At 42.9% G+C, this 60,948-nt stretch overlaps 1 protein-coding gene across 1 annotated transcript; it reads right to left on the bottom strand.

Moving 5' to 3' along the window:
* Window positions 1–3,201: 3,201 nt before the first annotated feature.
* Window positions 3,202–32,413, bottom strand: LOC120055262 (cadherin-12-like). Its single transcript, XM_039003147.1, has 11 exons — window positions 32,171–32,413; window positions 28,713–29,007; window positions 20,380–20,499; window positions 19,508–19,675; window positions 18,928–19,115; window positions 15,727–15,980; window positions 13,336–13,472; window positions 8,668–8,789; window positions 8,413–8,527; window positions 4,612–4,863; window positions 3,202–3,728 (listed from the first exon to the last, which is right to left on the bottom strand). Exons 1-11 carry the CDS (start codon window positions 32,411–32,413, stop codon window positions 3,202–3,204), a joined length of 2,421 nt encoding a protein of 806 aa, XP_038859075.1.
* Between the last annotated feature and the right edge of the window lie 28,535 nt (window positions 32,414–60,948).

Below are 60,948 nucleotides of genomic sequence, written 5' to 3'. Positions count from 1 at the left end.
CAGTAAAGGGGGCTTTACTATTCTTGCGTAGCGGAATTACTCTTGCTTCCCTCCAGGCCTGAGGGCACACACTTTCTAGTAAGCTTAGATTGAAGATATGGATAAGAATTTCAGTTATACAGTGGCTTGCGAAAGTATTCACCCCCTTGGCATTTGTCCTATTTTGTTACCTTACCACATTTAATTAAAATAGATTTTTGGGGGGTTTGTATCATTTGATTGACATAACATGCCAACCACTTTGAAGATGCAAAATTTTTTTTTTGTGATACAAACAAGAAATAAGACAAAAACAGAAAACTTGAGCGTGCATAACTATTCAACCCCCCCAAAGTCAATACTTTGTAGAGCCACCTTTTGCAGCAATTACAGCTGCAAGTCTCTTGGGGTATGTCTCTATAAGCTTGGCACATCTAGCCACTGGGATTTTTGCCCATTCTTCAAGGCAAAACTGCTCCAGCTCATTCAAGTTGGATGGGTTCCGCTGGTGTACAGCAATTTTTAAGTCATATCACAGATTCTCAATTGGATTGAGGTCTTGGCATTGACTAGGCCATTTAAATTCAAAGACATTTAAATGTTTCCCCTTAAACCACTCGAGTGTTGCTTTAGCAGTATGCTTAGGGTCATTGTCCTGCTGGAAGGTGAACCTCCGTCCCAGTCTCAAATCTCTGGAAGACTAAAACAGGTTTCCCCCAAGAATTTCCCTGTATTTAGCACCATCTATCATTCCTTCACTTCTGACCAGTGAAAAACATCCCCACAGCATGATGCTTCCACCACCATGCATCACTGTGGGGATGGTGTTCTCGGGGTGATGAGAGGTGTTGGGTGTGCGCCAGACATAGCGTTTTCCTTGATGGCCAAAAAGCAACATTTTAGTCTCATCTGATTAGAGTACCTTCTTCCATATGTTTGGGGAGTCTCCCACATGCATTTTGGCGAACACCAAACGTGTTTGCTTATTTTTTTCTTTAAGCAATGGCTTTTTTTCTGGCCACTCTTCCGTAAAGCCCAGCTCTGTGGAGTGTATGACTTAAAATGATCCTATGGAGAGATACTCCAATCTCCGTTGTGGAGCATTGCAGTTCCTTCAAGGTTATCTTTGGTCTCTTTGTTGCCTCTCTGATTAATGCCCTCCTTGCATGGTTCATGAGTTTTGATGGCGGCCCTCTCTTGGCAGGTTTGTTGTGGTGCCATATTCTTTCCATTTTTTATTAATGGATTTAATGGTGCTCCGTGGGATGTTCAAAGTTTCAGATATTTTTTGTAACCCAACCCTGATCTGTACTTCTCCACAACTTTTTCCCTGACCTGTTTGGAGAGCTCCTTGGTCTTCATAGTGCCGCTTGCTTGGTGGAGCCCCTTGCTTAGTGATGTTGCAGACTCTGGGGCCTTTCAGAACAGGTGTATATATACTGAGATCATGTGACAGATCATGTGACATTTAGATTGCACACAGGTGGACTTTATTTAACTAATTATGTGACTTCTGAAGGTAATTGGTTGCACCAGATCTTATTTAGGGGCTTCATAGCAAAGGGGGTGAATACATATGCACACACCATTTTTCCGTTTTTTATTTTTCTGAATATTTTGAAACAAGTTATCTTTTTACTTTCACTTCACCAATTTGGACTATTTTGTGTATGTCCATTACATGAACTCCAAATAAAAATACATTTAAATTTCAGGTTGTAATATGAAATATGAAAAATGCCAAGGGGGGTGAATACTTTCGCAAGCCACTGTATATGAATGCAGCTGTTTATCATAGCACACAACATTTATTACAGGTGATAGGTTCAGTACACATCACTGCATTCTGTATTAGAAAGTAGACTGGCCCTCTCTGAGGTCTCATTGATCAATGCATTGCACTCTTTTTGTTTATAAAGCCCTCCTGCGTAAACCTCCGCCGTACCTTACTTCATTGTTATCTTACAGATGTACGAGATACCACACTCAGTCTCAGGGATGGCTAACTCTGTAGATCCCTTCGAACTCCACTGAGAGGTAAATCTGCTTTTAGTTTATTTTCACCTTACTTATGGAATAATCTCCAAGGCTCTCTAAAATTTGATGAATTGGTGCCTCCAGGGCAAATCAACAAGACTTATTGACCATTTACTGAAAAATGTGTTTGTTTTCTATGATCGTGTTTTGCTTTGATGTGTATTGACGTGTATAATGATGTGTATAATGGTGTGCATAATGTTTATTGATATGTATTGATGTGTATAATGATGTGTATAATGGTGTGCATAATGTATATTGATGTGTATTGATGTGATGCAGGGCTCATCTGTGACAGAAACCTTTGTCTCCGCAGATTCCCTGTCAAAATAATGGTGAAATAAAAGAGGAGGGAATTCCTCAGAATATGCCATTTCAACTGCATAAATAAAACAGGGTAAATCTAGAGCTCTACTTGTGGTATAGTATTGGGGAAAAGGGAATTCATTAATATGTCTTTGCACTGAATTAGATTGGCCAATTTAGGCCCCAGCATGTGAGCAAGGAACATGATACTATGCAGTGGGATACCAGTAGCTTAGCAGCCTGATGATTATGATGTCTTGATCCATGTTTTCACTTCCAGAGGTGCTTCTGGCCTGGGGGCTGTGGGTTACTGCTGTAGATGTGAATAACATAATATTGATTTAGTATGATGACATGTTTATTAGGGTCAACATGCAACGTTGTTCTCTGGGAGTAGAATAACGCTGTGTGTTGATATTGCATGTTTGATGAGCCACACACTTAAAAATGATTTATGTTGCTTTTACCTGCACAATAAAAATGGAATTATATATTTCTTCGTCACCTTCAAGGTGCGACTTTTAGGTTCATATTCTATTTGCTTACTTCGACAAGTGACACACATGCTAATGCACGTGAGAAGAATAAAAAACTGTTAAACTGTTAAACTCTTTTCAATAGATTATTACATTCTTACAATAAAGACATTTAGTAGATTCTGTAGTTAGATAAAAACAGAACAGTTCCCAAGGCACTTTGATAGCTTGTCAAGTTTATTTTAACCAAAAAACAAACAACAACAACCACCACAAAACTATGATAAAAACTTAAGTGAACGGCTTGTATTTTATTCCCATTGTCTATAAAAGTACTATAAAAGTAAAACAACTTTTGCAAATCAAATAGTATTTTCTGTCATTCCTGTCTTTACAAGTGCTCTCAGCTCTCCTCCACTTCCGCAGTGGGAGGATCTGCTTTGTCTTTGTCTAATATCCCCGCCAGAGTTTTGAAGGACGGCCCCCACTCGCTGAGGTATCTGAAGTCCTCACGGCCGTCCACCGTCCACGACTCGATGGAGCTCAGCGACTCTGCCACTGACCCATCCCCTTCGTAGGCGTATGTAGCCAGCGAGTCATACGGGGGAGCAGAGAAACCCAGGTGGTTTTCCTGGAGACGCTGGTGAATATAGTCCCTGATGATGTTAGTGCTGCCCTCTGTAGTAGGGGTTGACCCATTGATCTCAGTTTGAGTGGTGACATCTGACCATGACCCTGTGCCCCGGCGGAGCATGTTCTCCTTGATAGCCTTGGTGTTCCTCAGCGTGCCCATGTCGAAGGCGTGGGTGTCTTCCTCGCCACCCCCCTCGACGTCATAGTGGATCACGTTGTCCCTGATGTCCTCCTTGGACGACATCAATGTCTCCCTCTTCTTCTGCCGTCTCAGGCCTACGTAGAGCACCACGATCACTACAATACAAAAGAAACAAGCGCACCACAATCAATACAATACAAAAGAAACAAGCGCACCACGATCAATACAATACAAAATAAACAAGCGCACCACACCCACCGTTTTATCGTCTCCATACATAGATGTACTGCAGTGAAAATATACAGTGACGTGAATTTCAAGAGCTTTTCAGGGTACTGTAGGAGGCAATGGGAAGAGAGACAGTGGGATGTCATGTGTGAGGAGCCATTAGTTAATTTCCTCTTTTCTTCAGCCATTCTTTTTTTCAGCAGGAGAACTTAAAGGAATCACAGCCTGAGGCCAGCCGTGATCCATTTCTGACATGCCATCTGTCACTATTGTACTGAGGCAGCAGTCAGACAGGATGAAAGGCTGTTTCACAATGCTTTCATCTCTCCTTCTCCCTCCCTCTCTCTTCCTCCCTTCCAGTGGCAGACAGCAGAGAGTACAACACAGCAGCCTACTCCACACTACTATAGTGCTCACTGTGTTATGTTATTCAATAGTAAGAGATTATACTTTAGTAGGAGAAAGTAGGGAGTAATTGCTGGACCAAGATAAGTGAGCTAAATCGACCTACAAGTATGATTATGGGATTGTTTCAAGGGCCATTTTTCAAATTGTAACGGTAAATTTAATGACATTACTGTACGTTAGGACTTCAGCTCCCCCTGGTGTGTGATTGTACACATTAACATTATGATAATGTACATTTACAGTGTATAGCAGGAAATTAACACTTGGAGGAAGCCGTTATTACCATTATTGCCATTTATCATCGTCAAGGTGGGTGTCAAATGGAAATAATATTCTGTATACTGTACGTTCAGAGATACTGTGTTTCTACACTACAATCTCTGACTGACAGACATGACTTACCCAGGAGTATGACCATGCACAGTAAAATGGCCATAACTGCCCCGGTGCTGAGACCCACTGGTAGGAAGACTGCTTCTGCCGTGCAGGACAGGAGGGAACCGTCGGTCTCACAGGCACACACGCGGACAGTAAGGGTGCCAGTGCTGCTCTGGGCTGGGTAGCCACTGTCCTCTACCACCACAGGCACCACGTAGTACTCCTGGACCCGCCTTTGGAACCCCACACGCTTGGTCACTATCCCCGCCGTGTTGTCTGGAAACCAAATGACACAACCATTAACCCTACATGTTTTAAATCAATAAATCAATCAATCAATCAATCAATTAAGTCTGGAACCCTATACGTCTGGTCACTATCCCCGCAGTGTTGTCTAAAAACCAAATGAGGGATCTTCAAAGAGTGTTCACCCGTGATGCAACAGAGAGTACTTACATGTATTTACTTACATAGTCACATTTACATTTAAGTCATTGAGCAGATGCTCTTATCCAAAGCAATTTACACTTAGTGCATTCATCTTAAGATAGCTTTTTTATTTTTTATTTATCCCTTATTTAACTAGGCAAGTCATTTAAGAACAAATTCTTCTTTACAATGACGGCCTACCAAACCCTAACCCGGACAATGCTGGGCCAATTGTGCGCCGCCCTATGGCACTCCCAATCACGGCCGGTTGTGATACAGCCTGGAAACAAACCAGGGTCTGTAGTGACGTCTCCAACACTGAGTTGCAGTGCCTTAGACTGCTGCGCCACTTGGGGGCCCCCCGAGCTAGGTGAGACAACCACATATCACAGTTGTAGTAAGTACATTTTTCAGAAAAGTCGGGGGCTAGTAGTAAAAGACAAGTGCAAATGTTTTGTTTTCAGAAGATGGGCAGGGACTCTGCTGTCGTAGCATCAGAGGGAAGCTAGTACCACCATTGGGGTGCCAGGACAGAGTAGAGCTTTGATTGGGATGAGCAGGAGCTGACCTCCTGTAGGATTGGGACGGCCAAGAGACCTGAGGTGTCAGAACAAAGAGCTCGGGTTGGGGTGTAGGGTTTGAGCATAGCCTAAATGTAGGGAGGGGCATTCCCCTTGCTGCTCCCTAGGCAAGAATCATGATCTTCTAGTGGATGCGAGCTTTGACCGGAAGCCAATGGAGTGTAGGGAGGAGTGGGGTGACATGGGAGAACATGGGAAGATTGAACATCAGATGGGCTGCGGCGTTCTAGATAAGTTGCAGGGGTTTGATTGCACAAGCGGGGAGCCCAGCCATCAGAGTGTTGCAGTAGTACAGACAGGATATGATGAGTGCCCGGATTAGGACCTGCGCCACTTCCTGTGTGAGGAAAGGTCGTACTCTACGGATGTTGTTGTAGAGCGTGAACCTGCAGTTCATCTTCTTTGTTTAGGGAGAAATATAGGGCACATACTAAAGATCGACATCGCTGCCGGTCTTGTACAGTTGAAGTCGGAAGTTTACATACACTTAGGTTGGAGTCATTAAAACTAGTTTTTAACAACTCCACAAATTTCTTGTTATCAAACTATAGTTTTTGCAAGTCGGTTAGGACATCTACTTTGTGCATGACACAAGTAATTTTTCAACAATTGTTTACAGACAGATTATTTCACGTATAATTCACTGTATCACAATTCCAGTGGGTCAGCAGTTTACATACACCAAGTTGACTGTGCCTTTAAACAGCTTGGAAAATTCCAGAAAATGATGTCATGGATTTAGAAGCTTCCGACAGGCTAATTGACATAATTTGAGTTAATTGAAGGTGTACCTGTGGATGTATTTCAAGGCCTACCTTCAAACTCAGTGCCTCTTTGCTTGACATCATGGGAAAATCAAAAGAAATCAGCCAAGACCTCAGCAAAAAATTGTAGACCTCCACAAGTCTGGTTCATCCTTGGGAGCAATTTCCAAACACCTGAAGGTACCACGTTCATCTGTACAAACAATAGTACGCAAGTATAAACACCATGGGACCACGCAGACGTCATACCGCTCAGGACGGAGACGTGTTCTATCTCCTAGAGATGAACGTAGTTTGGTGCGAAAAGTGCAAATCAATTACAGAACAACAGCAAAGGACCTTGTGAAGATGCTGGAGGAAACAGGTACCAAAGTATCTATAGCCACAATAAAACAAGTCCTATATCGACATAACCTGAAAGGCCGCTCAGCAAGGAAGAAGCCACTGCTCCAAAACCGCCATAAAAAAGGCAGACTACGGTTTGCCACTGCATATGGGGACAAAGATCGTACTTTTTTGGAGAAATGTCCTCTGGTCTGATGAAACAAAAATATAACTGTTTGGCCATAATGACCATCGTTATGTTTGGAGAAAAAGGGGCAGGCTTCCAAGCCGAAGTACACCATCCCAACCGTGAAGCACGGGGGTGGCAGCATCATGTTGCGGGGGTGCTTTGCTGCAGGAGGGACTGGTGCACTTCACAAAATAGATGGCATCATGAGGGAGAAAAATTATGTGGATATATTGAAGCAACATCTCAAGACATCAGTCAGGAAGTTAAAGCTTGGTCACAAATGTGTCTTCCAAATGAACAATGACCCCAAGCATACTTCCAACGTTGTGACAAAATGGCTTAAGGACAACAAAGTCAAGGTATTAGAGTGGCCATCACAAAGCCCTGACCTCAATCCTATAAAAAATTTGTGGGCAGAACTGAAAAAGCGTGTGCGAGCAAGGAGGCCTACAAACCCGACTCAGTTACACCAGGTCTGTCAGGAGGAATGGGCCAAAATTCACCCAACTTATTGTGGGAAGCTTGTCGAAGGCTACTCGAGATGTTTGACCCAAGTTAAACAATTTAAAGGCAATGCTACCAAATACTATTTGAGTGTATGTAAACTTCTGACCCACTGGGAATGTGATGAAAGAAATAAAAGCTGAAATAAATCATTCTCTCTACTATTATTCTGACATTTCACATTCTTAAAATAAAGTGGGGATCCTAACTGACCTAAGACAGGGAATTGTTACTTGGGTTAAATGTCAGGAATTGTGAAAAACTGAGTTTAAATGTATTTGGCTAAGGTGTATGTAAACTTCCGACTACAACTGTATCTGGAATGTCAGTTTTACAGTGCCTTATTTGAAAAAGGTGATGGTGAGTACTTAGCATTTACAAAAAAAATAAAACACAGGCCTGGTGTTTTTACAGAGATGACGTGTCGATGTGCCTTGCCTCGTCTCCAGTACCAGGATAGTGGTGGTGAACTGACTCTGTCACACAGCATTCCCTCTGCCTGGCTGGACGAATATCTAATTTGACAAGGTAGGAGCCATTATAGCACACCTTGTGCCTGTTTGCTGCGATGGCCATGAGCGCTGCTGTCTCTCTGAATCAGCTCTGATATTTATGTGTCACTGTGTTAGAAAAATACTAACGGAGGATGGTGAGGTGGGAAGGCTGTAGGGGTTAGCAAAAAGTAAAATATTTCACCCTGGCATCCCCTGGGTTGGGTACAAAAAACCCTGAACATCTATTAATTCAATACCAATTGTTAGTGGATATTGTAGGGAGCTAGTATCAAGAAAGCAGATTTGAAGCGAGTCACTGGCATGGCATCGTAATAGATAGTCTGTATATAATATACAGAGACTTTCAATAGAGTTTAAAAAAAATCCTTACTGAACGTGCCACAACTGTTTAATTCTCCCTCTCTTCAACTCTCTCTTTCCCTCTTTCTCTCCGTTCTCTCACTCCATCTCTTTCTCTATCCCCTCCTTCACATTCTCTTCATCTCTTCCTCTCTTTTATCCCTTCCTTCATGGCTTACTTCCAAAGTCTCGCACAGAGAAATTCCTGTTTCTGATTTCCCTGGGGGACCTGAAGAAGAACTTCTGTCCAGCAGCGGGAAGATCCTTGTCCGTAGCATTGATGGTCTGAATTACCTGGTAAAGCACAAAGAGCTTTTAACTACAGTATATGCCCAGAAACAAGTGGAGAGACAATTATCACAATTATTATATTTATCTTCCATTCTCTTACACACACACACACACAAAATTTATCACAAAGGAGCTGTACTTGCCTGGCCTACTTTTGCATTTTCACAGACAAACGTGTCAAAGAGAATGGTGAGCTCCGGAGGGAACTCGTTGACATCCAGCACATTGACTGTGACTGTGACCTTGTTGGATAGGATAGGGTTGTCTGTAGAATCAAAGAAAACAGTAATCATACAACACATAATGCATCCTGCACATAGTGGACCTCAGTCAGCATCACAAATGAGTGAGCGTTGCAAAAGCCCTTTCTCTCATGTCTGAACTGCTTTGTAAAACAAACAGTGTTATGTTTACAGTACCTTGATGAAAGATTTAACAGTGACACTATCTGTTTACGCTTGAAACTGCAGGCCTCATACAAGTAATATGAAATTGACAATGAAATAACATGACAATACTTGAAAATAGAGTCATTGACAAATAATAACATGTTTTCATAGAAAAACAAATGGCTGCACAGTCAAATTATAAGAAATGAATAATATGTGTTGATTGTATTGTGTGATTTTCTAATAATGCTAATGAATTTGTAAAAATCCATTGAAAAGATTCCGATTTAATAAACTGCTCTTTCAGAGGAAAAATAGCATTTAGTTCATTGAATCTGTTGAGCTGCTTTACTGTAAGTATCAGTCAATTTCACTAGATGGTGCCACAAGTATGGAACCCTGTGTGTGTCTGTAGACTACGGTATGGCCTGCTTTGTGCAAACTCTGTCCAAATTACTTGCACCAGGACCCTTATTCACAAAGCGTCTCAGAGAAGTACTGATTGATCTAGGATCAGGGCCCCCGTCTTGTTCATTATGATTTTAAAGGCAAAACTGATTCTAGATCAGCACTTCTACTCTGATATTCTTTTTGAATACAGCCCCAGGCGGATTGACACTGAGAATAGAAAATTAGGAACACCTGCTCTTTCCATGACATGACCAGATGAAGACTGACCAGGGGAATCCAGATGAAAGCTATGATCCCTTATTGATGTCACCTGTTAAATCCACTTCAATCAGTGTAGATGAAGGGGAGGAGACAGGTTAAAGAAGGATTTTTAAGACTTTCAGACAATTGAGACATGGATTGTGTATGTGTGCGGGTGAGGGTGAATGGGCAACAAAAGATGTAAGTGCCTTTGAACGGGGTATGGTAGTAGGTGCCAGGCGCACCAGTTTGAGTGTGTCAAGAACTGCAATGCTGCTGGGTTTTTCCCGTGTGTATCAAGAATGGTTAACCATAGAAACCATAAAGGCGTAGAAACTGTAAATGACTTGGTAACAGGAAATCTCTTGGACATCAGAGCAACCTTGAGGGAATCTTATGTGAGTTAGAAAATGATGTTAATTTGATAGGGATGTAACGCTCGTCGGAAGAAGTGGACCAAGGTGCAGCGTGGTACGTGTTCATGATTCTTTATTTAATCAAAACACCAAACAAAACAACAAAAGAATAACGAACGTCATGTTCTGTAGGCTTCACAGAGCTAACAAATAACAACATCCCACAAAACTAAGGTGGCAAAACAGGCTGCCTAAGTATGATTCACAATCAGAGACAACGATAGACAGCTGTCCCTGATTGAGAACCATACACGGCCAAAACATAGAAATAATGAACATAGAGTTTCCTACCCGAGTCACAACCTGACCAACCAAACATAGAGAATAAAAAGATCTCTACGGTCAGGGCGTGACAGTACCCCCCCAAAGGTGCGGACTCCGGCTGCAAACCTGACACTAAAGGGGAGGGTCCGGGTGGGCATCTATCCTGGTGGCGGCTACGGTGCGGGACGCAGACCCCGCTCCACCTCTGGCTCCCCCCACTTTGGTGGCGCCTCTGGTGCGGGGACCCTCGTCACCGAACCCGGACTGGGGACCCTCGCTGCAGGCCCCGGACTGGGGACCCTCGTAGCAGGACCCGGACTGGGGACCCTCGCAGCAGGCCCCGGACTGGGGACCCTCGCTGCAGGCCCCGGACTGGGGACCCTTGCTGCAGGCCCCGGACTGAAGACCGTCGCTGGAGGCTCCGGACTGAAGACCGTCGCTGGAGGCTCCGGACTGGTGACCGTCGCTGGAGGCTCCGGACTGGTGACCGTCGCTGGAGGCTCCGGACTGGGGACCGTCGCTGGAGGCTCCGGACTGGTGACCGTCGCTGAAGGCTCCGGACTGACCCGTGAAGCAGGCACAGGATGAACCCGGGCTGTGGGGGAGCACTGGAGATCTGGTGCTTCTCCTTGGCACCACTCTTCCAGGCTGAATGCCCACTTTAGCCCGGCACCTCCAGAGCGCAGGCACAGGTCGAACCGGGCTGTGGGGGAGCACTGGAGATCTGGTGCTTAACACTTGCACCGCTCCTCTTGGCTGAATGCCCACTTTAGCCCGGCACATGCAGAGTGCAGGCACAGGATGCACTGAACTGTCACAGCGCACCGGAGACACAGTGCGCAGGGCCGGCGCAGGATACCCTAGGCCAAAACGGCGCACCGGAGACCAAGAGAGCTGAGCTGGCACAATCTGCCCTGGCTGGATCCCCACTCAAGCGTGGCACTTGCGGAGAGCTGGCTCCGAGCGCACCGGGCTGTGCACGAGCACTGGAGACACCGTGCGCTTTACCACATAACACGGTGTCTGACCAGTACCACGCTCCTTGCCGTGAGTTAGCTCCGCCATCCTCCCCGTGTGCCACCCCCCCAGAATATTTTGGGAGTGGCTTCTCGGGCTTCCGTCGATGACTTGCCTCCTCATATCGCCACCGCTCCTCCTTCGCTGCCTTTATCTCCTCCTTTGGACGGCGATATCCTCCAGCCTGCCTCCAGGGTCCCTTACCGTCCAGGATCTCCTCCCATGTCCATGAGTCCCTTTGTCCACGCTGCTTGGTCCTTTGGTAGTGGGATGTTCTGTAACGCTCGTCGGAAGAAGTGGACCAAGGTGCAGTGTGGTACGTGTTCATGATTCTTTATTTAATTAGAACACCAAACAAAACAACAAAAGAATAACGAATGTCACGTTCTGTAGGCTTCACAGAGCTAACAAAAAACAACATCCCGCAAAACTAAGGTGGCAAAACAGGCTGCCTAAGTATGATTCCCAATCAGAGACAATGATAGACAGCTGTCCCTGATTGAGAACCATACCCGGCCAAAACATAGAAATAAAGAACATAGAGTTTCACACCCGAGTCACACCCTGACCAAACAAACATAGTGAATAAAAAGATCTCTACGGTTAGGGCGTGACAAAGGAAAAATATACAAAACCTTGCAGAGCATATCCAACTGACAATCTCTTAGAAAAAAACTAACTATTTGAACCAAAACTTAAAAATAACTGGTTTTGGCATAAGATGTAGGGGAAAGTTGGAGCATAACTAACAAAATTAAGTTTAACTAAAATGTACGCTTGATCTAGTATAAGCTAATATAGAATTTACAAGAGACAAAATTCATAAATTCCACAACACAACGGCAAGGTCATGTCTTAAGTGTAAATCTAATAATCATTCAATAATCCATGCTTTCTGGGAATGCTATAAAGTCCGGAAGTTGTGGACAGAGCTAGAAAGTTGGCTGTCAGAAGTATTACAATGTAAACGTACTTTCAATCTGTCTGTCTGCATATTTCAAGACATGGTATATGGGGGTGTATTGAGATACACGATGGTTTGGACGATTCTCTTCTCATCACTCATCTTTAAAAAAATGCAGAATAAAAACTTGGAAATCAATCAATCCGCCATCATTAACACAATGGAAAAATCTAATCATTTATTATTTAAATATAGAAAGTGTGTGGGTTACTAAGAGAATCAAAATGGTGCAGTTTCAGGTGTTAGCAGTTGATGTTACTCTTCTAAACCACAGACCCCAATGCAAATCAGGTGGAGGAAAATAGGTTTATTCAAAGAGGACGAATCATAGATGTTATGCTGAGAGGTAGATGTTCATTCTCCCCTGTCCTCAGTGATTCTCTTCAGTGATTCTCTTCAGTGATTCTCTCCACAGAACTAAGAAACAGGATGTACTTTATAACCCAGCCCTAGCCTGTGGTTGACCAATTAGAATTCCTTGTAATAAAACTGGGCCAAATAACAAGTATCTTATTTCAGGTCCAATGTATAAACAATTTGGACCAATGATAACTTGCCATGTAGATATGAGTCCCAGACTGAAATTCCTCCCATGTCTCTGATCCATTAATCATTAATCTCCTATTACAGAAAAACCCTATTTCCATTGATCGTTAGTACTCCATTGACTTTTAGTCATCTATTGACCTCTCGTCCTCTGCGTTGTGTATTTATCTTCAACATATTCTTACACAGGCCATGGGCGCTAGAGATGGGGATGTGTGCTAGTTGGTCTGGGCAGGTGTGATGTAGTTGATGTTTGTAAATATTGTTTGTGTGTGTATGTTTTGTATTGTTTATAAAAGATTAAACACATCTTACAAAAAAAGAATGGTCCACCACCCAAAGACCATCCAGCCAACATGACAAAACTGTTGAAAGCATTGGAGTCAACATGGACCAGCGTCCTTGTGGAACACTTTCAACATCTTGTAGAGTCCATGCCTCGATGAATTGAGGCTGTTCTGAGGGCTAAAGGGGGTGCAATTCAATATCCTAATGTTTTGTACACTCAGTGTATGTTAAGACATATTATATACTGTACATATTTACCCTTCGTCCTATACTTACTAACTTTAGTGGCCACAACAGAGATATTGTGCTGCCTATTACTCTCTCTGTCCAACATCTCGTTGGTGGAGATGGTCCCTTCCACAGTATCAATGTCAAAGCAGCCGTCCACAGGCCTCTTCCACTCAATAGAGTATCTACAAAACATTCACAAAAAACATGAATACATTTAAAAAAAACTACTGAACAGGATTTATTCAACCTCACACAGCATCTTTCAATCAATACTTACATCTGAACTATTCTTTCCACACCTTCATTCTTTATTTGCATGTACAAATCTTGAAGAATTTTGAAAAGAACAATGGGCAAATGTTGCACAATCCAGGTGTGGTAAGTCTTAGAGACTTACCAGAAAGACTCACAGCTTTAATTGTTGCTAAAGGTGCTTTTACAAGTATTGTTTTCACATTGTCATTTTCACGTTGTAATCATACCCCTTGAATTATTCCACATTTTGTTGTGTTACAGCCTGAATTCAAAATGGAATCCATTTTCAATTCAGGCTGTAACACAACAAAATGTGGAATAAGTCAAGCGGTATAGTCAAGGGGTATGAATACTTTCTGAAGGCATAATGACAACGTGAAAATGACAATGTGAAAACAATACTTGGAGAGTGGTACTCAGTAATGTGTGGCACTGGATTTGCCCCAAACATAACGCTTTGTATTCAGGAAAAAAAGGTAATTGCTTTGCCACTTTTTGGCGGTATTACTTTAGTGACTTGTTGCAAACAGGAAGCATGTTTTGGAATATTTAAAAAAATTCTGTACAGGCTTCCTTCTTTTCACTCTGTCAATTAGGTTAGTATTGTGGAGTAACTACAATGTTGTGGAGTAACTACTCAGTATTGTGGAGTAACTACTCAGTTTTCTCCTATCACAGCCATTAAACTCTTTAACTGTTTTAAAGTCACCATTGGCCTCATGGTTAAATCAATGAACTGTTTCCTTCCTCTCAACTGAGTTAGGAAGGACGCCTGTATCTTTGTAGTGACTGGGTACATTGATACACCATCCGAAGTATAATTAATAACTTCACCATGAACAAATAGATATTCAAGGTGCCCTATCTTGCGAGGCATTGGAAAACCTCCCTGGTCATTGTGGTTAAATATGTGTTTGAAATTCACTGCTTGACTGAGGGACCTTGAAGATAATTGTATGTGTGGGGTACAGAGATGAGGTAGTCATTCAAAAAACATCCAGTCCATGCAAATTATTATGTGACTTGTTAAGAACATTTTTACTCCTAAGTGTATTTAGTCTTGCCACAACAAAGGGGTTAAATACTTATTGACTGAAGACATTTCAGCTTTTCATTTTTATTTATTTGTAAACATTTTGAAAAGAACTTTGACATTGTGGGGTATTGTATGTAGGGCAGTGACCAACAAAATCTAAATTTAAACTATTTTAAATTCAGGCAGTAACACAACAGAATGTGGAAAAAGTCAAGGGGTGTGACTACTTTCTGAAGGCACTGTAATAGAACATCTGAATGTAATAGGTCTATAGAGATAGATAGGCCTAAATAATGTATTGGTCCCGAAGGAGAAATGTCATAACGATTAATCAAATAAAGATCAAGGCAATGACCGCAAACATTACACAGAAGAATACTCACTCTCTTTTCATGTAGAAACTAGGGATGCGTCCCAAACAGCACCTTATTCCCTATATAGTGCACTTCTTATGACCAGACCCTGATCAAAAGAAGTGCACTATATAGTGAACATAATTCCATGTGGTTGTGTTCTGATCAGCATTCTAGTATGTTTAAGTGTTTCATGTCCCATGAAAACAATGACAAATGTAATGCTTTCAAATATTAAGCAGACATCACAAAGAAGGCCTTTTGAGCAAGGTGAATTACTGCCTCCTTCATTTCTAGCAAGACATTAAATATTCATCGATAACAAAAAACACACTGCTGGGCCACAACGTATTTTTATGTTCTTGCGCAAGAGATGTCCTGCGTCTCACGCTCTGTCTCTCCACACCAACAGAGTGGAAGTCAACTGTACTTGAAAAACATTTGGAAGAAGAAGAAAAACAACAAGCCAAATGTATATTAGTTGTCAGTGTTCATAACTCTGAGGAGCAAAGTGTGTCTCTGTTGGTTAAATCAAACATCCAACACTCCAGTCACCTGACCAAAATGCTCCCATCTCGCTAAATAGATACAGTAAAGTTGATCTATGTTGACAGCTTTTTCTTTTTGCCATTTAAGGTGTCGGATACAGGTGCCCAATTGGAAAATACCTCAATCCATCATGGTCCCATTGCTCAACACCAGCCTTGATGAATCTCAATTTGATTAACCATACAGTAGGTAAATATGACTTACCATACATGTATATATATAAATGTATTCAAGAGTCCTTACCTAACTGCGCTGGTACTTGCATCTAGGTCCTGCGCTGTAACAGATCCAATGATGGTGCTAACAGGAGTGTCCTCATACACATCTATCGTGTAAGAGGTCTTAGTGAACACAGGGGGTTCATCCACATCCAGCACGTTGACCTTGACGGTGGCAGTGTCTTTGAAGGGGCCCCGGTGCAGGAACCGGGGATCCAGATGAGCATTGGAGGCCTCCACTTTAAAGGTGTACGATCTTTTGGTTTCATAGTCGAGATGCTGAAAGATAATGAATGAAAGGTGAAATGCATGTATTATTCATAGTAATCAAATCAACATAGAATCATTATTTATAAAATCATTCACACTGTCAAAATCAGAATGCATTTCATGTAAATGTTCTGTGATATGAATATACTGTGTGCAATGGTCAAATATAGTGCTTTGTTCAGTTTGTTAACACCTCTGTTCGGTTTCGTATGCTCAACAGACACGGAAGTTAAGCACTTTGATATGGAAATATGCACGTTAACTGCACCAACCAAGATTGATTTATGTTAAATGAATAAAAAATAGTTGGTTTCAATGTTATTTTATCAACAGACTCATGTTCTTCAGTGTCTCAGTTTTTAAGCAATTTGAGACTTGAAAAGCCAATGTTTGGGGTTTTAACACATTTTCAGGAAGACATTTTGAGAACAGCTTTCTAACCCTATATTATAGTCTCACATTAACTCAGCTGGGTCCCTAGTTAGCGTTGACAGCAGAGCAGTTTTCACTGTCAACACACACACAGCAGTCCCTGTCTGAGACACACAAATGCAAAAGCCTGGTTGTCTGTGGAATGGGCAGCCACCCTGCTGACTGCATAACAACCAGACAGACAAAAGGACTGGGCAGGAGATGCAGGAGGACAGATACCACAGCATGTGTGCCATCCCATCCAAAAAGCACCGCTCAGCGTTACCTGCAGGGAACACAATTCTTGCAACATTGCAAATTAGCAGGGACAATATTCCTTATCTGGAAAGTGAACCCATCCGTTGTTGGTTTGGGCCTATATCCTCCTACTCTACCTCCCACCTCCCACCCACAACCTAGTGACAATTCCTTCTTATTATCGGCACAGAGGTGTCAATTACAATATTTGTGCCAGGAAGCTCCTGCTGTTTTCACTGTGCCCTCCTAGGTGCCTGACTCATCATCAAGGAGATCCATGGGATTGCATAGCACCTCAACCTCCCACTTCATGTGTGAGGGCACACTTTTTTAAATTCACTGATAACCTACATGGTAAAAACTGTTTTAGGAATATACCAGAGTTTGGCTTGGAAAGAGATCATATTATCTCAAATAAATAAAATAGATGACTGTGGTTGATATTCTAACGTATAAAGGTTTGACATTTCCATATCAAAGTGCTTGACTTCCTGCATACTACAGTTTTTTTAATAATCGCTTTGGTGCTATTTCGGTTGGAACTCCTGGAGTCTTGAAGCATATGATAAATTGGGCGTGCATTCAGGCCTAAACTAAATCCAGCACTGTCCAATGTAGAAACAAAGTATAGACCCAATATCTTGACACATAAATACATTTGGAGGCCATTTGAATCCCACAGACGGTTTATCTATTGTTTCACTATAATCTTTTATTTTGACGGAGTCGATTATCCCTTGAAACGGTTACTCTTCCAAATCCTCTTGTCACAAACTGTGGCAAACTTTGGCTGAGCCCTCCCCAAATCAGCCATTTTCCATACTTTCCTCCATCACCTGGGCTTTCACAGTTTTACAGGAGCTGTTTTAGCAGAGGAACATGGGGGGAGGGGGTTGTAGTTGATCACTGTGTCTCTACCACCTGGTGATCCACTAGCAGTCATTTTGAGGTATCATTCTGCAGTGTCAGGTAAATGGTCATGTTGGGCTACTTGTCAGGACCTTGTAGGTGTCTTACAGTTAGAGAGCAGGAAGAAACAGATCACTAACAAGGATGGCTGTGATACAAACAGCTACAAATAGATGGCTCTAAAATAATTTCAATTTCAGAAGGCAAAAGTGCCTTTGTATATTCCCACTATGCATTTGCAAGAAAGTGCCAAATGTTTTGAATGTTCATTGTCAACATCCAGAAAAGTGCAAGTAGCGCTTTGATATACTTATATCGAGGTAACTCACAGAGCTGCAAGATACACACCCCATCTGTGAATAATAATATAATCCCAGCCCAGACGAGACATGCACTCAAACCCAGTTCAAAAGCTTTGGTGCAACTATCCACTTATGTGAAGATAGGATACCAGTATTTGGGAGTCTGTGGGCCACAGAGAGAGAAGAATCTGTTGTAAAGGGGCTTTCTAAAGGGATTCCTGCTTGTCACATCCCATCAGGAGTTGTGTTGTCTGATCATAGCCTCAAAGGTATTCATTTTAGACTAAATCCAAACACATCCAAGCACTTTCCTGAAAAAAATATCAAAATACATTTTTAGACTGCCAGAAAATAGGGATCATCAATTTCTCCATATTTCCTCATGGTTAGGTTCTGAGGATGGTTTGTAGTTGTAATAAAAGTATCAAGGCACAAGGCGAGACCCAAATGCAGACACAGGAGGCAGGTTGGAGTCTTACAATGTTTATTAATCCAAAGGGGTAGGCAAGAGAATGGTCGTGGACAGGCAAAAAGGTCAAAACCAGATCAGAGTCCAGGAGGTTCAGAGTGGTAGACAGGCTCGTGGTCAAGGCACGCAGAATGGTCAGGCAGGCGGTTTCAAAGTCCATAAACAGGCATGGGTCAAAACCGGGAGGACTAGAAGAAGGCGAATGCAAAAAGCAGGAGAACGGGAAAACCGCTGGTTGACTTGGAAACATACAAGACGAACTGGCACAGAGAGACAGGAAACACAGGGATAAATACACTGGGGAAAACAAAAGACACCTGGAGAGGGTGGAGACAATAACGAGGACAGGTGAAACTGATCAGGGTGTGACAAAAATGATATATGCAGCAATTATCTATTAATATTCCAAGGCCTAAGTAGTACGTTAGTTTAATTATCTAAATGAGCACAGCTTTGCTCCTGATCTATCATAACAGACCTGCAATTCTTACTTGAGAAACTGGCCCAAAACAGAGCGCGATGGAGGTCATTTGTGGACCTTTCCTCAACATAGAGTAAAAGGGTTCAAGTAAAATAAAGTGATTGGTGAAGGGTTGTTAATTCCTACCTCACTGAGGACTATGATTCCCTCTTGACTGTGCCCGTTGGAGGTGATGTTAAACATGTGTCCTTCATCTCCAGGAACAATAGAATACTCCACCTCTGCATTCTTCTCAGAGTCCAGGTCATGAGCTCTGATCTTCCCCACTGCTGAGCCCACTAACGAAGACTCTGGGACCCTGAGGTGGAATATACCTGCCGTACAGTAAGAATAGATTCAAATGTAGAAATACAAAAGATGTCATTGGCTGCTTCTTGTATGAGTCAAGTCTCGGCTCTAGTTTTATGTAAGGGCCAGAGACTCACTTTACCCTCTTTTAATAACGTGAAGCCTATTTATACAAGTATCACTTCACTGGTGTTGCTAAACCATTGATTATATATAAACAGCTCATACAAATATGAATTACCTAATTATAATTGATTAACACTAACACTAGTTAATTATTAAAGTAACATCTAGTTGCCTAGCGATATGATGAGATCCCTTATGTGCAGAAAGATTCCCTTTCAGTGCCCACAATATTGTTAAATTCATTGGGTAATAGCAAACAAAACCATAGTCATTAAAATGCAATTTGGCACACTTTTTGAAAACCTGGGTGGGTTGTCGTTGACGTCGCTGAGGGTGATGTTGATGGTGGTGGTTCCGGCTAGTCCTCCCAGCTGACCGCCCATATCCTTTGCCTGAATAAGGACCTGGTAAAGCTCCTTCACTTCACGGTCCATGTTAGGCAACGCAGTTCTAATAACCCCTGTTCAAGGTCACAAAAACCAACAGAGAAGATGTGAGAGTGTGTGTGTGTGTGTGTGTGTGTGTGTGTGTGTGTGTGTGTGTGTGTGTGTGTGTGTGTGTGTGTGTGTGTGTGTGTGTGTGTGTGTGTGTGTGTGTGTGTGTGTGTGTGTGTGTGTGTGTGTGTGTGTGTGTGTGTGTGTGTGAGAGAGAGAGTCAAGCAAGAGTAAAGAGTAGTGGGAGTAGTGGGGGAGAAAGAGAGATGAGTTGTGATTATAAGAGATTGAATCCCCTTTGATGTTTGTCGAAGGAATAGAGAAGAGGTGGATTTTGACTCATGCATTCATTTGGGAGAATGTTACACATCTGTGTAGGATGTCATAAAAGGGAGAGCTTTGACACTGTGCAAATACTAATCTGACCTAATAGTGCCTCTACCTGTGTGAATAGCGTTTGATCAGGAGTGAGTCTCGTGGTACGGGTACTAAAGGGTCACAAGTTGCCACCGACTACGAGTAATCCTGATTGAATGTGTTCCCCTATACTCTCAGTCCAACTTCAGCTGCAATATAATCTCAAAGTATTCACAATAATCACATATTGCAGTGGTACAGCTTTACATTTTGCCATTGTAAAGGCCGGTTACACATATAACTCTTTTGGTTTTCAAATCTCTCCATTTGACATTTTGGATGTGCCTTGATTTCAACTATGTTGTGATCTCACCAGTTTTGGAGTCGACTGAAAAGTAAGGCTGTCCATGTAGGATACTGTAGACGATCCGTGCACTATTCCCGTAGGAGGGGTCGTCAGCATCTGTGGCAGTCACCTGCATAACAAAAGTACCTGTCCATCATACAGAGACAAAAGGAAGGAAATTGTTAATAAAGAGTGTTATTTTCATCACTTCGAGCATTACATCTTAAGAATAGTACATGATTCTTTTGAATTCATCATTAAAAATGTAATGATATAATTTGACATATTCTGGCATGCAATGTAACCTACATAGGCCATAGGACCTCCGTACTGAACTGGTGGACCGCGGACCGGATCCGGACCATGAACGGGGTCAATACGGACCCCCCCCCCCCCCCAAAAAAAATGCTATCATGTAAACACACATAAGACATGTAAGAGAATTTCAGGAAATTAGCTCTTAACTTCTTATGGCTGCAAGGGGCAGTATTGAGTAGCCAGTTAAATCGTGCCCATTTCAAACGGCCTCGTACTCAATTCTTGCTCGTACAATATGCATATTATTATTACTATTGGATAGAAAACACTCTCTAGTTTCTAAAACCGTTTGAATTATTTCTCTGAGTGAAACAGAACTCATTCTGCAGCACATTTCCTGACCAGGAAGTGGAATGTCAGAAATCGATGCTCTGTTCAACTTCCTGCCTATACATGGGCATGATACGTAAGAGTCTACGTACACTTCATACACCTTCCCCTGGTTGTCAAGAGGCGGTGAGAGAAGAAATTTCGTGTTTATCTTGGTCTGAGGTGGAATTAAAGCTCTTTGTATGACGTGACCGTCCATTTCCTGTTTCTGGAGCGCGCGAAAGGGGACATGGATTTGCCTTCTGTTTAGCTGTCGTTATGGACGACTAACATCTCCGGTTTAGATTTTATTTGATACATGTGACCATATCATCGTAAAGTATGTTTTTTCAATATAGTTTAATCAGATTATTGAAATTTTTTCGGGAGTTTTGCCGTGTTCCGTTCTCTGACTTTGTTGACGTTGGAGAGATCCGTGCCACTTGGCAAGTGCCCATGCTAAATCAAGAGGGATATTTGCCGTTCCAGATCAAAACAACGACTGTTCTGGACAAAGGACACCTTGTCCAACATTCTGACGGAAGATCACCAAAAGTAAGAAACATTTTATGATGCTATTTCTAATATCTGTCGTGCATGTGAACTGGTCGTTGGCGCCCAAGTGTTTCTGGCTATTGTGGCTACGCTAATATAACGCTATATTGTGTTTTCGCTGTAAAACACTTGATAAATCGGAAATATTGTCTGGAATCACAAGATGCCTGTCTTTCAATTGCTGTACACTATGTATTTTTCAGAAATGTTTTATGATGAGTATTTAGTTATTTGGCGTTGGTGTCTGTAATTTTTCTGTCTGCTTTCGGTGCAATTTCTGACTGTAGCTGCAATGTAAACTATGATTTATACCTGAAATATGCACATTTTTCTAACAAAACATATGCTATACAATAAATATGTTATCAGACTGTCATCTGATGAAGTTGTTTCTTGGTTAGTGGCTATTTATATCTTTATTTGGTCGAATTTGTGATAGCTACTGATGGAGTAAAAAACTGATGGAGTAAAAATAGTGGTGTCTTTTGCTAACGTGGTTAGCTAATAGATTTACATATTGTGTCTTCCCTGTAAAACATTTTAAAAATCGGACATGTTGGCTTGATTCACAAGATGTGTACCTTTCATCTATGTCTTGGACTTGTTAATGTGTGAAAGTTAAATATTTAAAAAAAATATCTTTTGAATTTCGCGCCCTGCACTTTGAGCTGGCTGTTGTCATAAGTGTACCGACGTCGGGCTTGCACGCCAAACAGGTTAAACAGCGGGGGAATAAAATGCTCTGCCACATGCAAAATGTTTAGAATTGCGGGAAATTAGCTTTAAAACTGCAACATTTTCTCTCCACCAACAAGAGAGGTGTGAACAGTTTGGGGTCGCATGGGTTGCGAGGTGGGGGTTTGTTACTACGCCGATAAATTACCTTATGCATCCAGATCTTTGCCACCTGCAGTAGGTATCACACCCTGATCTGTTTCACCTCTCTTTGTGATTGTCTCCACCCCACTCCAGGTGTCACCCACCTTCCCCATTATCCCCTGTGTATTTATACCTGTGTTCTTTGTTTTTCTGTTGCCAGTTCGTCTTGTTTGTCAAGTCAACCAGCGTTTTTGTGTCTCAGCTCCTGCTTTTCCCAGTCTCTCTTTTTTTCACCCTCCTGGTTTTGACCCTTGCCTGTCCTGACTCTGAGCCCGCCTGCCTGACCATACTGTCTACCCCTGACCCTGAGCCTGCCTGCCAAACCTGTACCTTTGCCCCACCTCTGGATCGTTGTCCTCTGCCTACCCTGATCCTGAGCCTGCCTGCCATCCCGTACTGTTCCACCACCTCTGGTTACTGACCCCTGCCTGCCTTGACCTGTCTATTTCCTGCCCCAGTTGGATTATTAAACTGTTGTTAATTCGACGTTGTCTGCATCTGAGTCTTACCTTCATACCTGATACTAGGAAGTGTATGTGACCGGACCGTCTCAAATAGTACTCCTGCTATAGGATATCTAATGTAATTCAAAGCAAGATATTGAAAACTTGGCTGAACTTTTTTGATCAAGGCTGAATCTGAAGCTTCCTGTCACGTTCCTGACCTGTTTTCCCTTGTTTTTGTATTCGTTTAGTATGGTCAGGGCGTGAGTTGGGGTGGGCATTCTATGTTGTGTGTCTAGTTTGTCTGTTTCTGTGTTCAGCCTAATATGGTTCTCAATCAGAGGCAGCTGTCAATCGTTGTCCCTGATTGAGAATCATATATAGGTGGCTTGTTTTGTGTTGGGGATTGTGGGTGGTTGTTTCCTGTCTCTGTGTTTGTGTTCTGCACCAGATAGGACTGTCTCGGTTTTCACGTTTGTTGTTTTGTATTGTTGTAAGTGTTCACAGTTCGTTAAATTAAACATGTTGAACACTAACTGCGCTGCATTTTGGTCCTCTCCTTCATCCCAGGAAGAAAGCCGTTACAGAACCACCCACCAAACCCGGACCAAGCAGCAGCAGCAGCAGCAGGAGAGGCTGCACTATTTGGAGGAATGGACATGGGAGGACGAATTAGACGGCAAAGGACCCTGGGCAGAGCCAGGGGAGTTTTGCCGCCCCAAAGAAGAGCTGGAGGCAGCGAAGGCGGAGAGGCGCTATTATGAGGCGCTCGCACGGCAGAGCGGCTGGAGGCCCGAGAGGCAGCCCCAAAAATTTCTTGGGGGGGGGCACACGGGGGGTGTGGCAGAGTCAGGAGTCAGACCTGAGCCAACTCCCCCTGCTTACCGTAAGGAGCCGGTCAGGGCGGAATTGGAGGTGAGCGACACAGAGACAGTGAAGGAGTTAATGGGGAAATTGGAGGAGAGAGTTATGAGGGAGGTGCTGGTTTGGTGCATGAGGCACGACATCCGCCCGACTGAACGTGTCGGGGAGTTGATGTCACCGGGAACAGCTCTCCATACTCGTCCTGAGGTGCGTGCTAGCCGTCTGGTTAAGACTGTGCCAGCCTCACGAACCAGGCCTCCTGTGCGCCTCCCTAGCCCTGCACGTCCTCTGCCAGCTCGGCGCTACAGCTCTCCCAGCCGTGCTTCCAGTGGAGAGAGAGGGTGTCGTACCGGGCAGGCACCGTGTTATGCGGTGGAGCGCATGGTGTCCCCGGTGCGTGTGCTTAGCCCGGTGCGCAACATCTCAGCTCCCCACATCTGCCGGGCTAGGGTGAAGATCCAGCCAGGGCGGATGATGCCAGCCCTGCTCTCAAGACCTCCAGTACGCCTTCACGGTCCGGTCTGTCCAGTACCACCAGTGCCTACACCACGCACCAGGTTTCCAGTGCGTCTCCAGAGCCCTGTTCCTCCTCCACGCACTCTCCCTGCGGTGCGTGTCTCCAGCCCAGTACCTCCAGTTCCGGCACCACGCACCAGGCCTACTGTGCGCCTCAGCAGGTCAGAGTCGGTCGTCTGCCCAGCGCCGTCTGAGCCATCCGTCTGCCCAGCGCCATCTGAGCCATCCGTCTGCCCAGCGCCATCTGAGCCATCCGTCTGCCCAGCGCCATCTGAGCCATCCGTCTGCCCAGCGCCATCTGAGCCATCTGTCTGCCCAGCGCCATCTGAGCCCTCCGTCTGCCCAGCGCCATCTGAGCCATCCATCTGCCCAGCGCCATCTGAGCCATCCGTCTGCCCAGCGCCGTCTGAGCTATCCGTCTGTCCCGAGCCGTCAGAGCCGTTCGTCAGTCAGGAGCCGCTAGAGCCGCCAGCCAGTCAGGAGCCGCCGGAGCCGCCAGCCAGTCAGGAGCCACCGGAGCCGCCAGCCAGTCAGGAGCCGCCGGATCCGCCAGCCAGTCGGGAGCTGCCGGAGCCGCCAGCCAGTCAGGAGCTGCCAGAGCCGCCAGCCAGTCATGAGCCGCCAGCCAGTCATGAGCCGCCCTCCAGTCATGAGCCGCCCTCCAGTCATGAGCTGCCCTCCAGTCATGAGCTGCCCTCCAGTCATGAGCTGCCCTCCAGTCATGAGCTGCCCTCCAGTCATGAGCTGCCTTCCAGTCATGAGCTGCCTTCCAGTCATGAGCTGCCCTCCAGTCATGAGCTGCCCTCCAGTCATGAGCTGCCCTCCAGTCATGAGCTGTCCTCCAGTCATGAGCTGCCCCTCAGCCCGGAGCTGCCATTAGTCCGGAGCTGCCCTTCAGTCCAGAGCTGCCTCTCTGTCCGGAGCTGCCCTTCAGTCCGGAGTTGCCCCTCTGTCCGGAGTTGCCCCTCTGTCCGGAGTAGCCCCTCTGTCCGGAGTAGCCCCTCTGTCCTGAGCTACCTCTCTGTCCTGAGCTACCTCTCTGTCCTGAGCTACCTCTCTGTCCTGAGTTATCTCCTCTATTTAGGAGGGACCTTTGGGAAGGTTCCTAGACCAGGGTCGGGGGCGAGGGTCGCCACTCAAAGGACGCTAAGGAGGGGGACAAAGACAAGGGTGGAGTGGTGTCCTCGTCCTGCGCCGGAGCCGCCACCGCGGACAGATGCCCACCCAGACCCTCCCCTTGAGTTTTAGGGGTGCGCCCGGAGTTCGCACCTTGAGGGGGGGGGGGTTCTGTCACGTTCCTGACCTGTTTTCCCTTGTTTTTGTATTCGTTTAGTATGGTCAGGGCGTGAGTTGGGGTGGGCATTCTATGTTGTGTGTCTAGTTTGTCTGTTTCTGTGTTCAGCCTAATATGGTTCTCAAGCAGAGGCAGCTGTCAATCGTTGTCCCTGATTGAGAATCATATATAGGTGGCTTGTTTTGTGTTGGGGATTGTGGGTGGTTGTTTCCTGTCTCTGTGTTTGTGTTCTGCACCAGATAGGACTGTCTCGGTTTTCACGTTTGTTGTTTTGTATTGTTGTAAGTGTTCACAGTTCGTTAAATTAAACATGTTGAACACTAACTGCGCTGCATTTTGGTCCTCTCCTTCATCCCAGGAAGAAAGCCGTTACACTTCCTCTACATGGAGTTTAGACTTCATGAGAATTAAGAGATGATGGTCTTAAAATCTAATTGTTAATATAACTTTACGTAATTGTATTTATCAGACAGATAGATGGGAGAAGTTATGTCACCCAACAAAATTATTGAATAAAGTACAGGAAGCATATTAAGCAGGCATAACTAATATAAAGACTAGGCCTTTAGTGGGAAGCACGAGGTAGAGGTTTTCTTATTTCATTTCTTATTTCATTTTCATATCCTTGTTTCTTTTGTTTGTGTTTCTGCGCTTTCACCACAGGAGGTAGGTGGCACCTTAATTGGGGAGAACGGGCTTGTGGTAATAACTGGAGCGGAATTAGTGGCATGGTATCAAATACATCAAACACGTGGTTTCCATTTGCGCCGTTCCGGACATTATTAAGAGGCGTTCTCCCCTCAGCAACCTCCTGTTGCTTTCACTGACCGCTCATGTGTGCTCTACTGTGTGTGCATCCTAGAGCGTGGGTGAGTATTTGTGGCCACAGTTGCACGATTGTCAGTATTTTCAGCATAGACTTAGGACATGGCATCATAGACATTGCATCATTGTATCTGTCTCATTATGGCGTCTGTGAGAGCATGGACAGCGCCATTGAGGCCATCTTCATTTTGAAGCGGTCAATTTTCTTCTTCTACTACTTCTGAGTTGGTAAACAAACTGTAACAGTGCATACTGCCCCCTGGAGTGTGTTGTTTGAACAGGTATAAAGCCAAGGTTTGCGATTTACTGCCACCTGCAGTTATGGAATGTTTGCTCACAAGTATAATTAGTTGGCTGATCCCTCCCGATGACCCGGAGGGATCATGTGATCCTTCCTTAACCCATAGGAAGTCCCATCCAGTTGATTATTTAAAAATAGTTTAAGTCCTTAATGGTGCTGCCAATGCTAAATAAAGCCTTTTTTGTTTTTTGACAGCAGGGCCTCGTTCAGTAGCCAAACATTGCTGAACATTGTGGATATGCCACGAGTAGAGACAAAGTGATTCCTTTTTCTAAATGTCAAAGAGGGGTGTTGATTCTACATAGCATATTTCTATCTGAACGTATCCTGCTGAATGCACCCCTGGTCTGTTTGTAAGGTGGGCGGTCACGTTTGTTTTGCAATCAGAGGACCACTTGTTTGAGCCCAGTAAGGGGACAGGGACAGTGGCGGAAGAGAAGCCGGTAGCAGCACAGTGACACAGGTAACATGTACATACATTTCTTTAGAACATAAGGAGAGTAATACATATATGATGATCATGCTACCACCTTTCGGTGACAGCTGTGGTTACTGATAATGTGTCAGTATGACTCCATTGGTTGTCACTAAAACTGTCCTGTCACCAAAAAACTGTCCTCCCATTAAAGCCAATACTATTAACATCTACTGGCGCTGGTGAATCCTTACCACATACATGTGCACTCTCTTTGTATAATCCTTTCCTCCTACTTTATTAACAAAATGTCCTTTCCTCCTATCCTAGCTTCCTTTCTGCCTTTTTCTATCTTCCTTTCCTCATTTCCTAGTTGAATTTCCTTGAAACCTTGCCTTACTTTCCTCTCCTCCTTTGGTTGCCCTGCTCATTTTCTTTTCCTCCTGTTCTAGCTTCCTTTCCTCCCATCCTTTGATTTTCTAGCTCCGCTTCCTCCTATCCATTCCTGTTCCCTTTCCTCCTTTACTAGCTCCTTTTTCTAGGAAAGTAGGAAAAAGAGATAGGAAAGGAAACTTGGAAAGGAAATAAGGATACCGGCAAGGAAATGAATTAAGGAAACATTTTTAGGAAATTATACTAGGAATGGATGCTAGGAAAGGAATCTAGGAAAGGAGGAAAGGAAGCGTAGGACCTATCGGAGGAAAGGAGTTAGGAAATGAAAATACGTAAGGAAGTTAGGAAAGGGGGGAAACAAATCTAGGAAAGGAAAGGAGAAAAGAGAGCTAGGAAATTAAAGAAGGAATGGGTTTAGGAAAGGAGGAAAGGAAACTAGGAAAGGAAAGAAGGAAAGGGATTTAGGAAATGAAGATAGGCAAGTATGAAAGACTCAAACCTTACTGAGACTGACTCAACTTCTACTGAGAATGACAGAAGTCTTACTGAGACAGACTCAACTTCTACTGAGACTGACTCAACTCTTATTGAGACTTAATATGGATAGCGTATCCATGGTATCCCACCTGTGCTCAAAAGAGGTAGGAGAACTAACTGCTTTTACTTTGATTTAATATCAATTCAGTGTTTTGTACCACTTAATCATTTTGTACCACTTAAACACTGACATAGAATGTATCATATAAAGACTGAAAATGTTTGGCTATAGGCCAAATTGTTAGCAATCTTTAGGTTTCTACCACTGCTCATGGTGATCAGTGCACGGTGCAAACGTTTAGAAAAATGGCACGGTTTGTTTGAGACTAGCAACATTTGTTGAGTCCAGTCCACCACAATAAACTGTGAATGAATGTCACCTGCTTCAATGTGTGTTTTTTTGTATAAAATAATGGACTTTATTCCTTTCCACTGCAGAAACATTCCAACACAAAAACACCAATGCCACCTGACTGCCATGACTTGAAATGAAACCAAGCAACAACAACCGTTGCCTATCATTTCATTTGGAGTCAGATCTCAATCATATGATTCTATGAAGGTAAAATTCATAGACAGTAGAACTAGGCCTGTATTCCTACAGGATTCCCTTCAAATACCCTAGTGTAGCTTAATGTCCAATTGTCATCATAGCTTTACTCCATATGGATTTGTATAAGCCAAAAAGTACTTTATAGGTGCCTTTCTTACCCCCAGGTGACATCTCTGGGACACTGGCTGTATATGGGCCGTCCAAGAACTTTGGTTCATTGTCATTGACGTCTTGAATTTTTATGATGAATTCAGACTCAGGCTCCAGAGGCCTGCCTGTGTGCATGTCCACAGCCTGGGCTCGTAACGTGTAGTAAGACTTCACCTCTCGGTCCAAACCCATCAAGGCATGGATGTCACCTGTCGTCTGGTCTATGGTGAAGATGGTTCCGACTCCTTCTCCTGATAGAGTGTACTTCACGTCGCTGTCGCCCCTGTCCAGGTCAGTGTGAAGCTGCATAGAGAAAATATGTTGTATTTGTCAGTGAATCAAAGTAGGAATACACATGTACTTGGCCTAGATCTTTATGTGACTTGAGCATAAGTGCATACTGTGGCTTGTTTGATGGATGACAAGGGGACAAAGTTTTGTTGCTGAGCTGTGTCTATTTCCTCCTCGTCATTCCTTCCTTCCAACCGTCACTGACCATATGGAAATGCTGAGGACATGTTGTGCCCTTGATAGATACATATAGTGGCAGAGCACAGTCCCCGAGTCAATGAAGACATCCTTTAGTTGACCTGTGGCTTGGTTATCCCATAAAGGGATTTATTACTTAGGGTGGATGGCAAGGCTTAGGTTTTACATTGCAGATAATCCATGAGCCACAACAATAACGATAAAATGGGATGAGAGTCCCAATCTATTCCCTATGTCAGGGGTTGGCAACTAAATTCAGCCGGGGGACGATTTTTGGTCATGGGGCTGGACCATAATTATAATAATTTGCACATTGCAAATTGACCACAACTAAGCACAAAAAAGATTGTATTTGAAAATAAGAATCATTTCATACCTTGATTACATTGAGTCACGATCACGTATGTCTATTTCTTTACTCGTGGGAATACTTTCCTAAATACTTTTTTTGTTGTTGCTCATTTCCTTGTGATTTTTTTACTAAAAACTTTGGGGGGCCACGCCTGTTTTTGCCTGTTGCCGACCCCTACCCTATGTAGTGGACTACTTTTGACCAGGGCCTATATGGTTCTGGTCAAAAGTAGTGCACTATATAGTGAATAGGATGCCATTTGGGACTCAGATTGTGATTCAGTTTCAGTATGCAGGGGACAATAAAACCCTTTCTATCCATGAGATGAATGGTTTATTTAGAAAGTCAGTGAATTGAATGTAATTAAATCAGAGGGCTGAAGCTCAAGACACGTTCACTCATTACATTGTTTTATGTCCATTCCCTCACCTTCTGATGTACCTCATTCAGCAGGCAGAACACGATTTTACTCTTGACAGTGGGTTCGGATATAATGAGTTTTAAAGTGAATCAGATATTAATGGAATTTGTGGTACACCAATAAAAACTAATGAAACCTACACAGGAACAATGTCTGGATTAAAATAAATCGGGAGGAAATAAATATTTTAATAGAATATTTAACAGTATCCATCCAGTGCTATAATGTAGAGGAATCACTTGTTTCCTGAGTACAAAGCAGTGTTGGGATGGGTGTATCTGTCGGCATCAGGCAGATATAGAAAAGAATGAGGTGTTGATATTTAGCTGAATCCATATACTATGATACAACCTGTGGTCTGTCTGATAATTTGTCTTACTGGTTCCCCTGTATGTGACTAACGTCTCATTGTAAAGGTTATTCACCAATAAGGAATAGTGGGCAAGGGGTCGATATATCCTTGACCAAAAAGGTTTGAGATGTGAGCCTTTTTCATGATTGAAGAAAATTATGATCAGTTTATTATCTGATGCAGCATTTCTCTGCAATACATAGTCATGTGGGCTAGTGGCTATACATATACTGGTTTTCTACTTTGTAACTGCAAACATGCAATGCAAAATAGTATGATAGCCTAAGTGACATGTTGTAGTTTAAATTGAGAAGTGTCTATCCTTGAGAGACCCAACAAGAATGCTTAAATGATCATCAGTACCACAAACAATTTAACACAGTGATTTAGACTAGAGAGAAGCTTAGTGTGTTTTAGCTCAGACCAGACAAGCCCACTAGCTCAGTCTTCCTTGCAGATGACATTTGCTTAGTACGGGGCCCAGTAGCAGACTTTTTAATTGTACAGAGTACAGTTGCATATAGCTGTTTTCCCATAAGGCTTGCTGAATGTCAGATCCAGGGGCACAAGGCAAGCTGGTGTTTAAATTTGGGTCTTTCACTCTTAGCTGGTCAGCTTTGTCTGTGTCTGCCTCTACAGTTGCATAATACATGGGAACAAACCCAGCAGAGGAGCTTTCGGCAACGTGGATCAGTGGTGCAGTCATTTTCTGTCTTCAAAATGCTCACACAAAGGTGTGCGATTAATGGTAGAAAATGCTTTATCTCCTGTTTTAGCCAGGAAGGCTGTGGCCATTACCTGTTGGTAAATTCAAAGTTGTCATTTGTATCTGTTTATAAATCATAGTGTTGTCTTGCTAAATCTCTTTACAAAGGCGACATAGAAACAATAACCAAAGCAATGGCCGAGGAAAGTCTTTGGGTGCAAATTATCATGTTATACTGTAATATGCCTCTGTAGGTTTTCTAAATAGAGTAACAGAAACCATTAGACAGCTCTCTCTAGCTGGAGGGGGATTCATGAACTGGCAGTCAGATGGTTTTCAAGACAGATTTGGTTTATGTTCCCTTTTCCAAAATTGCTGCTCACAGTGATAATCAAGGTCCTGATCCTTCACACTGTCCCCTATTAACCAGCAACAGATTAATCAGTGGTCTCAGGGCTGGCCGGTTACGACTTCTGCCATCCTCATTCTCAACAGACACTGGTTACATTCAGACACTGGTTACATTCCATTTGGGGATGCACCCACTGTGAGGAGTGAATCACTCAGTAATTGTAGCATCTGTTTGACAATGTGTGGATGCGACTATCCCATCCTTCCTTTCTCAGCCAACAGAAACACATCCAGCGGGACTGTGCGTGCTGAGAAAGGCTGTGGTAGATTGCCTTGGCATCAGCAGCTGACAAGTCAATCTAAGCCATTATTTCATTTGAGCTGGAAGTGCCAGATTCCAGAATGGTTCTTAATGCCTCTTAAAATTTGATTTGGAACTGCCCAAAAATCCCTTTCACTTCCTCTGTGTGTGGATAATTAGAGCCGATGCTGAGAAAATTGCAAAATCGCAGTCAGAAGCGATCAAGCAGCTCAAGCAATTAGATGTGATTCGTGTCGTGCTGCTTGTATTCCTATATTCTTTAAGTCTTAACGGACAGCGGCACAAGCCTTCGAACTCCTCAGTTTGATTTCTGACCTCAAACTGTCATCACAAGAATAAAGACAGAGGTTTACATTGATTAGTCTTAGAGAACCATAACATTGAACTTATGTTGCCTTTCTTTTCCAACCTTCTGTGGGAAAGTTGATATAGATAAGTCTGAATTGAATGCTTTAAAATGATGGTGGCCTTACCTTTCCAACATATTGTGGTTCCGATCCCATATATTCCTCCAGTACAAAGAACTGGTTCCACACCCATCCTCTCTTCACCCTCTGAACCCCTGACGCCACATGTCTCCTCAGTCCCAGTCCTTCCACACCCCTCAGGTGTTGCTCTCTTCCCATCATGCTTTGGGGCGGTGCGTGGAGGGGAGCCAGGAAACCTTTGTCCAAGAGAAACCAAAAGACCAACAGCAGACCGTTCCTTGTAATCATTGGCAATCTGGGCAGTGGAGTATCTCCGTTGAATTCCAGTGAGAGACTGTCAGTGAGACAATATCAGCTGGGTTGTAGATCCAATGAAGAAAGGGATAGGAGGATGTTGTGGTGACATGGGTAGATTGGTCTCCAAGATGTTTGGCTTCTCACTCAACAAGTCCCTCATTACCTAGGTCTCCTGGTGGAAAGAGGGAAGACATGGGCTTACTTTACAATGCAGTTAAAGTAGTTACAAGACAACATGGAAAATAATCTTATCCACCAGCCAATTGAACCTGTCTCTCTTTCTATATGTGGTAGCAATATAGCCTGGGGACGAGATTACATACAAAGTACTGCATTGAAATAAACAGCAGTACTTCATACAGTCCCAATCTTATAACTGGCACATCAGTAACTCATCATCATTATTAACAAACTCTGCTCCGATTATATCTACTCATTTTGAGGTCAAAATGCACTTTCTATGTTCGTCTAGTCAACCTTGACAGTATCTTACCGGAGGGATTTTACGGATAATGATTCCGGAAAAATGAAACATGAGCAAATTGGTCCTCTGGCGTGCATTTAATTCTGCGAGTCAGGCTATGTGAAGTTAGTGGAGCAGGAGAAGACATCAAACAAAGTCACACACAGAGGAAAGGGAGATGAGCAAAAATGACGAGACTCCACGTCCAGAAAAATCACTGTAAGGGAGCATGAAAGATACAATATATTGTGCCAGTGTCCAGGAATTGGTCCAAACATTGATTTTACTTGAAGTGACTGGAGGAAACTGGAGGAGGCAGTGCCAGAGCTAGATGTCAAGGATCCAGGTTCTCTGTCAGTGTTTTGACTTTCTAATTTACTTTGCATAAAGTATGTGACATTCCTGCATTTCTAACAACAACTGCATACTGGAGATTAGAGAATAGTTTACATATTGCATAATTAACTAGAATTCCTGTCACCTTTTGACTTGAAGGGGATACTTTGTAGTCCCCTTCAAAGACATTGCACACTAGTTGTTGTGAAGGCTTATGTCCTCACCCTTAACCTCTGGCCATGCCCCTCCCTTGCCACTCACCTCAACCCTCTCCACTCTGTTCATTAGCACCCTCCAGTCTTCCTTATTTCTGTTGGTAAGTGCATGGGGGGGCCAACTTATGTTTTCCTTTCCATTTTGTGAGTGACTGACAAGTGAGTACCTTTCATTATTGAAGAATATGTATACATGTTCATATTAGGATCCTTGTTAAAGTTAGTGTATATTCTGCATGTACCATTTCCTGTCAGTCCAGCATTTGAGATGCATTTCAGTTATCCATTTTGCACTTGTCAGTCATGCTTGTATGTTAAAATGTGTTTGTATCCCCCTCTTGTATTTCCCTAGTAAACCTCAACGTTATCCTGCAACTGTTCCCCAAGTGCTCCTGTGTCTGTGTGTGCAATAAACCCCACTATTTGGATTCTTGCTTCATCTCTTCGTTTCATCTGCCTTATCGACGCGCCATGGTGGCATTCTGAACCAGTCAAAACTTCTTTAAACAGTCCACCTCTTCTAAACTAGTGTTAGTTGTTAACAGTGCAGCGTCTGTATGCATAGCACTGAATGACAGCTGTAGGCCCACTTCCACTGATCCCGCCCCTCATCCCTCTTTACTTCTATCCCTCCCCCCTACAAATCTGCTTCAACAGACCGGTTTATTTTTAGCTTCGGGTTTATACAAATTTACAGTAGTTTCTCTCCTTCATTGTGCGATGATAGGCTATATTCCCTGGTTAACAGGTTATTGTGCATCCATGTATTCTCTGGAGGCTAAACCCCTGCTGTTCTTATCTGTCTGAAAGGCAAGTCCCAAGATTGTACAAAATGTCCTTGTATCGTGCCACACTCGGCTATTCCATATCCCACTTTCTGAGATTGAGTGGTCACCGAATGATGACAACATCTGACTGATGACGTGTTGAATGATCTTGTTGATTATAGTACCTGCATCCATATGACTTTTTGACACAAATTATATTGTTGTGTCCTATAAAGTACTGTTTGACTTAATGAGTAGGCCATCATAAGTCATCACTGTTATTTTACAGTTGATGTGAGATGTCTTCTGTAGTTTCTGCCTCCAGAGCAGAAGGCCTAATGAGAACAGACGTGTGTGTGTGTGTGTGTGTGTGTGTGTGTGTGTGTGTGTGTGTGTGTGTGTGTGTGTGTGTGTGTGTGTGTGTGTGTGTGTGTGTGTGTGTGTGTGTGTGTGTGTGTGTGTGTGTGGAGTGGGAGCCTGCATGGCACTAATACTGGCAAAGGAGGGCTCAACCAACCCCCTTACTGCACAAACATGTGACTTAACAGACAGCCACCCCTAATCTGATAGTGGGGTGTTAGATGCCCACTATTCTCCCTTAGCTGAGCTCAGGTGACTACATACACCATAGACATTAGGTCACACGCACACATTTAGCTCAGGCCGATCCATCTCATAGCCGCAGCTCATGAACTCCATGAGCAGCAGATTTTGATTCACATGGAAAATAAATCTTAATCAACAAATGTTATTGAATCACATCAACGCGTTCCTCTAATCAAACTGAATAGCACCGAATAATTTCAAACTGAAACTTATCGTTCCTGTATCGTATTGTTCCTGTATGTACAGTACATTCGAAAAGTATTCAAACCACATTTCGTTACGTTACAGCCCTATTCTAAAATGGATTACATCGTTTTCCCCCCCTCATCAATCTACACACAATACCCCATAATGACAAAGCAAGAACAGGTTTTTAGAAATTTTTACAGATGTATTAAAAATGTAAAACTGAAATATCTTTACTCAGTACTTTGTTGAAGCATCTTTAGCTGAAATTACAGCCTAGAGTCCTCTTGGGTATGACGCTACAAGCTTGGCACACCTATATTTGGGGAGTTTCTCCCATTCTTCTCTGCAGATCCTCTCAAGCACGGTCAGGTTGGATGGAGAGTGTCGCTGTACAGCTATTTTCAGGTCTCTCAAGAGATGTTCGATCGGTTTCAAGTCCAGGCCACTCAAGGGCATTCAGAGACTTGTCCCGAAGCCACACCTGCGCTGTCTTTGTTGTGTGCTTAGGGTCGTTGTCCTGTTGGAAGGTTGAACCTTCAACCCAGTCTGAGGTCCTAAGCGCTCTGGAGCAGGTTTTCATGAAAGATCTCTGTGTACTTTGCTCCGTTCATCTTTCCCTCGATCCTGACTAGTCTCCCAGTCCGTGCCGCTGAAAAACATCCCCACAGCATGATGCTGCTACCACCATGCTTCACCATAGGGATGATGCCAGGTTTCCTCCAGACGTGACGTTTGGTATTCAACCCAAAGAGTTCTATCTTGGTTTTATCAGACCAGAGAATCTTGTTTCACATGGTCTGAGAGTTCTTTAGGTGCCTTTGGGCAAACTTCAAACTGGCTGTCATGTGCCTTTTACTCAGGAGTGGCTTTCGTCTGGTCACTTTACCATACAGGCCTGATTGGTGCAGTGCCACAGAGATGGTTGTCCTTCTGGAAGGTTCTCCCATCTCCACAGAGGAACTCTGGAGCTCTGTCAGAGTGACCATCGGATTCTTGATCACCTCCCTGACCAAGGCCCTTCTCCCCGATTGCTCAGTTTGGCCGGTTGGCCAGCTCTAGGAAGAGTCTTGGTGGTTCCAAACGTCTTACATTTAAGAATGATGGAGGCCACTGTGTTCTTGGGGGCTTTCAATGCTGTTTTGATACCCTTTCTTAGATCTGTGCCTCACACAATCCTGTCTCGGCGCTCTACGGATAATTCCTTCGACCTCATAGCTTGGTTTTTGCTCTGACATACTCTGTCAACTGTGGGACCTTCCAAATCATGTCCAATCAGTTGAGTTTACCACAGGTGGACAATCAAGTTGTAGAAACATCTCAAGGATGATCAATGGAAACAACATGGACCTGACCTCAATTTCGAGTCTCAAAGCAAAGGGTCTGAATGCTTATGTAAATAAGGTATTTCAGTTTAGAATTTTTAATAAATTTGCAAACATTTCTAAAAACCTGTTATTGTATACAAAAATACAAATAAATTATACATTTTAGAATAAGGCTGTAACGTAACAAAATGTGGAAAAAGGGAAGCGGTCTGAATACTTCCCGAATGCACTCTATCTATCCTGAATAAAAATATAAAAGTGTTGGTCTCATGAGTTGAAATAAAAGATCCCATAAATGTTCCATATGCACAAAAATATTATTTCTACCTAATGTTGTGCTCAAATGTGTTTACATCCCTGTTTGTAAGCATTTCTCCTTTGCCAAGATAATCCATCCACCTGACAGGAGTGCCATATCCAGAAGCTGATTAAACAGCATGATCATTACACAGGTGTGCTGGGGACAATACAATGCCACTCTAAAATGTGCAGTTTTGTCACACAACTCAATGCCACAGATGTCTCAAGTTGAGGGAATGTGCAATTGACATACTGACTGCAGGAATGTCCACCAGAGCTGTTGCCAGAGAAGTGAATGTTAATTTCTCTTTCATAAGCCGCTTCCATTATAATTTTAGATAATTTGGCAGTACGTCCAACCGGCCTCACAACTGCAGACCACGTGCAACCAGGACCTCCAAATCCGACTTCTTCACCTGCGGGATTGTCTGAGACCAGCCACCCAGACAGTTGATGAAACTGTGGGTTTGCACAACCGAAGAATGTCTGCACAAACTGTCAGAAACCGTCTCAGGGAAGCTCATCTGCATGCTCCTCGTCCTTGCTGATGTCAAAGTTGTGAACAGAGTAGCCCATGCTGGCGGTAGGGTTATGGTATGGACAGGCATAGGTTAAGTACAATGAACACAATTGCATTTTATTGATGGTAATTTGAATGCATGGAGACGCCATGATGAGATCCTGAGGCCCATTGTCGTGCCATTCAGCCCCTGCCATCTCCTCATGTTTCAGCATGATAATGCATGGCCCCATGTCGCAAGGATCTGAACACAATTCCTGGAAGCTGAAAATGTCCCAGTTCTTTCATGACTTGCTTACTCACCGGACATGTCACCCATTGAGTATGTTTGGGATGCTCTGGATCAACGTGTACGACAGCGTGTTCCAGTGTCGCGCTGCATGAGGCAAATGGTCGTCACACCAGATACTGACTGGTTTAACGATCCACACCCCTACCTTTTTTTTAAGGTATTTGTGAACAACAGATTCATATATGTATTCCCAGTCATGTGAAATCCATAGATTTGGGCCTAATGAATTCATTTCAATTGATTGATTTCCTTATATGAATTGTAACTCAGTAAAATCTTTGACATTTTTGCATGTTGTGTTTATATTTTTGTTCAGTGTATATAAGTATTGAATCGTCTTGAAAGGGTTAGATGCACATCCCTAAAAGACAGCCATCCCTAATCCACCAGTAGTATCCTTTGGGTTGAGAGATGTGTTGTGAGATGTCCCACAGCATCCCTTGAGAAAGGTAGTAGCAGAAACTTCCGTGATGGCTGTACTATATTGAATTCAAATGTATAAGACTACAGCAAGCAAGAACAAACTTGTATTTTTTGCATGTGCACCCCATCTCTATATTGAGAGATGTGTCCCGACTTTTAGATAGAAACGAAGAACAAGGAATACAAGGACATAGATCATTGCAAAGCATAAAATACTTTGATGCTGGATCAATATTCAGATACAAAGGAAATGGTATTGTGTTCGACTGCAATTGTGTTACATAAGAGTCCGTTTTTCATATAAAGTAGAACCCAATATGAACCAGCACAGCCTAGGAACAGTGTTGGCATTATCGCATCAACACATACATATGACCCTCTGGCCTGTATACTGTACAGTACGGTAATGATTTATCCTCAGAGAATTTTTATATCTTTAAAGTCATGGCCAAAGGCACAAACATCACAAACATTTATTTAACCTATATTTAACTAGGCAAGTCAGTTAAGAACAAATTATTTACAATGACAGCCTACAGCGGCCAAACCCTAACCCGGACAACGGTTAGGGCCAATTATGCACCGCCCTATGGGACTCCCAATCACGGCTGGTTTTGATACAGCTTGGAATCGAACCAGGGTCTGTAGTAATGCCTCTAGCACTGAGATGCAGTGCTAAAGCCCCAAGAAAGGATGGTCTGAGATGCCCTTATGGACCATTAAACAATCTGTACTGTATGTTACTACATAATTATCACTCTCTCACACACACCACACACTCTCCCTGAAACATTTGCAAATCCTCCCAAACACAAATGTCATCAATCATCCTATGACGTCAAACCAGCTCTGCTGCCCCAGTTGTAGAAGAATTTAGGAATTCTGGTTTGGAATATATCAACACAATTTATCACTGGGTTCTCCACTGCCGACAGTTTAAGTGCTAAATCACAGTTTATAATTTGAATTTGGAATTTGAAGTTTTCAACAAATATGGCCAATTATCTTTATGGGTTGACCAACTTATTTAATGTTGTGTGGACAAGTTAGTCAACTTACTGCATTACATACTGTATGCAGGGCCGGCCCTGCCAATAAGCAAAACAAGTGGCCACTAAAGGGCCCCCCACCAAGGGAACTCAGTCAGGATCTCAACTTACCAGTTATAATATTACAATACACAAGGTGCAATTTGTAAATTTGGTAGTGCATCAGCAGTTTTCTTCTTGTTATGTCGGTCCCTGATAGTCACTCAATTAGCCAATTTTTTGGATTGATAGGTAAATTAGTCCTGCCAGCTATCTAAACTTTGCAGTAATCCTGGCCGATTTACCGACAGGGCACGCAGGACACATGCACAGGGGCCCTGACCTCCAGGGGGCCCCCAATGATTTTGTTAGTCACCCTCACCCAGATATTGTATGATCACGGCAAAATGTGTAGAATTGCAGGAAATTCTCTTTAATACTGCAACAACAAAAACATCTCCAATCCATGGCAAAATGTGTAGAATTGCATGAAATGTGCTTTTAAACCGCAAAAATGTATCTCCACCCCATGGCAAAATGAGTATAATTGCATGAAATTAGTTTTAAAACTGCAAAGAAAAATCTGCCCGTCACAAAATGTGACTTGTTTTAGGAAACTAAGCTTATGTCATGCATCACTACTTCACATGAGAGGCATATTTTTATATCACAATGCATTTTTGGGCAGAAATGCCTTCTGGAACATGTGAACTTTCATGTGCCTTAACAACAAACTTGTATACCTTCTGTAAATAAGAATACAATTGTTAAATTATGAGCCTAGTTGGTTTAGCCACGGAAAAAGACAGGAACCTGTCAGGACCCGGTGTGAGAAACAGTCACTTAGTAAACTGAGCCACTAATAGTCGGCAGAACCCAGAAGATGAGACAGACACAGCAGTACTAGAGACGGTGGTTTAATAAAGTTTAAAGGAAAAGATCTCCAGGCAAAAAATATAAATCCACAACGTCAAAAGTAATTCCAAGAGAAAAAATGTATATCCTCCAAGACACAAGGAAAATCCACAAAGTGGTAAGAACAGCAGGGGAAAAAAACAAACCTCAAAAGAATAATAAAAAATAAACAAGAACAAAACCAGAGTACCTCAAGAAAATCCAACTAGAGAAACAAATGTTCACAGCATGGCTGGGGCTGGGTGCTAACATACAAACACAGAGCAAAGAACTGAGGAACATTAAGGGTTTAAATACATTCAAGGGAAATGAGACACATGTGCAAATAATAACTGGAACAAGGGAAAAAACAAAAGGGTCAAAAAAGCACAATGGGGGCATCTAGTGACCAAAACCTGAACAATCCTGGCCAAATCCTGACAGGAACCTTCCTGCTAGCCATGATTGGCTTAGATAATGGAAGGGCTGGACATGCCGAGAGATGAGTTAGGATTGGTCTGCCATGTAGCTCGCTTCTGTCAATAACATGAGCTGCTTACTATGTGTAGGTAATCCTTTCTAAAGCGGCTTTTTTGAAAGATATCACAAAGAACTGCACAAGTGGCTCTCCACTTTCTGGAGGACCAAGTTTTGAAATCAGTGGAATTCCTGGTGTGAGCAGAGTATGATAGCTAAGGAGATGGAGAAAATGTTGTTTGATTGCAAATGTGGAGGGAGTTGAAAAGAGAACACAGAAGGCTGTTGTATAAAACTGGATTACATCTTCAAACTAAGGGCAACAATGGCATCCGTGACAGAGAGGGATAAGCGTTCGTCCATGTATAAGGGTAAGAGAGTCTAGCTAGCTACATTTTCAGATATTATATCTTTCTAATTTTGTCAGAAAGTAATTTTCATTGCAAGTTAAAGCACACTGTTAGCTAGCTAGCTAACGTTAGCTGGCTGGCTGGCTGGCTCGCTAGCTAATGTTATGAGTATGATCTGTGTAGTAATGTTATTCGTATCTCAGATCCATTTGCATTGCTAGTTAATGCCTAATGTTAGCTAGCTATGAAGGGTAGTAACGTTATGAGTTGGGATTAAAAATAAAAATAAATTATTTCAAAAATTATTATTTATTTAACCAGATAGGCCAGTTGAGAACAAGTTCTCATTTACAACTGCGACCTGGCCAAGATAAAGCAAAGCAGGGCGACAAAAAAACAACAACATAGAGTTACACATGGGATAAACAAAAGTACAGTGAATAACAAGAGAAAAATCTATATACAGTGTGAGCAAATGGAGTAAGATTAGGGAGGTAAGGCAATAAATAGGCCATAGTAGCGAAGTAATTACAATTGAGCAATTTAACACTGGAGTGATAGATGTGCAGATGTTGATGTGCAAGTAGAAATACTGGTGTGCAAAATAACAAAAAAAGTAAATAAAAACAATATGGGGATGAGGTAGGTAGTTGGATGGGCTATTTACAGATGGGCTGTGTACAGCTGCAGCGATCGGTGAGCTGCTCAGATAGCTGATGCTTAAAGTTAGTGAGGGAGATATAAGTCTCCAACTTCAGTGATTTTTGCAATTCGTTCCAGTCATTGGCAGCAGAGAACTGGAAGGAAAGGTGGCCAAAGGAGGTGTTGGCTTTGGGGATGACCAGTGAGATATACCTGCTGGAGCGTGTGCTACGGGTGGGTGTTATTATGGTGACCAGTGAGCTGAGGTAAGGCGGAGCTTTACCTAGCAAAGACTTATAGATGACCTGGAAACAGTGGGTCTGGCGACAAATATGAAGCGAGGGCCAGCCGACGAGAGCTTACAGGTCGCAGTGGTGGGTAGTATATGGGGCTTTGGTGACAAAACGGATGGCACTGTGATAGACTGCATCCAGTTTGCTGAGTAGTGTTGGAGGCTATTTTGTAAATGACATCGCCGAAGTCAAGGATCGGTAGGATAGTCAGTTTTACGAGGGTATGTTTGGCAGCATGAGTGAAGGAGGCTTTGTTGCGAAATAGGAAGCCGATTCTAGATTTAATTTTGGATTGGAGATCCTTAATATGAGTCTGGAAGGAGAGTTTATAGTCTAGCCAGACACCTAGGTATTTATAGTTGTCCACATATTCTAAGTTAGAACCATCCAGAGTAGTGATGCTAGTTGGGCAGGCGGGTGCGAGCAGCAATTGGTTGAAGAGCATGCATTTAGTTTTATTAGCATTTAAGAGCAGTTGGAGGCCACGGAAGGAGTATGGCATTGAAGCTTGTTTGGAGGTTTGTTAACACAGTGTCCAAAGAAGGGTCAGATGTATTATGGTTCATTTTCTAAACAAAAGACTCCACTATGCAAGTAACCATTTCACTGTACCGTTTACACCTTCCAACAAGCTAGAAGTGAACCAAAAACATTATCTAGAAAGTTGCATTTAGTTGCTTGGTTTGCTAGACTGACATATACTAAATCCAACAGATGGATTTATTGGTGTTAAAATTCACCAGTTATGCTATTTTGGACCCCCAGTCTGCTGTCATTTTTGTGTTTATACAGGGGCGGCAGGGTAGCCTAGTGGACTAGTAACTGAAAAGTTGCCAGATCAAATCCCTGAGCTGACAAGGTAAAGATCTGTTGTTCTGCCACTGAACAAGACACTGTTCCTAGGCTGTCATTGTAAATAAGAATTTGTTCATAACTGACTTGCCTAGTTAAATAAAGGTTAAAAAAATAATAAAAAATAATGACAAGTTTGATTTCGGACAACAATAGAATTTCCATGATGTCACTGCAACCACTCTATACAGACATGTCAATAGAAGTAGTATAAACCAGCCTTTAGTCATGAAATCTTTGGTTGTACACTTCCATACTCACTGTTTAGCACATGGCCTCACATGTGAATGCACAAACCACGTGTCAGCAATATCTGTGTTAAATCCCGGCAATAATATCATGTTTTGTTTTTAAGTGATTTTGAAGAAAGTGGAGAGTCACACATTATATTGTAGCCTACTCTCATATTTTATTAATGCAGTGAAGGCAAAAAACGGCACTTGGGCACACAGTGCCTTCATCAGGATTTAGAAAGGAAAGATAAAAACAGAAAGTCAAAGGAAAGAAAACTGAGATAGTTGTCTTCCTTGCATGTATTTGTGTTTACCTAGACACAGAAACAATACCATGGAGCTTTATATGGAAGTCTGTGCAATTCTTTATATGGCATTTGTATACCTGCACCACTTGCATCAGTTTCATCCAGTGCAGATCACTGAGCAAAAGACGACTGACTGGGCTGCTGCATGTTATCACTTCAAATGCAATAAAAACAATCTTTTAATCCATGTAGGCATACTCCATGGGGCTTAGTTTGGAGTCATGTTAGTAGGATGTTTTCGGGTGGTGATATAGACAGATTTGGTTTGCTACTGTACCAGTAATTTCTTATTTCATTACTGTCACACTTTACTGTCTTTTCGTTATCTATCTTATCTTTGTAAAGATAAAATATTCAGTTCAATTATTATTTTAATGAAACAGTGAAATTAACCCAGTGGGTATAACTACTCCACTTCTCTGTTATGTAATTGTAGCATTTCATCCTCACAAAACAAACAAAACAACTAAGGACCGTAACAGTGAAACATACCTTAACTGTCTCTCGTCAGGCTCCCAGGCTGGTGGGGTTAGACCAAATTAATCCAAACGTCTGATGGTAAAAGCGATGAAACTCCCTTGCGAGCAAAGAACACACTCAGACTTACAGCCCTTCAAACACATTCTCTCTCTGTCTCTATCTCTCCCGCTCTCTCTGTCCCGCTCTCTCTCTTTCCCTCAACCTCTCTTTTCTCTCTCTCTCTTTCAGTCTCTCTCTCTTTTTCACTCTACCCCTCTCTCTTTCCCTCTCTCTTCCATTCTCCCTCACTTTCCAAGGTTCTCCAATACACTTTGTTCTCACTCTTCTCTCAGCAGACGAGTGTGGAGGAGAGATAAAAAAGGAGCGACAGAGTATAAGCTGTATGTAGTAGTATTGTATGCAGGAGTGCTCAGCAGTGCACATAGCGTAAAGCCAAGTTGCAAGCACAGCACTCTGATGGGCTCCTGTGCCGTGTTGTGAATATATTTGAGGTGGGTGTCAAGAGAGTCTCGATCCCTATGCTGGTCTGGAATCCTCCTCCCACCTCTAAATTTCTGGATAAGTAGAGGGGAGGAACCAGTGATGTGCTCTGTCGTGGTCGTCATCTGAGGAGTTAACTTGTGCTCTGAGACTTTGATTGTAAATAGCCTCACCATGATTTATTGCTAATGCAATTACTGATACAATTGTTGTGTCATAGGGTTTTATTTTTTATTTATTTAACCTTTATTTAACTAAGCAAGTCAGTTAAGAACAAATTCTTACGTACAATGATGGCCTACCCCGGCCAAACCCTAACCCGGACAACGCTGGGCCAATTGTGCGCCGCCCTATGGAACTCCCAACCATGGCCGGTTGTGATACAGCCCAGGATCGAACCAGGGTCTGTAGTGATGCCTCTAGCACTGAGATGCAGTGCCTTAGACTGCTGTGCCACTCGGGAGCCCAGAAGGCTCTAGATGTCTTTCCCAATGGCATGGTATCTGTGTACTTTATGTCATCGCAGAAGGATTAAGGTATTATTTTTTTCTTTGCTCTCTCAGAATCATTAGTGGAATACATGATCTTGTCCATTGACAAAGCCAAATTAAAAACTACCCAAAGACTAAGCCACAACACCTGGTAGTAGTGGTGTGTAGCACGCTATCATGATGACATTGCATGATAGCGTTTGTGTCTGTGAGTCTGAACCTCTGCCTTTTCTCCTAATGTGTTCTTAATTTCATTGTAGTTCATGGAGTAATGTGAATCCCCAGCCTGCTCTGATCAACCCCTGTCCAGATGGCATGTCCCGTGAAAAACACTATTTAATCCTCTGAACACATGGTGGGCTGAGTCAAGCTCAGTGTGTGTGTGTGTGTGTGTGTGTGTGTAACGGGTTTCGTCCTCTTCGTCTGACGAGGAGTAGCAAGGATCGGACCAATACGCAGCATGGTAGTTGTCCATAATGATATATTTAATAAATCAAACAGAACACTGAACGAAATAACAAAAGTACAAAACAAACAACCCGAAACAGTCCCGTATGGTGAAAACACTAATACAACCACCCACAAAACACAAATGAAAACAGGCTACCTAAATATGGCTCCCAATCAGAGACAACGACTGACACCTGCCTCTGATTGAGAACAAATCTAGGCCAAACACATAGAAAATCACCTACAGAACAAAACATAGAAAAACAACATAGAATGCCCGCCCCAACTCACGCCCTGACCAAACTAAAAATAAAGACCTAACAAAGGAACTAAGGTCAGAACGTGACAGTGTGTGTGTGTTTGTTTGTTTGTTTGTTTGTTTGTTTGTTTGTTTGTTTGTTTGTTTGTGTGTGTGTGTGTGTGTGTGTGTGTGTGTGTGTGTGTGTGTGTGTGTGTGTGTGTGTGTGTGTGTGTGTGTGTGTGTGTGTGTCTGCATACAGTGCATTATGAAAGTATTCAGACATGCAAAATGTATTAAATTAATGTTTTAATTATCAATCTACACACAATACCCCATAATGACAACACAAAAACAGGTTTTTAGAAATGTTTGCAAATTTGTTGAAAATAAAAAATGGAAATACCTTATTTACGTAAGTATTCAGACCCTTTGCTATGAGACTCGAAATTGAGCTCAGGTGCATGCTGTTTCCATTGATCATCCTTGAGATGTTTCTACAACTTGGTTGGAGTTCACCTGTGGCAAATCCAACTGATTGGACATGATTTGGAAAGGCACACACCTGTCTATATAAGGTCCCGCAGTTGACAGTGCATGTCAGAGCAAAGACCAAGCCATCAGGTCGAAGGAATTATCTGTAGAGCTCCAAGACAGGATTGTGTCGAGGCACAGATCTGGAGAAGGGTACCAAAACATGTCTGCAGCACTTAAGGTTCCCAAGAAGACAGTAGCCTCCATTAAGTTAATCTTAAATGGAAGTAGTTTGGAACCACCAAGACACTTCCTAGAACTGTCCGTCCGGCAAACTGAGCAATCGGGGGAGAAGGGCCTTGGTCAGGGAGGTGACCAAGAACCCGATGGTCACTCTGTCAGAGCTCCAGAGTTCCTCTGTGGAGATCGAAGGAACCTTGCAGAAGGACAACCATCTCTGCAGCAGTAGAGTGGCTAGATGGAAATCACTCCTCAGTAAAAGGCACATGACATCCCACTTGGAGTTTTCCAAAAGGCATCTAAAGGACTCTCAAACCACTAGAAAAAAGATTCTCTGGTCTGATGAAACCAAGATTGAACTCTTTGGCCTGAATGCCAAGCGTCACGTCTGGAGGAAACCAGGCACCTCTCATCACCTGGCCAAAACCATCCCTACGGTGAAGCATGGTGGTGGCAGCATCACGCTGTGAGGATGTTATTCAGAGGCATGGACTGGGAGACTAGTCAGGATCGAGGGAAATATGAACGGAGCAAAGTACAGAGAGATCATTGATGAAAACCTGCTCCAGAGCGCTCAGGACCTCAGACTGGGGTTAAGGTTCACCTTCCAACAGGACAATGACCCTAAGCACACAGTCAAGACAGCGCAGGAGTGGCTTCAGGACAAGTCTCTGAATGTCCTTAAGTGGCCCAGCCAGAGCCTGGACTTGAACTCGGTTGAAGATCTCTTGAGAGAGCTGAAAATAGCTCCCCATCCAACCTGATGTCACAGAGCTTGAGAGGATCTGCAGAGAAGAATGGGAGAAACTACCAATCCAAGCTTGTAGCGTCATACCCCAAAAGATTTGAGGCTGTAATCGCTACGGTGCTTTAACAAAGTAATGAGTAAAGCATCTGAATACTTATGTAAATGTGATATTTCCGTTTATTTTATTTTATACATTTGCAAAAAAATTGAAAAACCTGTTTTTGCTTTGACATCTTGGGGAATTGTGTGTAGATTGACAAGTGGAAAAAAATATTGAATAAATTTTAGAATAATGCTGTAATTTGACACTGACCATATGTTGCAGCTCATCTATTCCCTTTTGTCATGTTACACTTTGCAGTCAGAACAAAGAATACTGGCATAACATTACAGATTAAAGTATCTCTAGAGGCTTGCTTTGCCTTATGGAAATTATGAAGCTTAGAGGCAAAAAAAGATAGAAATGGAAACTACATAATATATGTCTCCTACATTACCCATTGTGGATTTGTATGCTATTGCGACTGATGGGGGTTGGCTGTCATAAAGTGAAGATAATCCAATGCAATACAAAGGAAACGTCCAGAGATGCTATTAGATTCTATGAAATCACAAGGGAATTGACACTTCGCTAAACCCTGTTCCCCTTGGTTACTGTTGCATCCTCAGAAAACATTTTCCCTGGAAGCCCAATTCACCACTCATACCACTGGTGAAATGTTTTTAATACGCAATTCAATTAAACAGAGACTACTCCTTGCTAATCTGGAGACTCTGGTATGTTGTGGTTGACTGTCATTACAATTGGTTCACAGGAACCTGGTAAAATTATGTTTGTTGTGTGGCCAGCCACTGAATGGCTCTGAATTCACTATCAGCAAGCAGTCAAAGCTACTTTTGAAGCTAACAAGTACTCTCAAATCATATCCTGATGTCAACAGCACATGATAGTTGTATTCATAACTTGGCTATCTTAGCTAGGTCACATATATTTAGAGACAACAAGTTATATTAAAGAGATTGTCTGGTACTTTTGTATATTTTTTAGCCAGTAGTTCTGAAAGTAGCGCTCCCCGAAAATTGCATGCAATCAGTCGGAAGTCGCAATGGCTAATTTGTATATAAATTGTGTTTTTGGCCAAATTTAGATTTTTCGCTGTTTGGGGGTTTCATCCAGTTTCAACAAAACAATCTCTTTGCTTTCATAATCTGTATGTTTTATGGACAAATTCAGAGTATAAATAACGTTTTTAAGTTCATGAGGTATTTAAGAAAGAATGAGTTGTAGGCTGTGTCATCAATTGGAAAAAAGAGCTGCGTATACATTGTGCCTTTCAGCACATATTAAAGGCACATTCGAAATCATTTATTTTCTGATTTCATAATTTCTACAGATAAGCTTTACTGCAGTGATAGAGTTCTACAAGGAACATGGTGTGGCTCCAAAGAAGAAGAGGTGTGGTGGCTGTCTCGCCTGCAAACGGGTGCTGTTCTACGAGGACATTAAGCGAATCGTCCACTATGCCAACAACTTCACCGATGTCCACGCGATGCCACTCCAAGGACGGTCATATTTTCTTTAACATTTCTAATTTTAGTTGCTGCTTAGAGAGACCAGAGATTACTCTGACCCTTTTAGCTTTCGCCCCCTCCATCCTCTTCCCTGTTTTAGCTCTTTTCAGATGACCTTTACTCTGTGTGACTGTCATAAAAATGCAGGTCCTGGGTTTGTGAGAGGGTTTCTTGGTCACATCTGCATATGCTGTGTGCTGTACCCAGGGACATGTCAGATGTGTTTGAGTATAGCCGATACACATTCTCTGTGACATGTATTTCTAAGAGATGTTATTTAACGTGGACAGTTATTCATTATTTATCCTTATCTCTGAATGTGCGAGGACTACATGGGTTGTGGACGTGTTTGTGTGCATGTGTATGTGTATGTGCACATGTATGCATGTGCACATGCAAATACACATGCACATTGCATGTACAGTAGTCCTCGCACATACAGTATCATGGCATGAACACATACAGTATGAATGTACATGTATGTGTGTACTGTACATGTGAATGGACATGCTTTTATGTGTACAAACATGTGTACAAATGTGTGCACGCATACATGTGCATGTGTATGCATACGTGTACGTGTGTGTGCGACAAAGATGCAGACAGACACTGTGAGTGTGAGTGAAAGAAGAACACTGGCACTCATGTCAATGGATTTCATGTATTGTGTTTTGTATGAAATAAATAGTTGTTATTCATTATTGAATACATGTCTTAAAAGTAACTGCAAAGTTTGACTGTATTTTTTGCGAAAACATGGTTTGGTGACACTCGCTTGATATTTGGAGTAGAGAGATGATTTTGGTCTCATTAGAAAGCTAACATTATCCTCTTTCCAGCACTGTATAACACTCCATGTGTTTTGGGGTCAATGGAACTGATTATAATAGAGCAAGGCACTTTTTAGTACTATTTAAGTCATTTTAGGGGGTATCTGTACTTTACTATTGATAACTTTTACTTTTAAGTCACTACATTCCTAAAGAAAATGATGTCGTTTTTACTCCATACATTTTCCCTGACACCCAAAAGTACTCGATACATTTTGAATGCTTAGCAGAACATTAAAATGGTCAATTTCACGCACTTATCAAGAGAACATCCCTGGTCATCCCTACTGCCTCTGACGTACTCACTAAACACACATGCTTCACTTGTAAATGATGTCTGAGTGTTGGAGTTTGCCCCTGGCTATCTGTAAATTCAAAAACAAGAAAATGGTGACATCTGCTTAATTGTTGCTTAATATAAGGAATTTGGAATGAGTTATACTTTTACTTTTACTTTTGATGCTTAAGTATATTTTAGCAATGACCTTTACGTTTGATACTTAAGTATATTTAAAACCAAATACTTGTAGACTTTGTTAAAGTAGTACTGGGTGGCATTCACTTTTACTTGAGTCATTTAAAAAAAAGATTTCTTTACTTTTACTTAAGTATAACAATTGGCTACTTTTCCCACCACTGTGTGTGCCATGTCATTGCTCTCTTTCTCGCTCTGCTGTGTGTGCATCTTGCTAGCTTTCACTCAAATGGAAAGGGGCAGAAGGTCATTGGCTAGAACATGAATTGCTAGGAGGCTGGCCCACGTGGGGGTAAATGTAAGGGAAAAGGAGCTGCACAGCTTCCAGTAGTGTGTCCAAAGTAAAATAGCATATTTTGACCAATGACTAAAATAATATGTTAATTGTGTGGATAATCCTCGAACAAACCAATGGTCCAAACCTCATGTCTCTATCATAATCCCTTATAAAGTTATTGGAGTGTTTACCCTTGTAAAATGGCCAGAGTTAGGCTGAATAAATCAATAGAGGCCAGAGAAAAAAAGTGGTCAAAAATCAGGAACATTGCATCGGGTCAACTAGTCTGGATTCTGTGCAAGAATTAAGGCTACTGGCTACCTGGCAGGCTCACTTTCCCGTTGAACTTGTCATCTTCTCGAATCCACAGGACATAAACCAATATACAGTGAGTATACCAAACATTAGGAACACCTTCCTACTGTTGAGCTTTAAAAACCTAGCAGCTTTGCAGTTCTTGACACAAACCGGTGCGCTTGGCATCTACTACCATACCCCGTTCAAAGGCACTTCCATTTTCTGTCTTGCACATTGAATCTCTGAATGGCAAACATACACAATCTATGTCTCAATTGTCTCAAGGCTTAAAAATCCTTCTTTAACCTGTCTCCTCCCCTACATCTACATTGATTGAAGTGGATTTAACAAGTGACATCGATAAGGGATCATAACTTTCACCTGGATTCACCTGGTCAGTTTGTCATGGAAAGAGCAGGTGTTCTTAATGTTTTGTATACTCAGTGTAGAGATTAGATGGATATCAATTTTGAGACATGACATGTACAGTAGTGAATTCGTATTTTAGTATACGCTTTTCATATTTATTCAAAATTCCTGTTCTTTTTCGAAGATTTATCACAAAAACAAGTGTATCTCTGTTTTTTACTTTCAAAGCCCTTTATATTTAATTCAGCTCGTGTCATACTAATTTAGCTTTTTGCGACCCTCTGAAAAAACTTTGAAGGCGACCACCACAAAATGTAAAATCCTCAAAAGTTGTTACAAGAAACCTGCACCGCTATGTCAACAGAGGTTGGTGCTTATTATCGGTTGTATAAGGTTATGAAATTTGACTTTTTGGATATAATGTCAATGATATTTTAGAGAAAGACCCCACAGAACGATTCTGAACATTAATAATCAATAATTTGTCTTGGTAAAATGTATTTTATAACATAATGAAATTTCATCACCAAAGCGCACTTTCACACACTCTGGGACACCTTACTTCCATTAAACAGTCATTTTCAAACTAGGGATTTGGTGGCTAATTGAGGTAAAACAGTATTTCTGCTCATAGATTATGCATGTATGAACTACACATTGACACATCCAGCTCAAAGCGGTAGGTTTAAAAAAAACTTACTAGTCTCCAAAGTTCCAAAGCATAGCTAGCTAGCACTAGCAACGTTTGGTGGTCAGTGAGACAGAGCTAGCTAACCAGCTGAGCTAGCAAACAATGTAACAAAAGTATAATTTTGGATTCTAAAAATACTCCAACAGCCTATGCATTTCAGGAATCCCAGTAGCAAGTACCCATGGTGTATTGTTAAATTAATTAGCTTAATTTTTAATTTAAAAAAAGAAGAAAACTCTTAGTTTTTGCCATTACCCTGGCTTTCATGTGTTTGAAATGTGAGCTTCTCCAAGGTGTCGGACTCGACGACAGTTGCTATCAATTGGAGCGCTGCGATTGGTTGCCCCAAATTCTGGGGCGGGGCTTAGTGAAAGGTCAAATTGAATTGTACAGTTACCATGCCTCTGGCAAACAGTGAGGTCTGAGAGCACTGGCCCATTAGTCTGTTGCTGTTTCCAAACTCATATTAACTGTCAGCTTCCAGAAACGCTTTATGCAGCCCTACCTGGTCAAGAGTAATTCTGTTTTTGTATGCCTTTATGCTTTTCCTGGGAGAGTAACTGTTCCCATTGTTACCATTTTCTCCTTGTGTTCATCTTCCCCTTGACCTAAGATGGCAACACTGTCCCTCTGGACAATATAACGGTAGATCAATACAAGCTTTCACCCCTCACTATTGTTTACCAGGCAGCAGAAGGCTGTACCGTAGTGCATCCCTGAATGGAAATACACTTGTAAAATGCTGTTTCTGCTTGTATGTGTCCCCACTAATCGTTGATATTTTTTCTTGGTTTTACCAACCTTTATTTACACACATTACTTGGGCACAGATGACACGTAGTCTAGTCACTACCTCCCCCTGAGGTTAAAGGAGTTAGAGATGGTCCTTGAGGGGGAAGAGGATGGTCCTTGAGGGGGAAGATGATTTTTCCTGACCTCATTTCTCTCCAACCCCTTGGAATATAAGATTTGAATGTTGGTCCCCTTGGACCCTTCCATCAGTGTTTCATTGTAAACCAAAGGGTCTCCAGTGCTCTGTGGAGCTACTGAGGTTCTGTACAGTGATTGAACATGCCCCCCTAGAATCCAACTGAAAATATGAGAGGAGAATAGGGGGCAAGAATCTGTTTTTAGAGTGTGCATGATATTATACAGCAGAGGCTTAGATTCATACAGGTCTGTCCGTGTTCTAACCAACAGACGATTCTATTCATAGTCCCTGTGCCTCTGGCTGACCACAAATGAGGGCGACATATCAGATACCGAGAGGCATTCTGCAATGGCTATCAAATTAAATCATGGTCAGCCACACACATTTAATTTGTCCCGTCTCGCACTTCCACAGGAGAAAAAAGACAGTGTAATGATGTAATGAGGTCTCAGAGAATAGGCTACAAACTGATTTGGTTATCCTTCCCATCCTTCCTATTGCAATATTTTCATGGAATGATTAATCATTGTGACAATAATAGCATTTTTTTCCTCTGGATTTTTTTTAATTTTTATGGACTACAGTACCTATAACCAGGTCAGAAAAGGACTGAAATATATGTTATGAACAGGCATAATGAACTAGCTAATTAACTGGCCTCCAAGCACACGGTTGCTATATTTGACAATTACATTTTACAAGATTCTTTTTTGCTATATTTCTAATTTTAGAATTGTATTTTACTCATACAGAAAACAATACGATTTCTAATCTTTAATGCAAAGTATTTTAGTCAAGTTTACCAGCCCAAAAAACAATTTATATAATTTATAGATCACTGTATGACGTGGTTAGTGACATTATAATCCTTATTCATCCTTGATTTTTAGAGCTGCACACTAACGAAGCCTGTCCTCAGCTAACACAGGATAGGGAGACCTAGCAGGGTCTAGCCCCTGGCAAGGTCAGTCACAACAGGTTCATGACTAAGTAGAGTAGCACCCTCTCTAACAAGGTGGCTAATCCTACCATGATAGGGTGGAAACAAATCAAGCCCTGATTTGCTCAATGAAGCAGAAGGTAACTTCCCTAATGTAATTACAATGAAATGTGTGTAAACTTGGAATTTTCTCTTATGTCCAAAATATGTCCAAAATATGTACACTTACGCATATTCTTAAGGGCTTAGAAGCATTTCCTATACATGCAATGCATTATTTTCTCATCCAGTCTGACATCAAAATGGAAATGAAATGAACATACTTTGTGAGCATAAAAAACTACAGTGACGTCAGGATTGTGTTGTAATCAATCTCCTGCAAAATTGTCCTCCAGTCAGTTTATAGCATCCTGGTAAGACTTATGATGGTCTTCCAACATGCAGGATAATTAGGCAAAATAAAATGCATTTTGCACATAATTTCCCTCTCTGGAGATTGGTATGGGCTCCTCAAATTTCATTTCCCCCAGCGGAAAGGTGGTGTGTTCAGAATGTAAGATTTGATTCATGAATTCATGAATTCCCATGAGTATAAAAAGGTCTATGCATGTAATTGAATAATGATGGACACTACACCCACCAAGGTCAGGTTTAGTTTCACATCTCAGTGGGTTTGTTTCTCAGTTGAGAACATAATGTACTTGTATATAACTTGTTGAGTACTCCCTGTAGTCTCTTACTGTGCATCTGTGCAAGTAGGCATCATAGATATTTAGACATGAAAGAGGTCATAATTTCCAACAACCTTCTCACTGCAGTCCTAATACACTCAAGATATTGGGTTGTAATTTGTTAGTTCCTCAGGGCTGTGTAATCCACTGCATTTTAGCTCCATTATGTATGTATGAGGGGTTTCTCTGCTCTCTTCTATTATCCTAAGCCTGTATAGGTCTTTGATGCTGCAGGACTTTGTTGTAACGTTACAAATATATTTATATCAAATGGAACGTAAAGATGCTTTGGAAGAGGCCTCCTCCCTCAACATATTTATTTATTTGCACCAAAGAAAACAAGTGATAGACCACAATAAAGATAAAACCCCCCAAAAAAGGGTGTGCAGGTGTGGTTGGTAATCATGACAAAAGACATGTAATGTATGTGTACTAGTTAGACTATATGGAGGAGATTGCTGAGTAGTTAGGTTCATCAGGCTGACCCCAAGTCTTTGCTTGAAGTTATTGGGGATGATGATGTTTTGGCAATGTGAAGATAAGAATTCCAGAGTATGGTACCTCTGTATCTGATAGAAAATTGACTATGTGAGGTGCGGCTGTGGGGAGGGCAAAGATTATCGCAGTGTCTTGTGTTACATGGATGGATTTCAGAATGAACCTGCAAGAATCCATTGAAAGGTTTAGGTAAACTGTCTGTGAGGTATGAGTATTTGTAGATAAATGTGAATGATTGACATACATTAATGTCGTAAACAGACAAGATTGAGTTTCTTAAACAAAGGTGCAGATGGAGATTGCACATTTATTTTGTATGATGAGTAATTTGTGTAGGTAGGAGCCATATGTACTGGCCCGGACAATATTAATATTACAGTAAATGAGATATGGGTAAATTAATTTACAATAATATTGTTAAAAAAAATTTGTCTGCAGCAAAGTGATGAAATCTGTTGGTATCATCAGAAAGATTAGTGGTTTGGCTCATCAGGCTTGCTTCCTAACTCTATACTATAGCTTAATTTACCCATATCTCATTTACTGCAATATTGTCTGGGCCAGTGCACATGCCTTCTACCTACACAAATGATTTCTTATTCTTGCTAGTGAATATATTGAAGTTGGAATTTTTTTAACATTAAGAGATCATTTGTTTATCTAGAACAATTCAGAAAATTTGGCCATGCCTGAGTTGGCTTCATGAACTAGTGAATCAAAAATGATTGTGTGATAAAATCAAATGGGTATCGTCAGAAAAGAGAATAGGAAGTACGGTCGAAGACACAACAGCAGGGTCATAGATATAGATTAATAATAACAAAGGTCCAATTATCAAACCCACAGCCGTAAACCCACAGCGTAAACAAATTGTTCTCTATCATGAACATAACGAAAGTAAATTATATGTATAATCATGAAAACCATAATAATGCAATTTAGAAAGTAATATTTCATGATCAACCATGTCAAATGCTTTGGATAAATCTAAAAAGATACAAAGAGCGTATTCATTGTTTGTTAGGGCTGTAAAGATTTTATCCACAAGTTACAAAAGAGCCATGTTGTAACGTTCGTCTTGTGGTGAATGAACGGACCAAGGCGCAGCGGGTGATGAATACATACTGATTTAATATAACAGACGAAACACTGACAAAACACTAGGAAAATACAAAACAACAAAACGACGTAGACAGACCTGAACTTACGAACTTACAATATAGACGAAGAACGCATGAAACAGGAACAGACTACCTAAAACGAACGAACAAACGAAACAGTCCCGTGTGGTATACACATATATACCCACCCCAACTCACGTCCTGACCAACTAAACACATACAAAACAACAGAAAACAGGTCAGGAACGTGACAGAACCCCCCCCTCAAGGTGCGAAATCCGGGCGCACCCCTAAAACTCAAGGGGAGGGTCTGGGTGGGCATCTGTCCGCGGTGGCGGCTCCGGCGGAGGACAAGGACACCACTCCACCATTGTCTTTGTCCCCCTCCTTAGCGTCCCTTGAGTGGCGACCCTCGCCCCCGACCATGGTCCAAGAACCCTCACCAAGGCCCCTCCTAAATAGAGGAGCCAACTCAGGACAGAGAGGTAGCTCAGGACAGAGAGGTAGCTCAGGACAGAGAGGTAGCTCAGGACAGAGAGGTAGCTTAGGACAGAGGGACAACTCTGGACTAATGGCAGCTCCGGACTGAGTGGCAGCTCCGGACTGAGTGGCAGCTCCGGACTGAGTGGCAGCTCCGGACTGAGTGGCAGCTCCGGACTGAGTGGCAGCTCATGACTGTAGGGCAGCTCATGACTGTAGGGCAGCTCATGACTGGAGGGCAGCTCATGACTGGAGGGCAGCTCATGACTGGAGGGCAGCTCATGACTGTAGGGCAGCTCATGACTGTAGGGCAGCTCATGACTGGAGGGCAGCTCTGGCAGCTCCTGACTGGCTGGCGGCTCTGGCAGCTCCTGACTGGCTGGCGGCTCTGGCAGCTCCTGACTGGCTGGCGGCTCTGGCAGCTCCTGACTGGCTGGCGGCTCTGGCAGCTCCTGACTGGCTGGCGGCTCTGGCAGCTCCTGACTGGCTGGCGGCTCTGGCAGCTCCTGACTGACAGACGGCTCTAGCGGCTCCTGACTGACGGACGGCTCTAATGGCTCGGGACAGACGGGCGGCTCTAATGGCTCGTGGCAGACGGATGGCTCTAATGGCGCTGGGCAGACAGATGGCTCAGATGGCGCTGGGCAGACGGATGGCTCAGACGGCGCTGGGCAGACGGATGGCTCAGACGGCGCTGGGCAGACGAGCAGTGCAGGCGGCGTTGGGCAGACGAGCAGTGCAAGCAGCTCAGACGGCGCTGGGCAGACGAGCAGTGCAGGCGGCGTTGAGCAGACGAGCAGTGCAGGCAGTTCAGACGGCGCTGGGCAGGCAGGCAGCTCAGACGGCGCTGGACAGACGAGCAGTACAGGCGGCGTTGGGCAGACGGCCGACTCTGACCTGCTGAGGCGCACAGTAGGCCTGGTGCGTGGTGCCGGAACTGGTGGTACCGGACTGGAGACACGCACCTCAAGGCTAGTGCGGGGAGCAGGAACAGGGCACACTGGACTCTCGAAGCGCACTATAGGCCTGGTGCGTGGTGCCGGAACTGGTGGTACCGGACTGGAGACACGCACCTCAAGGCTAGTGCGGGGAGCAGGAACAGGGCACACTGGACTCTCGAAGCGCACTATAGGCCTGGTGCGTGGTGCCGGAACTGGTGGTACCGGACTGAGGGCACGCACCCCAGGGCGAGTGCGGGGAGAAGGAACAGTGCGTACAGGGCTCTGGAGACGCACAGGAGGCTTGATGCGTGGTGCCGGAACTGGAGGTACTGGGCTGGAGACACGCACCATAGGGAGAGTGCGTGGAGGAGGAACAGGGCTCAGAAGACGCATCGGAAGCCTGGTGCGTGGTGTAGGCACTGGTGGTACTGGGCTGAGGCGCATCTCAGGGCTAGTGCGGGGAGCAGTAACAGGACGCACAGGACTCTGGAGACGCACAGGAGGCTTGGTGCGTGGTGTAGGCACTGTCTTAACCAGACGGCTAGCACGCACCTCAGAACGAGTATGGAGAGCTGTTCCCGGTGACATCAACTCCCCGACACGTTCAGTCGGGCGGATGTCGTGCCTTATACACCAAACCAGTACATCCCTCATAACTCTCTCCTCCAATTTCCCCATTAAAACTCCTTCACTGTCTCTGCGTCGCTCACCTCCAATACCGCCCTGACCGGCTCCTTACGGTAAGCAAGGGGAGTTGGCTCAAGTCTACCACTTGACCCAGCTACACTCCCTTTTAGCCCCCCCCCCAATAAATTTTTGGGTGAGCCTCTCGGGCTTCCAGCCGCTCTGCCTTGCTTGCGCCTCATAATGCCGCCTCTCCCCTTTCGCTGCCTCCAGCTCCGCTTTGGGGCGGCGACACTCCTCTGGCTCTGCCCAGGGTCCTTCTCCGTCTAGAATTTCCTCCCATGTCCATTCCTCCTTGAACCACTGCTGCTGTCGCTGCTGCCCGTTAACCCGCTGCTTGATCCTTCGTTGGTGGGTGATTCTGTAACGTTCGTCTTGTGGTGAATGAACGGACCAAGGCGCAGCGGGTGATGAATACATACTGATTTAATATAACAGACGAAACACTGACAAAACACTAGGAAAATACAAAACAACAAAACGACGTAGACAGACCTGAACTTACGAACTTACAATATAGACGAAGAACGCATGAAACAGGAACAGACTACCTAAAACGAACGAACAAACGAAACAGTCCCGTGTGGTATACACAGACACAGGAACAATCACCCACAAACAAACAGTGAGAACAGCCTACCTTAATATGGTTCTCAATTAGAGGAAACGTCAAACACCTGCCTCTAATTGAGAACCATATCAGGCAACACATTAACCCCAACATAGAAACACAACACATAGAATACCCACCCCAACTCACGCCCTGACCAACTAAACACATACAAAACAACAGAAAACAGGTCAGGAACGTGACACATGTAGTTTTTACCATAATAGTTTTCACCATATTGGTGCTCGTAGAATACTGTGTTGATTTAAATGTTTCAACATTTTCTAATACAACAATTTTACTAGGATTTTGAAAAACATGCTAGTACAGATATTGGCAGATAATTTGTAAAAGATCTGGGATCCCCAGAATTATAGAGGGGGAAACGTTGGCAATTTTCATATCTTTAGGAACAGTACCAGTTTGCATTGATTTGGTGAAGATATACTTTAGAGGCTCAGTAATCGAGGAAGATCTCAGTAATCGAGAGGCACCAATCTCATCATGCCCTGCTGCTGATATCTTTAAGTTACCAATTACCTCCATCACCTCCATTACACCAGGAGGATCAAACTGATGTAAAGAAGGGAAATATGCCTTAATGTAATCCAAAGGATTTCCATCAGTTTTCTCTATATTCTTTAACAGAGAGGAACCTACATTCACAAAAAAAGTTATAAAAAAAGATATTCACAATTAAAAACTTTAAATGAATGTATCATGGCGCCGGAGAAGATGGGTGACGTTTTCCCCTTCCCCTAACCAACTGCGATTTTTTGTTAGTTTGGTAAAAAAAAAATATTTTTATTTATTCTGTAAATAATGTTGCTGCTACCGTCTCTTATGACCGAAATTAACTTCTGGACATCAGAACAGCGATTACTCACCACAAACTGCAGAACCTTTTTTTTTCCTTTAACAAGTCCGACGAGCCTGACGTGAAGGACGTACTGCTTTCCCGGGAACAGCCCCAAATCCCCATAATTTGCGTGAAGAGATGCCTTCTGGGAATCCATAGGCGATCGAATAAACCCCCATTGCCTTCTGTTCTACTAGCTAACATGCAATCATTGGAAAATAAAATTGACGATCTACAAGGCCGATTAAACTACCAACGGGACAATAAAAACTGTAATATCTTATGCTTCACGGAGTTGTGGCTGAACGATGACATTATCAACATACAGCTGGCTGGTTATACGCTGTATCGGCAGGATAGAACAGCGGCATCTGATAAGACAAAGGGGGGCGGACTATGTATATTTGTAAAGAACAGCTGGTGGATGATATCCAAGGAAGTCTTGAGGTTTTGCTCGCCTGAGGTAGAGTATCTCATGATAAGTTGTAGACCACACTATCTACCTAGAGAGTTTCATCTGTATTTTCTCGTAGCTGTCTACATACCACCACAGACCGATGCTAGCACTAAGACCGCACTCAATAAGCTGTATTCCGCCATAAGCAAACAGTAAAACGCTCATCCAGAGGCGGCACTCCTAGTGGCTGGGGTCTTTAATGCAGGGAAACTTAAATCCGTTTTCCCAAATTTCTGTCAGCATGTTAAATGTGCAACCAGAGGGGAAAAAAACTCTAGACCACCTTTACTCCACACACAGAGACGCGTACAAAGCTTTCCCTTACCCTCAGTTTGGAAAATCTGACCATAATTCTATCCTCCTGATTCCTGCTTACAAGCAAAAATTAAAGCAGGAAGCACCAGTGACTCGGTCAATTAAAAAGTAATCAGATGAAGCAGACGCTAAGCTACAAGACCGTTTTGCTAGCATAGACTAGAATATGTTCCGGGATTCTTCCGATGGCATTGAGGAGTACACCACATCAGTCATTGGCTTCATCAATAAGTGCATCGATGACGTCGTCCCCACAGTGACTGTACGTAAATACCCCAACCAGAAGCCATGGAATACAGACAACATCCGCACTAAGCTAAAGGCTAAAGCTGCCGCTTTCAAGGAGCGGGACTCGAACCTGGAAACTTATAAGAAATCCCGCTATGACCTCCGAAGAACCATCAAATAGGTAAAGCGTCAATACAGGACTAAGATCGAATCGCACTACACCGGCCATCGACGCTCGTCGGATGTGGCAGAGCTTGCAAACCATTACAGACTACAAAGAGAAGCACAGCAGAGAGCTGCCCAGTGACACAAGCCTACCAGACGACCTAAACTACTTCTATGCTCGCTTTGAAGCAAATAACACTGAAACATGCATGAGAGCACCAGCTGTTCTGGACAACTTTGTGATCACGCTCTCCGTAGCCGATGTGAGTAAGACCTTTAAACAGGTCAACATTCACAAGGCCGCAGGGCCAGACGGATTACCAGGACGTGTACTGCGAGCATGCGCTGACCAACTGGCAAGTGTCTTCACTGACATTTTCAACCTTTCTCTGTCCGAGTCTGTAATACCAACATGTTTTCTCAATAGGGGGCCGCCATTTCGACTTTGTAATAATTTCGTTCCCAAATTAAACTGCCTCGTACTCAATTCTTGCTCGTACAATATGCATATTATTATTACTATTGGATAGAAAACACTCTCTAGTTTCTAAAACCGTTTGAATTATATCTGTGAGTAAAACAGAACTCATTTTGCAGCAAACTTCCTGTCAGGAAGTGAGAAATCTGAAATCGGGGGCTCTGTTCCAGGGTCAGTTTATTAATTTGCATGTAATCTATGGGTCTACATGCACTGCATACGCCTTCCCCTAGATGTCAGTAAGCAGTGAGAATTGGAATGGGGTGTCTAGGTAGATCTGAGGCCGAACAAGAGCTCTTGGAACCGGGTGTGCAGTCTTTTCTACGTTCGTCATGACGCGAGGCAGACCTCAGGATTGCTTCCTGAAAAGCTGTTGTTATAGGCGCTAGATATATCCGGCTCTGATTTTATTCGATATACGTGTTAAAAACATCATAATGTAGTTATTTTAAACCGAGTTATA

Source organism: Salvelinus namaycush, chromosome 11 (assembly GCF_016432855.1).
Source record: "Salvelinus namaycush isolate Seneca chromosome 11, SaNama_1.0, whole genome shotgun sequence".
NCBI lineage: Eukaryota > Metazoa > Chordata > Actinopteri > Salmoniformes > Salmonidae > Salvelinus > Salvelinus namaycush.
Note: the sequence above shows the minus strand (reverse complement) of the source record. Positions and strands in the feature narration are given on the sequence as shown.

Coding starts and splice junctions, on each gene's coding strand:
- LOC120055262 (XM_039003147.1), bottom strand. CDS start 32,413: ATGATTACAAGGAACGGTCTGCTGTTGGTCTTTTGGTTTCTCTTGGAC. Junction 19,676..20,379: donor TTCAGTCGACTCCAAAACTG/GTGAGATCACAA, acceptor GACCTTGAACAG/GGGTTATTAGAACTGCGTTG. Junction 13,473..15,726: donor GCAAGTACCAGCGCAGTTAG/GTAAGGACTCTT, acceptor AATGTTTTGTAG/ATACTCTATTGAGTGGAAGA.